The sequence below is a fragment of the Amphibalanus amphitrite genome, unplaced genomic scaffold (genome assembly GCF_019059575.1).
Source record: "Amphibalanus amphitrite isolate SeventyFive unplaced genomic scaffold, NRLGWU_Aamphi_draft 000038F_arrow, whole genome shotgun sequence".
Taxonomy (NCBI): Eukaryota; Metazoa; Arthropoda; class Thecostraca; order Balanomorpha; family Balanidae; genus Amphibalanus; species Amphibalanus amphitrite.
The window spans coordinates 1,433,643-1,505,731 of NW_024881534.1; the positions used below are offsets into that span (position 1 = coordinate 1,433,643).

Here is a 72,089-nt window from a genome sequence, read left to right on the forward strand (position 1 = left end):
TTATGTGCCAAAGATTCCACCTTATTACAAGTATAATCATTATCATGCCAAAAAAAAAAAAAACGTTTCGAACCATTCATACTATAGAAGGTCAATGGCTGCTACATAAAAACATAACAAAATAACTAACGCATTATACTCCTTTTTTTCCTATCCATATAAGTTATAGGCAAATATTTGCATTTTACGATCGACTGGCCAAGCAAATCTTCGTAGCGCCTACTTCCAGGTAGAGGATACGATTACTTTGATAATCGTATACCAAACACGAAGCATGCAGATTTATGCGGAAGGTCACTGAGATTATGGGTATTAACATGTAGCGACATATTAATCTTTCAGTTCCTGAGTGCTCACTGTTCATTGTTCAATTCAAGATGATAGTTGAGATCATACGAAGCTGTTTGGTGTGAATTTTATTCGTTTAACGATCTAGCAAAACTCCTCTCTCTCTCCTCTCTTTCTCTCTCTCCCTCTCTCTCTCTCTCCCTCCCTCTGTTTCTCTCTCTCTCTCTCTCTCTCTCTCTCTCTCTCTCTCTCTCTCTCTCTCTCTCTCTCTCTCTCTCTCTCTCTCCCTCTCTCTCTCCCTCCCCCTCCATGATGCTGAAAATGTTAGCAGACTCCAACAAATGTTGCAGAGTCTACTATAATAGCTACCAAAGCAGTCCGGAAGAGTTGCGTCAATCCCCGTGCCTGCAAGTGATACGTTTATGCTTATGGCAGTGCACTGGTCCGGAGCCAGAGTCGGACTCGGAGCCGATCAGCAGGCCGAAGTCAGATTTGGAGTTGCGGTGGGAACAGCACCGTCGCGACTCAGAACCCTTTTTCTTTATAGGCACTTTCAGCTTCAAAGTAGCTGGCTAGATTTATTATTTAACAAAACAGGCTCTCTGCACACTGCTGCGTTGGGGGGGGGGGGGCTGCAACATGCTTCCACCCATACCTGATATTGCATCTTTTTTAAACACTTGTGATGGCGGAATGAATCAGACCCAGATCTTCAAGGTCGGGTCACTTAGGTTACGTTATAGTGTCCTGGCCTCAGGAAAAGTTATAATGCTCGCCGGCACTGAAGAATGCTCGAGAGGTCACCGGTTGACCTGAGCTCTTAACCTTCACACTTACAGGAGGAGGTCGAACCGATGCGTCCCTCACGGCTTTTTCACGAATAACTCGCGTAAAAAGCGACCGACCGACCGACCGACCGACCGACCGACCGACCGACCGACCGACCACGGCGAAACTTTCAATATCCCGGAATTGATCAATGCTTTATCTTTCCTAAAAATATAATGACCCTGAACCCAATAGCTTTTGACCTGTAACCTTTTTCTCGATACCATGTCAGGCCAAGATGCCGATTCCATGCATGTCAGCGCATATTATCTTACGCGTTTCCAGGCATTTTGTGATTGGCACTATCAGGTCCCTGCAGGCGAAATGATCAGGGCCGACCTGATCATTTCACAATGTCCGATCAGGAGCCGAACGGCTGTAAGGCGGGTCCCTACGGAGTACGGACCATTTCCATCAGTAAACGCTACAAAGCGGCCAATACTGGCAATATTAAAATTAGTTACCAGTCAATGTGTCTCGTAACCACGCACACAACTTTCTGGAAGCCCTAGCTTAATCTGAGCGAAACGACGGAGACCGCACACGCTGCCCTCTGGCCGGATTACATGTGAAACACATAAATGTCTGGCGAGGCTCGAAAGGGAAGCTTCACTTTCCATTTATCAAAACTTCATGTCAGGAAGAGAATTACTACGCTTAGCTGGTGTCTCTGTATAACGTATTCATAAAAGAACGCCTTGTCTGCCGCACTGGTAGCACCGAGAGCCCGCTTACTCGCGCCCACCCCTCTCCTCCCTCCCTCCCCTCCCTTCCCCAAGGGTCAGGCGATTCAGTGGCCCTCAAACCTGACCGCCCTCCGCCGCGCCGGATCACCAGCGCCACCCCGCCATGCTGCGGTACTTTCAAGACAGACTGTACACTTGACTGACCTTGTATCCCCGGCACCGTTACACCTGTACACCGGTACCCTTGTATGCCTGCTGTACTTGGACACCTGACTGACACCCTGGCCCCACCCCTGTACCTGTACTTACACCTGAGTGATCCACACCCCTGTACCAGCACACCTCACTGACCACACTCTCTGTAAGAGCGCACCTGACTGACCCCGCCATCCCCTGCATCTGTACCGCATCTGACCCAGCCATGACCTCACCCCCTGTGTACCAGGCACCAGCACACCTTACTGATACCACCTGACCCCGCCCCTGTACCGGCACACCTGACTGACCCCGCCTACCCTGTACTTACCTGCATGCACCTGAGTGGCCCGCCCCCTGTGTACCCGACTGATCCCGCCCCCTGTGTATGTAGGTACCAGCACAACTGACTGACCTCCGTGACCCCGCCTCCCTGCACCAGCACACCTATCTGACCCCTCCCCTTGTACCAGCACACCTGCCTGACCCCGATGACCCCTCCCCTTGTACCAGCACACCTGCCTGACCCCGATGACCCCTCCCCCTGTACCAACACACCTGACTGACCCCGATGACCCCGCCTCCTGTACCAGCACACCTGAGTGACCCCGATGACGTCGCCTCCCTGTACCAGCACACCTGAGTGACCCCGTCGGAGCCGACGCACGGCTGCCCATCCGAGAGCTCCCGAGCCGGCAGCGAAATCAATAGGGGCGGGCCACTGTCTGGCCATCGCTGCTGGTAGGTTCGGGACAAACGGGTGAGCGGCGCTCGGTTCAACGTCTAAAAAAACGCCCATTTCAAAGCGGTGTAGTATAGCGTGAAATATGCAATCCCGCTATAGTATTCTGGGTCGATTAAGCTGCCAGTTATGTATTTGGATGTCTTGCTGAGGTTGATATAACTAGAAGAAGTGTGTTGTCAAAACTATGATCTTTGAAATGCAACAATATGCAAACAACATGTTTTCATGATATGGTATATCACGCTTCAAATCTTCTTTGCGCAAAAGTTAGCATGCAAAGCGCTTGGCGACTTGTAGCTGGGTGTGGCAACAATCTATTGAGCGGATTATCTGTGCTGTCGCGGTGCACACGTCCTTCGAGCACGTGACAAAGTCTCATCAGCCTAAGAGGCTTATGCCCAGCCTTCCTAAAAATCACTCTTCATCCTCGTCTGCTGACTTCTGTCAGCTATGGTTATTAAAGAGATGTTTTTGTCTTAGAACTCCGTCCCTTTCAGCAAGTTTACAGTGTGTATTAGCGAGAAGCACGCAAACCCCCAAAGCCTGATCATTCACCACGCGAAATTATGTGCTCAGAATGCGTGCTCAGATAATGTGCGTTCTGAGATTATGCGAGGTTGAATTTCACTACCATGCTCCTATAAACACATTCAAACTCGGACGTCAAGTCGATTCTGCTTGTGGTGTTTTTACGCCTGAAGTTTCATAATTCACACATTTAGTCTCTAGTCCATACCTGGTACGCTTCAACAAGATAGCGGTTCTTCACCCGCACATCTTTTGTAGACTAGCTCGCCTATCACTGGTCATACGATGGCTGGTACTTTCTTCATTCTAGCACCTTCATCGTGGTTGAGTCTGACCGACGATAGGCGAAGTGTCCTGCCAACGACGCTAAGCCCAACATAGAGGTAATGGACAGCTTATATCGGTCTTTCGAAACGATTTGAGAGGAATCTAAGCGGTCTTAAGTGTGTAATATTGCCTGCATTTACCATAAATATCAACGGGTTCCCCAGGCGGTCCCTTCGCAGCTAAATTTGCAACTCATTGCGCGGGTTTATAAGCGGGTGGAGACGATTAAAAAGAGTTTAGTTAGTACAATGACCCAAATCTAAGTGATACACGCCACCCCTCCACGTCAATCCCATTTCACGGTTAAAAACGAACAGTAACAGGAGACCTAAGCAATGCAGATAAGCATCAACGTCGGGATTGAGAGACTACCGATAAAGCACAAATGCTATTGGATACAGGATATTTCAGTTATATCATTAACAATTCCTGTCACTTACATATGTTCAGCAGAGGTAAATAATTACTTGCGTTGCATCAAGGCGTCCTAATCCGAACCACAAGAAGAAACTCTAGATTGCTACGTTCAAAGCCAGACTCATGGAACTTAGACCATTTCGGATTTCGGAACCTACGAGCCGCTGGGGGGGGGGGGGGGGGGGCAAAAAGTTGCACCCCCCTTAAGTTTGTGGAATATCTCCGACACCTGATGAGCTACGAACGTGAAACTTGACATAGCTTCAAAAGAATACCTAGGCAATGTTTGAGGAATGTTTGGTGGTTGTATCGCTTAAGATGACGTCACAGTGACGTCATAATTTATGCCGTTTTCCTATATGGACTGTTTCTGATGCCGCTGAGCATGAAAACTCAACTGTTCTCAACTGAAACTCAACTGTAAATGAACTAGACAGCACCTTCTGTCATCCTAAAACATCTAAGTACACTTCCAGCTAGTTTCTGACCGATAATCGGTCTTTATATTCAATCTCATATATCGGATATATCGTGAGGAAACTGAGAGTCGCAAATCTATAATTTGATTTGTGACGTCACTGTGACGTCATTTCAAACGGGATCGATACCAACTTTAGACACAACCTTGGCTAGGTATTCAGAAAGATGTGTTAAAAGTATCGTGTCTCTATCTTTTTGCGTTGCGACGATATCGTCGCAGAAGTAAAGGGGGCAACTATGCCCCCTCCCAGCGGCCGGCGGGTGTCTCGGAGGCCCAGCGGCCGCCGTCCTAAAAAAGAACGGTCTCTTTCATTTAAAAAGAACACAGTTTGAAAGCCAAGAAGCCATAGACCACGTAAAACTTGATGAAACCTACTTTCCACAAGCGTTCAGACTGTATGAATAGACTTCTTACAGCCGCTGGTAAAACAGCCTTCGGTTCATTTATTCGGTTCGGTCTTCAGTTCATTATTCTCGTGCAAATCAGGCTTAGTACAAAACATAAAAACTTTCTAGCCTCATCCTGCATTGGCATGGAAGCATGCTTTTGGTGAGCTCAGTGTTCGGTGTTCAATATTGAAGCATGAAAAACAGTTATTTGGAAGGCTGACTGAAGTTCAAGTGCATATTGATTTGACACACGATATGTAATCCAATTGCAATGTTTGACTTTGATCAAGATACTTGATCGCAAGAAAAGGTGATAATGTGGACAGTAGCTTCAGCTGCAGAACACCCAGACCCGCAGATGGTTGAGGGTGTTGACTGTTGACCCAACTTATCGCGCGGGAGAAACAACGCCTGAACGAAAGGATCGCGACATATCGTGTGGATGGAACAGCAGTCCTCAACACGTGTGTTGTGGAAAACTCTCGGGTGTAGGGCCGTTAAAAGCACTGCTGTTGTCTGTCAGCTACATATAACGACAAGTGTGTTGTCCTGGAATATTTCAATGCGAGAAAAGTTCGCATACATGAGCACGACCATATCGCCGATATTCCCCCATTATTTTTCCCGTAACGATCCTTCCAAAGTTAGGAGTTACTTCAATTTTGGATTACTACATTATGAATGGTCTCTTTGTTTCACATAGCATACGTTCGTTGGTTCATCAGCAGAAGTCGCGCGGATATGCCGCACCGCCAACACTTACCGAACATTAGCCAGCGTGTGTCGCCTGTTGCGCATCATCCGGTTCAGGTGGCCCATCTTGAGCTCGTGCAGACTGCCGCGTTCGGCCTGCATCTTGTACTTGCTAATGCGACCAAAGGGTTACTGATAACTTGTCGTTGGGTCACCCGAGTGACCTGCGGGACGTCACGAATCCGACCAAGTATGCGACACGTCTGTCGACCACAGATCACAAATTTTCTTTCGCTGAAGCTTTCTGTAGCTAGTCTGGGTTAATCTGATCTTAACGCTGAGTAGCTCAGCAAACGATCTGACCCGATTAGATCTCTCTGGCGGTCACTGAAGCTTAGTACGCTCCTTGGTCTCTACTATTGAACACTCAAGGTCCTCAATCTTCGATCTACAGATGTCCTAAATCATCGGCAGCCGTCCCAATTCGTTTGACATTTTCAATTCCACTAGCACCTAGTCTTGAGAAGTTCGACGTTTCACCCCTGTTGAACGGTTGCCTAAATATTGCTTCACAAAGCAGATGAAGCACCAACTTGTCCTTCCCACAGTTTGGTTTCCGAAATTGTTTCGTCCACTTGTGATGCACTGTCCACCACTTCTCACGCTCACTCACCCTTTCATCGTTTCACACCGCGTTCTCTACAACCGTCTCTTTCTTGTCATATTTCCGGGACTGTCACCGCCGTCACATCACTCCGTCCATCGTGTCACACTCGGTACAGTTTTCCTGCCGACAGAACCGTCGCCCGGTCCGCCCCCGACTGCACCCGGTCGTCTCGGCTCGAGCTCTGGCGCCGGAGCTGCCGCAGCCACCGCCGCCGAGCGCCGAGCGGCGTTCGCTACTGGCAGGCCTTGATCGGATCGGATTTCGTCCCGACGTGCGCGCTGCCCAGGTGGCGGCGCTCCCCGCCAGCCACGCGCCCTGACCGGTCACTCGCCGACGGCGCCGATGCCGACGTCGGTCATGTCGACTGGCCCCTGACCCGTGGCGAACGCCAGGCTGGGTGAATAAGGCGTGTGTCTGTAGGGAAGAGCTGGTGAAAGGAGTGTCCACTGACCAATGTCCACTGCCCGCGCGTCACCGCTGCGAGTATTTGGCTACGACCGAGTACAGTTCAGAAATCGTATCCCACAAGATAGCAAAGTGGGATGAAACAAATCACTTCAGCCACGTCTCACGTCCCCGACACGCTCAACGCCTGCCATCACACTGACACTATGCGTGGCGTCTCGCCGACACTCAAAACACACTTGACGTCCACGTCAATTCGGACCCACGCAGAGCGGCGTCCGGGGCCGCCTTGAATGATAACAGTCACTGAGAGCGCCGCGGAGGGTCTCCAATCGAGATAGCAGGTGACACCTCAGCCGCACGGACACCCCCCCCCCCCATCCCTCCCCTCATAGCGTAACGCACGTGCTACTATAATCGGCGTGGTCTGATACCGGGTGTCAGAAGGAATATATGTTACAAATAGAAACAGGAAAGCTCTTAGGCTCAAACAAGCTTCTGTTATTACAGCTGTGTTCAAATGCGAGTTCATTGAGTGACACACCGGACGCAGGTGTTGGATGATTTCGTCATAGGTTTATGGTATCTAAGCATCGGACTTTATCGTCATTCGGACCAAGTGGCTTGAGCTTCCCTTCCTAGAGAGACAACTGATCAGTCCGGATCGCCTTGGGATAATCGTGGATCCACCATATGATAACTATCGGAACAACGTTCAGCCGAATGTTTTAGGAATCGCCTATACACATTCCCTTTAAAGTGATTTAACTATTTACATTTACGTGTGTTCCTTAGAGTATACCGAAAGACGGTGCGTAAACTGCGATGAATACTGTCAAGAGAACTTTCCAAAATTACAAAACTTTTACCACCCATCGCAGATTTTGATATCGTTTACAACTCTATTGTTATAATAATCGATTTCCGCTTTAGAACTAAGCGTGGAGCAAAGTTCAACTGCGATTTGACCCAGTGACATGCCGTGCGATTATCACTGACTCAAGTTGCGTGAATTGGGGTCACGGGTACACAAACAGACGATCAAAGAAGACCGACGTAGAACTTGAAAGGGAGTCCATTAGACACGAATGAAGCAAGTTGTATGATGTTGCCGAAAGTGAATCGGCAATCAGCATGACTAATCACAAACCTCGTTGAAACCCATTGATAAGTAGTTCATCCCGATACCCGATAAACATAAACTGATGCAAGCCATCGCCAAACAATGGAAACGTATTGGACCAATGTCTTAAAAGTAAACATACCGAAGATTCGTCAGTAATCCACAGTCATGTTTTTTTCCAAAATGTTCGAACACAAAAATAAAATGACCTAACAAAATGCTAAAAAAGTAAAAGCAAGTAAGTTAAACTAATGTGTATCGAAAGTCCGATCAAGAACTAAAATTAAAATGATGAAACAAAATGCAAAAACCACTATGGAGGCCAGAGGGTGGCCTTGGGTTTGTTTTCATTTGGGATGACTATTGTATTGGCATATGCAATGCAAACATTGTTAATGTTCCACCATTAGAAACAACGAGCCCAAAGTCAATCATTCATCCATTCGGGAAAATTTTCTATTGAAATTAATAAAATAACAATATTCACAATGTATTTTATACCTGCTCTCGTAAAGAAAGTTTGGTTGAAATCCTCAGTCAGGTAGCTTGTGCCTATAAAATCATTATCATCCGGGAAAAATAACGATAAGATAGGAAAAGGTAATGAGAACCGATCTGAAGCCTCAAATCAACAAACTGAAAACTGCACTCGTTACTCAGTTCAAAACAAGTGGTGCAAAGTTGGTTAGAACAGCACATTGACGACCACCCTTGCGGACAGGTAAGTATGATAAAGTTCGCCGAAAGTTGCTAACAACTCGACGTGAATTCAACTTTCCTTCAGCTCCATTAACAGCTGCGGTTCGTCGGTGGCGCCTGCGGCAGCTGATGAACTACGACAGAGCAGACTCAACGCACACACATCGGCTCAGCAAGTCCAGAGCCGACGGCAGAAATAGTCGGCCGAAACCGAGCGAAGCTTAGAAATACACTGCCCCCGGGCCGGGCGCAATCTGACACAGGTGACCAACGCTGAGCGGCTGCCAAGCACGTGCGACCAGCTGGGTTCAGGGGCCAAGGGACATCCAGAGGGGCGTGTGGGACTATAGCTGGGTTCGGGGACCAGGCACCTGGAGGAGCAGGGGCGTCCCATTAGGTGTCAGTGTTGTGAAATGGCATCTCCGAAGCGCGTTCTTCTTGCACATTGCATGTTGTTTTTAATTAGCTTGTTGTGCGTAATTCGGTAAGGGTTGACACAAACAACATAGACGAAAACGACCTATTTACGAATCATTAATGAGTCAGATATATTTATTAATGATTCAGATACTTCCTGACAGACATGCGCAGATTCAGAGACTCTCCTCTATAGATGACAATCAGTTGAGAGATCTTCACCAGCAAAAAGCTGTGTACGCTCAGGAAATTAAAGATCGTACATATAAATCACAAAAGGTCACGAAATGTCATAAACGTCAGATGCAGTTCAATGTAGGTTATATTCATTTGAAAATGGTCAAACTTAACTGTTTCATCCAAATTGTTTCTTCAGTTAACAAACAAGACATATAGCCATCCGCAAGCTTTGGGGATCCTGATCGTCCATGGAATGAAGCAGCCATTCCGTTTGGTGAGAGCGGAAATCTACTGTGGCTGACACGGAGATTCGGAATCAAATAGACTCTGTGCTGACCGGACGCCGTCAGAGCGGCGACTTATGACCTTATCAGTCCCATGGGCCGTGCGCGGCGACACCTGTGCTTGCTACTCCCGATCTCGACACGTCGTCTCCCCGACCACCGACCGTCGACCGTCGACCGCTGACCGACCACCGACCGCTGACCATCCACCGACCGACCAACGACCGACCGACCGCTGAGTGCTGACCATCCAGCGACCGACCGACTGCCGCGCTGACCGACCGCTGACCAACTACCGACCACCGACCGCTGACCGACCGCCGACCACCGACCACCAGCCGCATACCAATCACCGTGCGGCGTGGTGACCGTTTACGACCGGCGCCACACCGGGATTAGCGAGCTGTGAAGTCAGCGTGCAGGCGCGCTTGGCCGTCCGGGGCCAGCGCCGAGCCGGGCCGGGCCCGGGGGCGAGTTACCTAAGTGTGGAACTACAAGTCGATTCTAGGGCTCTGATTGGTGACTTTGGTCGGGGGATGACGCTTATAGCATGACGTCACTCGCGTACTTGGCCGGACCAACGGCGCGGCGCAGGCGCGCCGAGCCAACCCAGAGGCTCTCAAACTCAATTGTACAGATCCTGCGCATTGAATGGCGAAACTTCGGCGAGTTCGCTTGAGTTTGGAAGCCCCTGCCAGAGAACTGGAGACGGCCGGATTATTTGCTGGACAGTGGGCACTGGGCAGCGCAGATGGCGATTGACGGTGCCAAAAAGATGATAGGGAAAAAGGGGTTGAGACTTGAGCAGTGAATTATAAGCCTGTTGCATAGCTGAGTGGTAAATTGTAAAATACTTCAGGTTTGAAGAGATGCAGTGTAGTTTAGCCGACTCAGGGGCATTCTGCCGAGTTATGTAAGGCGGAAGGGTCGCAACTCGCAAGTCGTTTGTTTACATGATGGCCTGATTAAAATGTAAAGCGTACCTAATGTTTAGTTGATAATACAGCGAGGTTGGGCATCTGCTCAATCCATTTCTTCTCTGCAATAGTGCATTCGCCACTGTAATTCATTGTAAGAGGCACTGGGCTGCGCCGCCTGTTAATTATTCCGAAACCACCAGTGAATTGTCACAGTCACTCACAACAATACGAATCGTTCAGTCGTGCGCTGGGGGTCCGCCAAGTTTGAGTGTGATGCAGAATGCAGACTGGGCCGCCGAGAATATAACACTTCCGTCTCCCTAGGCGAGCGGCGCATTGGAGCCGAAGGAAACTGCTTCAGTTTTTTTTTTGTGGGGAAGATACCCATGTTTGAAAATTATGTTCTGGAATGATGCGATAAGGAAAAGGACGGTTTCTTGAATTGAGGGCTGTGGAGAAGAAGCAGATTTTCTCATTTGCTACCCGATACAACGCGAAAAGACGCAAATGTTGCACATTGGGCTTAATAAGTCTAATAAAAGATAAGGGACTTCGTGAATCATACCTAACTGACCGCGACCCAGTTATTTGCCACTGCAGGTAGGTACTAGGTAGGTAGATACTCATTTGTAAACAGAGCGTTCCACCAACCCTCGCCAGAAATTCAATCAGCAGTTGCTTATCTTAAAACGTTTGAGTGCACCTAACAACCTTTAAAAATGACGTCCTCCTTTTCAATGGTTCGTTCGAAGACACAAAGTCAGAATCAGCCAAGCAATATCGGAATCCATTGCGCAGTGTGTCGACTGTCGGATGTGCCCATCCACATAGCATAGCACACACTGCTAAATGCAGGTACGCTCACCTACACATTAGGTATTCGAAGGACTTGATAGCTCATACACATGGAAGAAACGCATGAAATATGATTAATAGCTGCAGCAGAAGTTTGGCGTCCGATGCCTCTTCGCCAAGTTAAGACCATGCCAATCTCGGCCAGTCTGCCGCCGCGCCGGCACTGGCCGTGGTGTGACGTCATCCGGCCGGCTCGGCGCTGGGTAGTTCCACACTTAGGTAACTCGCGGCCCGGGGAGCGTCCGTCGCCCGCGGGCATATACGGCAGACGGACATCAACCGCCGGACACAGTCGTCCTGTCGACTGAATCAACCCAGCCTGACGACTTACGACCGACCGTAGCGAGAACCGCTTACCGCCGCCACCTCGGAGGTTCGCAGCAGCCTCCGAGCAGCCCGCCGCTGGATTCCTGAGGCCGTCGCGGCGAAAATTGAGTGTCAGTAATGACCGCCAGCTTTTGCTAAAACACGTAGGCATTCGGGTGCTGGTGATTGGCCATGCATAGTGCATCACTGCAGCGATTCGTCACCGGCGCTTCATCAGTGGGCGCCTGCTGAGAGGCGCCGATGCCGCCGGGTCGGTGCAGTGTCCGCCGGTTTTCGGGGAGAGAGGGGCATTGTAAGAGTGCAGTTAGCATTGTACACAGAGAACCCAGACAGCGCAGAGACGTGGCGCAGGCAGCAGCCAAGAGAGGGAGGGCGGCAGACAATGACACTTCACAGGCAGGCCGCGCTCTGTGCCGACTGCAGGTTTGCTTTGTTATACCGGCGTCTAAAAGCGTCGCAGGTAGCTTCACTGTGTGTACGCCTATCCCTTGCTCCGGGAGTCATGCGGCCAAACATTGGCTCAGGCATTGACGTCGTTTAGACGTGCGCCTTCATCTGTTCTGATGTTTATTTGCCGGCTTTTATCCGCCTCATGGTGTGTTTAGTTGTAACAGGGCTACTGTTCGTCACATGAAGGTAGGACCCCAAAAGCATAGCGAACTGTTAAAACGTGGACATCGAGCGACGAATGATGCTCACCCGTCACTGCTGACGTAAACTGGTTAGCACAAGTACCGCACAAATGGTTGCACTTAGCATAATCCCTTTGAAGCTTTTCCAGTTCAGACCACTCGGGATATATTTGTTTTAGAGCTTTGTCTCGTTCAGCCTTCACCGACTGCATTGTTCGAAAGCTTAATTTCTATAAAAAAGCATCTGCTTTCCAAGTTACATAAAGCCAAGCGTGAAATCAGATAGTCGTAAAATCGCATTGCTTTTAGCTTGTTTTAGTTAATTCAATGATCTACTATATCAAACTGCACAGCATAGTTGAATGGTGATTCATATGTGTGATTTTGGTGATGGGAAAACGTTGTTTCACATTTACCGTTGAAAGACTTAAGTATATTTCATTACCAGGTTACAAAAGATCTGAAATCCAGGGTTTTGTAAATCATGGTAAATGCATCACGCCCGTGGATCGTGCATTTGAACTAATGAGATGCATATGGCATAACTTTAACTATGCCGTCCACGTGCACATCGCAGAGCTATGCAATTGCACGCGCCGCTGAAAAGGGCCTAAATTGCTGCGCCTCGCGCTGAGTTCTGCCGACCACCTCTGTGCAGTGAACTAATCTAGCGCAGCATTGTTTGACGGCCTCCGAGACTGGCGGGGGCAGTGCCGGTAAACAAGAGACGGTATGGGACTGCAGCGGCAGCCACCAGGGGCCTCCGCCGCGCCCCGGCTAATACAGAGAGCTGCTGCCGCCGGCTCCGGGACCCCGACCGGCCCCTCGCGCTCGTGCCGAGAAAAAAAAATGACGACTCGGATGCGGCTGGACGCTGACGTCTAAAGCTGTCGTCCCACGACAATGGAGACGTCCGAGGAAAAGGCCGGCGCGATGCTATCTCTAGTTATGAGATTTTCTGGAAGGCGACGCTAGCGCTGAATAAATGGGGCTGTTATCTAGGCTGTGAGTGTCGCCATAACGCGCCACTGCGCGTCGCCGTGCGTCACAAACAACACGCTAATTAGATAACAATGATTCTAGGCGTCGAGAACCAAGCCAGAACGACGGAGGGACACCAAACGAGATAGTTTAGCTGGACACAATTAGGCTTTGTTGTATGAATAATTATTACTGAGCGTGAGCATTGCTGAGCGTGATTATGTGTACTGTGAAGTGAAATCTAACGATAAACTATATCAATGTCAGATAGAAGAATCGCAGTTATTGAAAAGCCGAAACTTCATCTTCATTGAGAATATTAAGAAAAGAACGGCTACCTGACCCTCATGAGAGGCTGTAAGTCTATCATTTTTGCTGGCCAACACACATGTTGGAAAAAGGTTGTAACCGCTTCATACTTTAAGCCTCAGACCCACATGGAGTCGAAGCTACTAATAAAAATGTACCCAAGCGCGAAAAGTCATCTGGTGCTGCACAGCATACGTCGCCTGAAAAGCCGACCAGTTTTATTATTTGAATACAAAATAAGCAAAGGAAGTGAACAAACTATGTAACAGCCAAAAGGTTTGATAATGATAATGTATCTAAAGTGTAGTAACTACAAACGATATATGCGGATCCCGGATCACATTGTATGATCTGCAATAGGGTGTGTCATTTTGGGCACTTTTTTCGCAAAACATGGTGCTCCACTGATTTTATCGTGCCCCAGACACGTAGAAACCGTGTGACATTTTTTATTTCCCCCAAATATTAACACCCATGCGGCGCCGACCGCCGACACTTTGGCCTATCTCTCAGCATTAGCGACCTCAGCGCCCCTAGCGGCAATGTTTTGAACTAACACGCTTGCTATGCTTTGTGAGCTTACGATCATCATTAAATGCATTTTACCGAAATGACGCCTTGCTGTTGGCTTGTCTGGCACTCAGAATGTTGGTGAAACTGTGATGTTATGCATCGTAAAGCACGAAATAGTTCTGTGTTAATGTATATGTATTGCATAGTACTACCCCCGATCCCCGTCCTGGTCTGACGGGATACGTACGAGCGCATGTTTATAGTGCCTGCTATTAGGTGTCACATGTTTTTTTTTGTAGCGTCGTTCACTGCATAGACCCCGGGGAACAGGGGGGGGGGCAGTGGGGGCGCTTACCCCCCCCCCCCCCCCCTTCAACTTAAGAGCCGAGTGGGCGCCGCCCCCTCAACATTGATGCAACGATGAAGGATCTCTGCTCCCTTTTATGGACCTACATGTCTGTTTTTATATAAACATCAGCACAAGGTATTTCTCTTGCATGTGAATGGTTTCTGCTGATTCGGCATCGATTTAAGAACACCTGCTATTGTCATCCCACTTTGATTTTATCTGAACTTGATCATAACTTTGGTAGGTCAGATTTTATACTGGACCATTTTGGTTCCGGATGGTATTTGATTTGGCGTGATGAGAACATTATGACGTACAACGGTGGTAAAGTCGTTGATTGATACAGGTTTACTCGCTCCGGTGGGAGGCAGTAGCGGCGGAACATCTTCAATTAAGTGGAGGGGGGGGGGGGACACTGCCGACTTTTGGTCCCATTCTTTCCATGCAACGTCCATAGGGCTAATGTTAAAATGCCCAAATCAGAGGGGGCACGGTGCCCCGGTGCCCTCCCCGTTCCGCCGCCTATGGTGGGAGGGCGGCGTGTGGGACTCAGAAGGAGACTAATGGATTGTGTTGTGCCTTTGGTAGGACCCTCAGTATCACCGATGCAGGGCCTTCAGAGCCTCCAAGGGGCCTTTAGAGGCACTGGTGTGGGGTCCTCACAGACGCCTGTGTGGCCCTTCAGAGGTGCTAGTGTGAATCCCTCATAAGCGCCGGTGAGGGTCCTCACAGAATACAGACACCGTTGTGGACCCTCAGAGACACTGGTGTGGGTCCGTTTACATGTGGGTGTGTGGCCCTTAGAGCTGCTGGTGCGAACCCTTTAAAAGTCGGCAGGGGGCCCTCAACGACCGGGGAGGGGGACCTCAGACCGGCAAGGGGCCCACAGAGGCCGGCGGCATTTTCAGAAGCCCTGTGGGGTCCTTAGATACCGACAAGGTACTCTGAGACGCCAGTGCGGCCCTCAGTCTCTGGTGTAGGGCCCTCAGAGTTGCAGGTAGGTGGTCGTCAGATATGCTTTTGCCGAACCCTCACCGGCGCAGGTGTGGGTACCTCAGAGCCACCAATATAGGGTTGCATAAATGGTGTGGCACTGGCTTGGGGGACCCTCAGTGGTGTCCTTATGGGCCCGTAGAAGCACTGGTGTGGGTCTCTCAGAGGTGCTGGTTGTGAAACCTCAGAGGCCCTGCTGAGGGCCCTCACGGTCTCCGTTATGGGATCCTCAGAAGCCGGCGTAGACCCTGACGGAGATCTTAGTGTGGCTACTTAGGGGCTCATGAGGTGCTCTTACGAGACCTGTGAGGTCTTTCTCAGCTGAAATATAGTCAGCGTGGACCCTCAGAGGTCAGTTGGTATCGCAGGGGTCTTTATGGCCGGGTGGGCTCTCAGAAGCACCAGTGAGGGCCCTCAGTCTCACAGTCGTCGTAATGGGGCCGTCAGAGACATTGGTGTGAGGCCATTACTGATTACAGGTTGGCGTAAGGCCCTAGATATGGCCCCTCTTGGGCCGGCAAGGACTCTCAGAGGCACGCTAGCGGCCATAAGAGGCCGGTAAAGGGCCCTCAGAGGCCGCCAGTAGCCTTCAGAAGCCGGCGTGTAACCCTCATGGACAATTTAGTGAGGCTTCTTTGGACTCACGAAGTGCTGTTACGAGCCCTATTCTTTCTTAATCGAAATATGGCCAGCATAGACCCTGAGAAGTAAACTGGTGGTGCCACAGAGCCCCTCCGACCCGAGGGGTCCTCTGAATGCGATAGGGGGGGACTAGATGGCACGTGCCTCCTGGGACCCCCTGACTACGCTACTATTTCATATGCGTCATGTCAGGTATTTTGGGCTTGCACCCCAACTTGAAGAATGTTCCTGGGCCCCTGTGACAATATATTGTATTCATTATAGGTATTCGTAATTAGCTTGCACTCTCTGCAATCTGCCCATACTATTATTTGTCCTTAGACCGCGCTTACAGAGAGCAGGGATAAGCCCATACAGTCAACGGCCTGTTAGTTTCGCAAACAGCCGCCAGGGGCGCTAGGGTCGCCTATGTTGTGAGATAGGGCAAACTTCTCTCGCTCGGCGCCGCCTGGGGGTTAAAATTTGCGGGAAATTAACAACGCCACGCCCTTTCCACATGAGTGGAGCACAATAAAATCGATGGAGCACCTTGCATTGCGATTAGTGACACACCCTAATCTGCAAGATGCCAGTCATTCCTTGACCAAGGCAGGCGCACCTCAAACCAGGCCGTATAACACCCCTCTCATCTCGGCTCCCCAGCCTCACACCACCGCTGCAATGGGAGCGTCCCGGACCTCTGGTAGGGCGTGTAACATACGGCCCCGCAGGTGTGGACCCGGACTGCCCTCTGACCTCACCCCCACCCTGACCCCGCCTCTGGGTCACTTCATGACCTTCGGGTACATACACATGCACCGCGATACTGTCCGCACCCCCAGAGCCAGGGTCACGGGGCGCAACACCGCCGTCTCCTGGGTCATCTCAGGCTGCACTGCGTCCATCTTCCAAGTGGCACAGTCCATTCGGCGGAGCAGCCGGCGGCCGTGTGTGGCCGTTCCAGCGGACGATATGGTCTCATCGGAACACTCTATGTCGGTGAAGGATCTCCAGAGTCCCCGGGGCGTGCCTCTGGACGAGGCGGGACTCGTTACGGAGAGCCGCGGGGCCTCGGGCGCCGTCCGTTCGGCCGAGTGAAAACGGTGCAGCCTCCGGCGCGTTGGCAGGTCACTGCTGAAGAGATATGGAGTTTGGGATGGCGTGGGATTGTGTCCATGTATAGAAACGGATGTGCCATTGCTGATAAGCCGTCTACGGTCTTCTGAAATGTTAATTAACTAGAACAGCAGATGGAAATACCTAAATATTGGAAAATCGAAAAATGACTGCATGCAACCGCCCAAACAAAGAGATCAACATACAGCCAAAGGTGGCCTTCGATTTTTCTTCGAAGATGTTAAACTAAAAAAATACGAATGCCGCCGTCAGCTCTTTCAGCCGGAGTATCCGAGGAGAACAGCTCGAACTTAACGACACCGCAGTGCTAGGACAGCTAATTAAACTTCACTGACCAACGACTACCGACCCATTAGGCTTAGTAACATCTGTCCAGTGTCCAATTCCAGGAGCAAGCAGGAGCAAGCTCTGATCACATTAGTCCTAACGGAAAACCCTAAATGAATACTGCAGAATGATTCCATGAAGGACGTCGCGTTAAGTTGCCTATAATACTATACGTGCTCAGTTTTAACCCGTACACGTATCTATTTGATGCAAACGTCAGTGAGTCTTTGAATGTCACGCTCCTTGACAGTCATTCTTCAACAACCGGCTTGTCGAAAATCAATGGAAAAATTGTGTTATTGAACCCAGCCTGGTTAAAGCCACAAATAAAAATAATCACCATCGTGCGAATTGAGTTTCCTACCAGAATTGGAAAGGTACCCAAGGGAGACGTTTAAAATCGAAATGCGTTCCTACGCAGCATCCATCCATCGCCTTACCTTAGACTGCATCGCTCCTCTGTGGCGTATATATCATCGGTGAGGAGTGATATATGTAAATCCTCGTAAGCCATGCGTCACCATTCCAGCACGGGCACACACTTTAACAGGCAGTCACTATTTTATCATGTTCAATCTCGCTAACAGACACAAAGCGTCTCTCCCGTAAGTTTCGACATTTCACCTTCAGCCCGTCGGCGTCATTACGTGTCTCTCGGAGCGATGTGCGGTGAATCGCGTCATCCACTGCTGACGTCGTCATCACAGAACAGAGTCCGCCGATTTTGTGCCGCCCACCCAGGCTACGTCAGCATTGTGGTGCCGATTCCCCCGTGTGATCGGTCCTCCTTGGCTAGCCGGCCAATGAAGTGAATAATGAGGCAGCGGGGCTCACCGCACTGTCCACGGAATATGCCCGGCTCGGTAGCGGAGTTTGATGGCCTGTCATCAGGATCGTGCTAACGAATGACTTGGCATTGGTGGGGTATCCCTGTTTGATGAAATTCCTCAGAGGATTGCACATAGGGCTGTAAGCATGGGACTGCCCAATTTGCGCAGCTTGCCCAATTTGCGCAGCTTGCCCAGTTTGCGCAACTGTCATTCGTAGTTCAGCGCGTCAAAGAATAACGTAGTCCGACTGTCAATTGCAGGGGATGATAGGTTTCTTCCCCAGATAAGAGTATCATTCTTATGATCGTAGTTCGTACCGTCATCAATTGGACTCGGTGCAAATACCTACCAGTATTGACACTCTGGCAATATGCGTTGGTTACTTGGCATTGTACGATGCAAATTATCATTCTCTCCCAAAGACACTGGAAACCAAATGCCCCACTTCAATGTGCTAATATCAGCATGCTCACTCCAACATGGCGGTAGTCGCCAAATTTTCCAGGAGAAAAGGAAAAAAACTTGAAGAAAAAGAAAGGCACGCCAAACCTCAACCTTTGAAACCTTTGAAAGTGTTGTTGTTGTTTTCCCCGGAGTCCACCGGTGGTACATATATTTAATCATCAACGAAAGAAGCATTTGAGATTAGCATCGGGAGATTGAGTGAAACGTGAATCAATAAATGGCGCTGCATAGGGCTAAAGGTGAGGATAGGATTTGTTTAACAGTTAGAATTGATTAGAAGAGTGCAGAAGATTAGTGGTTAGAAGGTTGGGAGGCAGCACCATTTATGATACGATCACAGAAACACAGGACTACAGAGGCCACCATCCATCTCGAACTGGGTTTGTCGCAGTTTTCCACCGCAGTCAAGGCTGGAAGGCCCGGGAAGGGCGGCGCACATCAACAAAGCGACGAGAGCGACATCTATAGGCTGGTGTCAGTCAACCGCAGAGCGTGAGGGAGGGTTACACGTGTGCAGAATCAGCACTACCTGTCAGGCCAATTCGCACACAGAGTAGCGCAGCCGCGGGACCGCTCCATCAGCGATAACAACGCCACCTACAAAATCCGGAGTCACATGTTGGACCAGCTCGCAGACTGAGCGCCAGGTCGCGAGCAGGTGTTCATGGTATCAGCAAAAATGGCAAACGTAATCTCATTTGTATTTTGTAACGAATCCAGAATATCTGTAATAAAGATTTCATTAAACATGAACATAAAGCAAATTAACTCTAAAACTCCAGAAAAAAAGGTTCTTTTCCACATGGTTAGTCCGGCTCCCTTGATTTTCTTCTCCCGCCAACAACAGACTCTCATTCCGCGCTACAATCGGGTCGACATGTGTGCCTCTTCTCGCTATTCGCCGACAAGGCGGTACCATTTATTTCCTCTGTCGGCCAATACTGACCGGGCGCTACGCCCATTTAGCGCTCAGAGAGCAAACACGGCCCGGCCGCGGGCGGCCATGTAGCGCAGGTCAGGGCGCCAGAGCCGCGTCCGTCACCCTCGAAATGGCCGCGCGAGCATTATCGAGCCGCCCGGCCGGCCCGGCAACAGGCAGCCAGGAGTCGCCGTAACAGGCAGCCAGGAGTCGCCGTCCACCAGCTGTGTCAAATGGGTGCCCGGCACGAGCACGCGGATAAAAAACTACAGCCGGTGGAGGGAGGGAAGCAGACACCCTAACACAAACAGGCAAAATATGGTGGAATTGTCCTACTCATAGAATACAGATCGGCTGCCTGCAGTGGAATGTTGCGAATGCGTTGTGAAATATGATAATCAGAACGACAATGCTAAATATAAATTCGCCTGAAGATAAAGAAGAAACAGCGAGACGGCGCTCGATAGCTTCAAGTATACCTTGATGTGGCGTAGTTTTTTTTTTTTTTTGAACAACTACGTTTTGAACCCTTCCTTCTGCATCGACGATCCCTTTGAAGCAAACAAATTGTAAGAAAATAAATTGTAAGTACATAGTCAGTGATGCGCTGCGTAGCTGAAGCTGTATTTCGGCGAGGTTGAGCTCTGCGCAATGTGAGGTGTAGTGTGGTCCCCGGAGTGTGGTCACTGGGTTGTGGTCCAGCTGGAATATGGTTTATAGTGTGCCATCCCTGGACTATCGTGACTGGAGTGCGGTCTGGAGTGTGATGTGGAGTGTAATCCCTGGATAAAAAAGACTTGGCTCGCCCCATAAACATACTTGCATATATTTCAGAAATGTTTTTATTATTTCTCAGCAGATTAGCAGATTCAATAATGGTTAGATAAACTCAGCCTTTTTCCGGACAGTTTCGTGACTTGTATTGTCACTGCGTCGACGGTTATACGAGCTTGCGTTGCACACTCAGTGTGCAACGCAAGCTCGTATAACCGCCGACGCAGTGACAATACAAGTCACGAAACTGTCCGGAAAAAGGCTGAGTTTATTTTTCAGAAATGTGATATATGAGCCCGAAACAAACAGAACTAACATATAGAGTTGGCTGTTTCTCAGCCAGTACCACCTCAGCACACCATCCGTAGTATCAAAGAGACACCCGATGCCGTCCTTTCATTACCACTCTGATTGCGATCACGACACCTAATAGCGCCGTCATCGCTCCTAGCCCGGCGGTCATCGCCGCAAACCCATACCGGTCAATGATCGCTCCACCCAACACAGGACCCACTGCGTACCCTAGGGAAAAGACGACGTGGAACAGGCTCGAAACAAACGCCCTGGTGGCCAGGCTGTCGTCGAGGCCACTGGCCACGCTCGCGTCCAGCATCGTGCTGTAGCAGGGAGTGAAGGCGCCAGCCAGGAACATTAGCTCAACGACCATCCCTGCTCCCGTGATTAGCCAGTGTGGTGGAATGGGAAATGCTGGGGCAATGAAGAGGATCCCAATGCTAGAGGCTACCAGACAGACGGCCATCTGAGGAAGCGGACTGGGACGTGCCTCGGATAGTCGCGCCCAAGATGAGTTGACCAATACGTACATTGTGGACGAGACGAGAAAGAAGAGACCGACCAGAGTCGGCGGCACACCAAGCACCCGGTCAGCGTACACCGCCAACGTTGCCTCGACCGTGTTAATGACAGCAGAAAAGACGAAAACAGTAGCCAGACACAGCCAGTTGTCGACCGCGCCGAGAAACTTTAGCAACGACGTGGCAAACGGCGCCTGCTGGCAGTGGGTGCTCTCAATGTCGGGTATCAGGCGAATTAGGGCCGCTGAGGTCAGCAGCATCAGCGCTCCGAGTGTGAAGAAGGGCGTGCCGAAGCCGCCGACTGCGTACAGGCCGCCCCAGAGGGCCGGTGTCAGCGCCACTCCAAGCGTAAGCGAGGAGCCGATCACGGCAACCGCCGTGGTCACGCGGCTACCGAACTCGCTCCCGGCGATGGTGTAGCCGCACGTGGAGATGGCCGCCGAGCCAACCGCTTCCACGAGCCTCACCGCGAACGCAGCGCCCATGAAGGTCTGGGTGTCTTCGATCCGGTTCAGCAGCCCAAACAACAGCGTAGTCGCGCCCGCCAGCGCCAGACCGATGTTGTAAAGCCGACTGATACCAATCTTCGGAGCCAGCCGACCCACTAGCGGGCTCAGCATCATCTTTGCCACGGCGTAGCAGCTAAAAACGCCGCTGATGGCTTTTTGAGAAACGCCGCGAGAGGCCGCCTCCACCGGAAAGAACGGGATCATGATGGCGATCAGAGAGCCATCCATCACAGCGACCATGCTAATGCAAACCAGCAGCCTCCGCTGGTTGGAGGAGAAGCGGTCTTTGCGGGGTGGCTCTGGTTCTGGCCTCTTCTCTGGCCACTTGCCTTCCAATGTTGTGTCGTTGTGGATGCTCACGGACTGATAGTCGGGATGGTCACTTGGTTCTCTGACCGGGCCTCCGTTTTCGTGTAGCAGTGCCTGTGACTCCATTTGTTGCGTGCTGACCATGGCGACCCACTGGGTGAACTGATGGAATAAAATTGAAAGCGTTTTTGGCGGTTAGCTATCTGCGACAGGTGGGGCCGGACCCAATTTAGCTGCACAGCTGTGGTCAGCAGTGCACTTGGCCAGCCACCGTATTGTGAGGAATTCTATTGTTTCGGTAGAATAGCTTAGCTTTTTTATTCACAAACTCCTCCCTGACTGTAGCAATCGATAACGGGACCTGGCAACCACCACGCCACCACCACTAGCGGCTCGCGCGCTTCTTCACTCTCGAGTTCCAGCAAACTGATCTGATTCTTTCCTCTGTGGCCTTTCTCCCTACCGCTGAACATTAATCCTCGACGCTCGCCGGGAGGGGGTCGGATCCAATCCCCTTCTGTTATCTCGAGAATTAATGGTCATATCAAACCCCGAGACGAAGCATTTGAAATCTCCTCATGAAAACGTTTTTTGAATGAAAATATTTCGCTTTATCGATATTTTGTCTGTTCGATATTCTGAATTCGATACCTTGTCCTTTCGATATTATGCTTTCGATATTTCGTCTTTTCGATATTCTGCTGTCGATATTTTGTCTTTTCGATATTATGCATTCGATATCATGCCTTTCGATATTCTGCTTTCGATATTTTGCTATTTCGATATTTTGCTATTCGATATTTTGCTATTTCGATATTTTGCTATTTCGATATTATGCGACTCGATATTTTGCGATTTCGATATTTTGAGGTTTCGATATTTTGCGACTTCGATATTTTGTTTTCGATAATTTGCGTTCGATATTTTGCGATTCGATATTTTGCGTTTCGATATTTTGTCATGGAATCGTCTGAACACACCCCCCCCCCACTCTAACTCGGATCCTGGGCCACGTAACGACACACGGTAAGCGGCATTCGAAAGAACATAAAAAATAATGACGGAAACACTTCGGTCATTTTTGGGTCAGCTCAAAGGTCAGGTCGCCAAAGGTCATCAAAGGTCAAATGTAGTCCATTTCAACAATTTTGGAAACTGCCAACGGCTTACTCGGGAACCAATAGAGCTACAGCGCCACGGAAAAGCTCATTCGATAGCCCTTTTGCAGACCTTTCTGAGTGTTGCTCTAAGATTTGACCTCAGGTCAACGGTTAAGCCTCCAGAGGGCAAAAACTGTAAAAATAGCAGTTTTCACGAAAATGGTTTTTCGTCAATAACTTTTGACTCAAAAGAGCCACGACATTACTTTTGGCAGCATCGTGTTCCTCTCGTCGAGACGCATCGAATAAAGTATTTGTTGACCTTGAAAGATCATTTTGAAAATTTGACCTCAGGTCAAGGTGCAGACCTGCAGACCGGAATGGGTCATGTTGCATATCAGTCGATCCGTATTGTCGAGCTGAATACATCTGACGTGTTTTCATCACTCTACACCTTTTTTCGTCCGAATTCACAAAGATGAAGTCCAAATTCACCAAGCTGAATTCCAAATTCACAAAACTAAATTACGAATTCAAAAGTCAAAAGTCCAAATTCACAAACAAAAAGTTGGAATTCAAAAAGATAAGATCGAATTTCAAAAAGCAAAAATGTGATTTCAAATAAGTAACAAGCAATTTCACAAAACAAAAATGCAATTTCAAAAAGATAATGTTTGATTTCAAAAGATATTCTGAACTAACTACAGACAAAGCTGCTGCACCTGAATTTTATATTTTTACCAGTATAGCGCCTTATGGGGCGACTAACGGAGCGAGCGAGAGGGTGGGCATTGCACGTGCGAAATTGCGAGGGGGTACCTCCAACTGACTTGTGCGTGGCACCCTACTAACCGGTCTCTAGCGATGTGCCGAATTTGAGCACAATCGGCCCAGCCGTTCTCGAGATCTGGAAGCGGCACCCTGCACGTGCGCACGTGCAAAATGGGTCCCAACTGACTTGTGCACGGCACCCTACTAACTGCTCCGTAACCGTGTACCAAATTTGAGCGCAATCGGTCCAGCCGTTCCCGAGATCTGGAAACGACCCCTGCACGTGCGCACGTGCAGCAGCACCCCAACTCTGGCACATGTATATGCAGTGCCTAGTGGGTGCCTACCTACATGCCAACTTTCAGCGCAATCGGCCAAGTAGTTACCGAGATATTGCAACAATAACAAAACTGACACCTCTTCGTTTTGCACGTGGCACGTGCATAAGGGGTCACCCACATGCATCGGGAATAGTCCAATACTTGGTAGAAGGAATGAAGCTACCCTACAAAAATTACCGCGTGTAAATCGGTCAAGTGGTTGCTGAGATATAAGCCTCGCAAAAGCGTGACCACGGCCGGCCGGCCGGCCGGCCGCTCATACTCAGAAATTTCCGTTAATCTAAAGCCCCGGTCCCACTAGGCGATGCGACCACTTACGACCGCCCACGATCGGTGGTCGGCAAAAGGTTGTCGCAATTCTTCAAGAGCTCGTACGATTGGATGTTGATATGAACGACTTGTCTTCAGACGTCGCGAGGTCATTTTGGTCGCCAAGAGGTTTTTGATGATGCACTAAAAACCTCCTGGCGACCGATTTGGTCGCAAAGAGTTCGCGAGAAACCGCAACAAGTATTTCATTGTTCGCTAGTAGGACGGCGAGTATCGCACGACAGGTTTCGGTGGTCGCGGGCCTAGTCGGGAGCGGTCGGCGGTCGTATGCAAGTCGCCGATAATCGCACGACGTTCTTCCCAACATCAGCAACCAGTTGCGAGACCACCAAGGTTCGATCGCCGAGCAATCGCACGATGGTGGCCGATTGCACGGCACTAGTCGGAAATTAGTCGACGACAGTGGTACGGACATCTCAGATCTCATACCGACCCTTATCACACGGCCGCGAACATATGTAGTGCTCTCACTTTGAGAGCAGCCGTAGACGATGAAGGGGATGCGTAAAAAAATCGTCCATTTTCAGTAGATTTTCAAATAAAAACAGCGCAATAAGAAATAAGAAATGATGCACCGCCTACTATATAGTGCCTCTCACGAGTCGGAGGTGGGATCCGACCCAAAAATACCGACCATTCCAGGCGGCCCAGCTCCAGAACATGAGGGACACGACACGGAACGTGACCGAGAAAAAGAAAATTGCTGAACACTTGACTCTGGAAAAGAACGAGATCTTAACCATAGCCCGTCGCCGGACATATTGGTTTTCTTCTACGCGCCGGCGAAGGGGGGGGGCGGGTATGACCCCCCTCCCCGTTTCGCCTCTGATGGAGCTAGCGCGCCTCAGGAAAAACAAGCGTGTGCGCCGTTACGAGATACAGTTATTGACACCCGATTATAAGGTCTTAGGTCAACCGGTGACATCTTACGTCAGGTCAAGTGCCAAAGTTATGGGTTCAGTTTTTGATAAATAACTTGGCTAAAAGAGACCGCCCACCGTTCCATGCTTCTATCCTCAGGATACGGAAATCCTTCTCCACGCCGCAACCCCCCTCCGGGCTGGACAGGCAACTTTATCTCATGCGGGCTGCTCCCTGGGAGCGGCACCGCTGCTCCCGAGGGAGCGCACCTCGTAGCCGGGTGCAGTGAGTGCCTTGGGGCTGGGTGGCCTGTCCTCTGGACGGGCTCAGCCCCGGCGACTCACTAAGGTGCCTGCCCAGACCAATGTCTCCCCCTACATCCTATCATCCTCCCGGCTCTGAAATGGTCTCATTGGACCGAAAGGGCCTAACCCAACAAAACAAAACAAAACAATCAAGAGGCCGCAAAGCCGCGATTTTGACATCATCGTGTTCGCCTTGTTGAGACTTGTCGAATGATATACTTTTTGTTGGGGTTGAACTCAGGTCACGGTCAGGCCAGGGCTTACAGGTCACGAAGTTTGTCGAATGAGGTCATGTCGCATATCTTTTAATTTGGCAGGTCTTTTAAGTCCATTGGTGGCTCTCCCGACTCGCTAGTTCAATTGGATCGGGAGTTATTGACGAAAAACTAATATGGCCCTAGTGACGTCATTAACAATGCAAAAGTGACGCATCAAACTTGCAAAGAGTGCATGAAATCACGATTCGATATGCTTGGGGTTGGGATAGCTTAAGATCTTTCCCAGCGTCAAAATAGCAGTTTTTATTTTCCCCCATTGACTTGAAATGGTGAGGTCACGTAACCGACCTTTCGTCATGTGACCTTTAGGAAAAATCTGAGATGTACAAGTTGTGAGACCTCTACTACGTCCTGTAAGCTTAATCTCCTTGTGAAAGCTCCTCTGGCACTGAGAGCGTTGCGAAGTTGCGACCTCTGAAGATCGTGCAGAGGTTCACTTCTGACGCCATAGGTCAATGACCTGACCTGACCCGAAAATGCGGCTGGTGTCAAAATGCCTATAACCTGCCGATTTTCAAAATTCGAATGGCATTCGATTCCCTCAACGTGATCTACATTTTGAAGAATGGAAGTCCAAAAAACGCAAAAAGGTAGGAGGGGGATAGAAACTACACATTTCAGATGCTTTTTCAACTCCTCACCATGGCCATGTTTTTCAACCAATTTTGACGCAACTACTGCCGATCGATGCAGGATGAATCAGAATTTGACATGTATTACAAAAATAAGCATTTCGAAAATTAATAGCCGGATTCCTACAGGTTATGAAATTTGGAGGCACATTAAATACATAATCAATCGGATGTTTTGTTGGTGCTGCCACCAAAACGGGCTGGCAAATTAAAGGAAATAGGTCACTTTCACGAAATTATTTTTTTTGCAACGGATTTATGATTTTTTATGTTCAAAATGATCAGCAAAGAAAATAAAACCTTTTTATAACAAAAGATTATTTTCTATATTTTGATATAGGAAGAACTTTTCAGTTTCTGTAAGGCACACGCGATCCAGTATGAAAAGAGCATGGGTCCCGAAAATTATTCAGAAACTAGAAATTATCGCAGCCACCGGCATTTGGGCGATCTGCTCGATCTGATAATGTTCCCCTGAATGTCCTAATTGATCAGTACGAGAATTTCTCTAGAGTTCTCGTAGATAATTTCTCTAGTTTCTGAATAATTTTCGGGACCCATGCTTTTTTCATACTGGATGGAAATATATGCAAGGCACACATCCTCAACGCAAGACACCTTTTTCGGGACGAGAAATAGAATATCTTTGCCTAGGGTGATCGTTGGGCTGTAAAAGCTCCTGATTTATGCTCGTCTCAGCCCAAGCTACGGAACTGCTATTCCAGTTCAAAACCCATGTTAAAAAGTGAACTATTTCCTTTAATAATCTCATTATGATACAAAAACGTGTGATAAAATGCCTAAATTAGATTGAATATTCATAGGCGGCATCAGGGCACCGAAGGTGGGAGGTGACATTGACCTTCTCTCCTTTTCCCTGGAACCACCTACGATCCGTTTCTTGTTCACTTCTAAAGCTGTTATACCTACAAATAATGTTGATATACCTACATAATGAATAATTACAGTTATAATGCATCAGCATCGTGATCGTTAATTAAATGACTCGCTTCACGAATAGGACCTCCCGATTCCCCATGTCCTGGAACCTCCCCTGATAAAGATATCAACTTAAAATTTTCAGGAAAAGTGCCCAGCTTAGTTTTAAGAAAAGTCAGAAAATTTCGGCATCCTAGCTCCAGTCGTTTTGAAGATATTTCCGAAAAGCCTCAGGGATGGATGTAAACAGCCCCCCCCCCCTTGCCACTAATATGGTTAGCGGAACATCCGCTCTTTACCAATCGTGCGGCAATCGGCGATAGGTCTTGAACAGATCTTCAGTCGTCAGCGGCCAGTCGTTACCTATCGCATGACGTACTCACGGCTGTCACCGAGTTTCGCACGTCATTCGTGCGACTCATGTCCCAATTTTTTCTTGGTTCGGCAAACTTCGTACGATGGTCTGCCACCGCTTGTGCGATTAGTCGTACGATGATTGCCAACCCTTTATATATGTGACCGTAATTGCGATGGATCTGCAGCATTCGGTGATGGTCGGCGGTGGTCGGCAATGATTTGGGTCGTAGGCGGTCGTAAGTGGTCGCAACGCCTAGTGGGACCGGGGCTTAAGGAAAGACTACGCTCGCTTCGCTCGCTCCGTAATAAGAGGTGCTTATAAGAAAAGGTACATAAATTTCCGCATGAGGAATACATCTGCTAATATTATGTAATATTCCTATTTGGAGGAACTCATTTAACAAAAATAGCACATGGAACACGTGATTTTTTACAACAATTGTTTATGAATCCACATGAATCATTCTGAACGTTGAACTCACAGATGCTTACCTCATTTGCTCTGTTAACGTCAATAACTTGCTGTGATTTATTTTATTGTAGCCAGGTATGTCTCAGTCCTCAACGGAGGTTGACTATTTTTTTAACCATGATGGGGATATGCAAGTTGAGGTAGAATTGACAGAGGTTGAAAATCCAGTTCCTGACGGAGCTCCTGACGAAGCTGGACCTGCCGGTGGCGGTGACGGCCCACCACAGCCGCGAGGCAGGCGCGGCCCTCCGCCGGGCACCAGGCGTGGGCCGTACAAGCGGATCCCCCGGGATGCCCAAGAGCGGGTCGTGGCCGTGTTCAATGAAGGTGGAGACTGGAAGGCGGCTGCGACAGCGAATGGAATTCCGGTCCGCACTGCCTACGGGTACATTACGAGGCCCGAAGGACAGCTGCCGCGTCCCCGTGGCGGTGCCACAAAGAAGAAAGTTACCCAGGGGATGGTCGACAAGATGGTCACTTACGTCGAGGAGAATCCATTGATATCTCTCGTGGAGATCGGTCGCAATTTGCGCCAGGACACCGGTGTCACCATATCCGTCCCGACCATCCACCGCCACCTGCACGGCCAGCTGTTTACTATGAAGAAGGTCGTGGCCGAGCCAGTGGCCATGAACAACGCCGCAAATAAGCAGAAGAGGGCCGAGTACGTGCGAAAGGTGATGGCGGCGACGGGGAGTGGGAGATCGGTGCTCTACATGGATGAAACGAACGCGAACCTGTTTTTGCGGCGTTCTCAGGGCCGATCCCGCCGCGGCCTGCGATGTTCGGTGAAGGCCGCCACCAGTAAGGGCCCCAACGTCCATATCATCGGGCTGATGTCGCAGACCGGCATCATCTACTGGGAGCGCCGACGAGGGTCCTTTCGGAAGACGGACTGCTCTGACTGGCTGCGACGTGCCCTGCAGGCCTGCCCTCTGCCGCTCGACCAGGTGACGATCGTCTGTGACAACGCGCCGGTACACTGTGACCTGGAGGCAGTTGCAGCCGAGTTCCCTGGTCTGGAGCTGGTACGGACAGCGCCATACAGCGCGCCGTTGAACCCGATTGAGGCTGTCTGGTCTGCAGTGAAGGCGAACATGAAGCGGGGCATGGCGTCATCATTCAGCGCCATGATGGACACGACTGACGGCATCACCCAGCAGGAGCACCGGCTGCGCTACCTGGAGGCCAAGATGGACGCCGCCATGGAGTGCATCAACCCGGTGATGTGCATGAACTTCTACAATCACGTCCAGCGCCACTATGCCGGGTGCGTGGCCCTGGCCGACCTGGCGATGGGCGTGTGAGAGTGATGGAGGTTCAAGATATGTTTCTGATTTGTAGTGGCTTAGTTCCAAACGTGCCCTACGGCGTTGTCAGACAAGCAGCTTTGCGTTGTTTTTGTCTAAGTCGCAAATAAAACTGTCCGTCCGTTGCCTTGCATTTATTTCAACGAGATCAGTGCCTGCAGATGGCCACTCTGCTCATTATCACGTTATTAGGTATCCACTATAAGCTAAAACCGACAAATTCTGAAGATATAGGAACATTATTTTTACATCCGAAAAAAAACAAAATATTTTGTCATTTTAAATTGTAGGTATATGTTAAAAGAGCTAGGTAACATATCATCAGAAAACAACAAGAAACAACGTTTGAAATCCAGCATTATCTTTTTGAAATTGCATTTTTGGTTTGTGAAATTGCTTGTTACTTATTTGAAATCACATTTTTGCTTTTTGAAATTCGATCTTATCTTTTTGAATTCCAACTTTTTGTTTGTGAATTTGGACTTTTGACTTTTGAATTCGTAATTTAGTTTTGTGAATTTGGAATTCAGCTTGGTGAATTTGGAATTCAGCTTTGTGAATTTGGACTTCATCTTTGTGAATTCGGACGAAAAAAGGTGTAGCACGTCTTTATCAAAAGTTGTAGCCAAAAAACTGCTGGTGACCGTTCATGACCTGAGATGACCTAAGGGGCACACAGGGGGGTCACAGGTGCATTTTTCCGATTCAGTGTGTCATGTTTACCTATGAACCTAAAACATGTCACAAGCTATAAAAGAAAAATAAAAAAACGGAGAATTGGAGCCCCCAGGTGGTCGCGGGTTAATCAGACTGCCATCTCGGGAACAATGGCATTCCTCACAAAAGGTGGCTGACCTCCAAAGCGACTGCAGCTGTGTGTGGACATTGTGACCGCCCGCATCTGTGCCTGACTGGTGAACTGATCGCCAAAAATTCCTGGGAATCAGTTCACTCAGCGAGTCGCCATGGGTAACACACAGGAGTCAGACACCTATAGACTGCTCAACGAAAACGGAGGCCCGGTCAGAGAACCAAGTGACCATCCCGACTATCGGTCAGTGAACATCCACAACGACACAACATTGGAAGGCAAGTGGCCAGAGAAGAGGCCAGAACCAGAGCCACCCCGCAAAGACCGCTTCTCCCCCAACCAGCGGAGGCTGCTGGTTTGCATTAGCATGGTCGCTGTGATGGATGGCTCTCTGATCGCCATCATGATCCCGTTCTTTCCGGTGGAGGCGGCCTCTCGCGGCGTTTCTCAAGCAGCCATCAGCGGCGTTTTTAGCTGCTACGCCGTGGCAAAGATGATGCTGAGCCCGCTAGTGGGTCGGCTGGCTCCGAAGATTGGCATCAGTCGGCTTTACAACATCGGTCTGGCGCTGGCGGGCGCGACGACGCTGTTGTTTGGGCTGCTGAACCGGATCGAAGACACCCAGACCTTCATGGGCGCTGCGTTCGCGGTGAGGCTCGTGGAAGCGGTTGGCTCGGCGGCCATCTCCACGTGCGGCTACACCATCGCCGGTAGTGAGTTCGGCAGTCGGGTGACCACGGCGGTTGCCGTGATCGGCTCCTCGCTGACGGCTGGCCTCGCGCTGACACCGGCCCTCTGGGGCGGCCTGTACGCAGTCGGCGGCTTCGGCACGCCCTTCTTCACACTCGGAGCGTTGATGCTGCTGACCTCAGTGGCCCTAATTCGCCTGATACCCGACAGCGAGAGCACCGACTGCCAGCAGGCGTCATTTGCCGCGTCGCTGCTAAAGTTTCTCGGCGCTGTTGACAACTGGCTGTGTCTGGCGACGGTTTTCGTCTACTCTGCCGACGTCTACACGGTCGAGGCAGCGTTCGCGGTGTACGCTGACCGGGTGCTCGCCGTACCACCGACACTGGTTGGTCTTTTCTTTCTCGTCTCTTGCGTAGTGTACGTGCTGGTAAACCCTCTCTGGGCTCGGCTCTTGGAGACAAGACCCAGTTCGCTTCCTCAGATGGCTGGCTGTCTGGTAGCCTCTAGCATTGGGATCTTCTTCATCGCTCCAGCGTTTCCCGTTCCACCACACTGGCTCATGACTGGAGCGGGGATGACCGTCGAGTTGCTGTTTTTTGGCGGCGCTTACACTCCCTGCTACAGCACGATGCTGGACGCGAGCGTGGCCAGTGGCCTCGACGACAGCGTGGCCACCAGGGCGTTCGTTTCGAGCCTGTTCCACGTCATCTTTTCGTTAGGGTGCGCAGTGGGTCCTGTGTTGGGTGGAGCCATCATTGACCGGTATGGGTTTGCGGCGATGACCGCCGGGCTAGGAGCGATGACGGCGCTATTAGGTGTCGCGATCGTAGTCAGGGTGGCAGTGAAAAGACGTCACAGAGTGTGTCCGTGATACTACGGTGGTGTGCTTCAGGTGGTGCTGTGGCAAGATGAGCAGCTATTTATGATAATAGCTCGTGACATTCGTGACAGCCCTTTGTGACTTTTTTCTTATTACAAATATGCATGCTTAGCATTCACGCTCATGACACGCATGATGAACTGAAACGTATTCCTTCTTCCTGTACATATGTAAAGTAAGGTGAGGCATGTCCCCTTTGGAGGTAATGGCGCCCCTTGGCGGGGACAGTGAGGGCCTCTGAAAAAGCCTCATTTTTAGAATTAAGGGCTCCTTTGATGGCACAGACATGACGATTGCTTAGTCCCAGGGTTCAGCGATTAGTCGAAGCCAAACGCGCACAACATGAATTGATTGGCTGGCGCATGCCAATTTTCATGCCGCTGCTCACCATTCTGTACAGTCGAGCAAAAGCAGCTCCCATGTCCTAATCGTCGCCCGTCTGTTAGTGTTTTCACAGCCGCGAACGCAAGCGAGTGCAGAGTCGATCGGACTCCAAGCCTCTTGGCCTCTGAGCTTTGCGGAAAACAACGAGCGTTTTCACGATAGGGAGCCGCTGCCACCCAATTTTAGGTCCTTGGTCATTAAATGACTTTCAAGAGGTCGATGACAAGTGTCGAGAAAATCAGGACCCATTGTAACTTCTTTAAGTGAGATTTTATGGCCTGTGTGATCTGACGTGCCGACCACTGACCCAAAGGCTTTACCGTGTGATGCTGTATGTGCTTCATGAGTGTGCCTTCCTGCATTTTGATGTGGATTTCATGTAAGTCGCGTGTACTTTAAACTGGCATGGTCAAATCACGAGCAACACACCCCGCATGGGCTAGGAAAGTGCGTGTGCTTGAAGGTGGGGAAATTAAAAATGTTGTGTGTGTGCAATTTGACATTAAACGTTCTCAATCACGGTCTCAGGTCTGAAAAGCCATATAATGGAACCCGTGAGTAAATAAATACAAATACAAAAGCGTTATAAATTGCGGGCACAAGGACCACAGGCTGAATTTTCACCGGAGCAGAAAACCTATTTCCAATTATATCTAATGTAATCGATTTATATCGATCTTATAGTTGCACGGCAAGAGGACAGACGTCTCCAATGATAAAAAAGTAACTTCACATAGAACTATATTACAGAAGAAAAACATTAAGAAGAAAATCAGGGGCGTCTTACCTCACATAACCCTACTTATAACAAGAATGAGAAGCATCTTATTGCTCGGCAGACGTGGCATGATGTGTCAACTTACTAGTATTTCTACGCAATGTGCACCACGATGAGTGAAATGTTTATAAACACGTAAGGTGTTAACGGTTAAATAACTATTTCGAGTATATGGGTATGTAGTGTTTACCCGATAAAGGTTAAAGTCAGGACACATAAAAATTTCATTTCGCTATTTTTGGACGATACTATAAACTATTATAACCATTTCAAATGCTACACATGAAGAATACGTAAGTATACGTTTGATGTTTCGCTTTTTTTCTTCGGAGTCAACAACAATTGAAATCATCAACATCAACCCATGTTTTCTTCCAAATCGTCAAGTGAATCATCAAAGGCACTTTACAAAGACTTGATTCCAACATAAGCTCCCTGAGGACCAAATAACAATTAAAAATTCGGCAACAATATTCACCATTATTCATCAAACTACAAAACTGTCAGTTGTCACGTATCACCACTCACTCGTAATACCAACACGCAAAAAACGTATGGTTTGACTAAGACTACCCTTTATAATCTGAGTCAACAGGGAATGCGTGTTTTTACGTTTCAGCGGCTTTGAATATATCAAAAGAGATAAATATACAATGTTAGAAGGCTGATAAATTACGTCGATTTACAATCGCAGGATGATCCACTTTTGATCATCCTCTCGATTTTTCCCAGTCCATCGACCAATGCCTTGGAGCATTGGTCGGTGCCTTGGGTGGACCTAGGTGTCGTTGGCGTCTGCTCGAATAGCTAGAGGTGGCGCTAGTGATGCAACTCTGCATCCACCGATTCTGTCGAGGGCTGCTGGAGACTGGAATAACACACAATCACAATGAATCACTTCACAGAAGCTCAGCCTGAGGTTGAGCTTCTGTGCAGCTTCTCTCAGCTTCTCTCAGCCTGAGGTTGAGCTTCTCTTTCTTTTTCATCCCTCCGATTTTCTTCCGATCAAGAGAAGTTTCGTACCGAGAGAAGTTTCGCAGCCACGTCCGATATAACTTACGATAGCACGGATCCCCCCAGCCTCATCAGATTCATAACTCTGTCCATGCTTGGTCGTAACCTTTCCGATTTAATATCCCATCCTCAATCATGTGTGCTGTTGTGCACACACAGCATTATTTACGGCTAAGCCGGCATCTGATATTGGTAGGCATCTATTATGCGTTTGCAATTAGCATGGTTCAAGTTCCATATGAGTAAAGCCTAATTTCTACAACTCATACCAGTTTCTATCAAGCACGCGTGATAAACCCTTGCCCGTCAGACCACATTGGTTATTATTGTTGGGTTGTGACTGTCTGCGAATACACTTGCCTACCACGAGACTGCTGGCGTGTCAGCTAACATTATCATACCTCTCCACCTCCGGGCCTCCGGCTGAAGGGGAGCGGCAAGAGTTAGAGCTCATACACTAATTGAACTATAAAGGCTCCTTGGAGAAACTAATGTGTGCACTGTTGCGGGACCCAGCGATCGGCATACATTGGGTCTGTTCCAGTCGCACTTTCTAACACCTCTGAACTCCTCCAGGATTGCTTCCCTGTTCCAGTGGCAGCTCTAGCCCCTACAAAGCCAAGGAGGGGGCCCTGCTCCAACCTCCTCTATCTTGCTATTGGAGGAGTTTAGAAGCGTTAGAAAGTGCGACTGGAACAGACCCATTGTGAACGTCTCGGGTCAACCGGTAACCTTGGAGGTGTGGTTAGAGACCTCAATTTAAGGGTAAGGCTTCTGTGAATGCATGCCAAAAAATGGTCGTAAAGCAGCTTTTGGCCACGTTGAACTTGTTATGCCCAGCCAAGTGGAATACACTTGGCTGGGCCAAGTGTATTCCAGTTACCTTCATGTAGTTAACTTTTTTATAAACCTAAGGTAAGTGACGTCTTCCCTTCATCTGCCAATGTGCCGCTTTTCCAGAGTACTCCCCTGCTACCCTCCCCCCCCCCCCCACCCCGTAGCCCCACGACGTGCCTCCCCCCCCCCGCCCCCCGGCCCCGCCCACCCGGGACTGACCTCCGTCTGGCGGCTGGAGCCACGGGCCAGGAGCGTCGGCACCGGTACTGGATGGCCACTCGGTGGGCCGGGTGAGAGGTGCCTGCCGCCGGCGCCGAGGTGCGCTTCCGGTTCCTCAGCGGCCGGTACGGGTAACCTCCGGCCTGTTCAGAGATGGCCCGTGCCACCTGCCACTGGTGGCGGGCCAGCGGAGCGCCGGACGCCGGCTTCACGTCCACTACCTGCCGGCACAGGTCACCGGGGTCAGACGGAGGTCACAGAGGTCATCAGGATGGCGCAGGTCAGTCAGATGTCACTGGGGTCAGCTGGCAATCACAGAGGTCACCTGAAATTCGGTGGGTCGGGAGGTCACGTGAGACAGGGGTTTTATTGAGTTTTAGGTTTTTCGTCATTCTGTGCTGGCATCTCATCATTTCCATAGCCTCGCACTTCGTCAACATAAAAACAGAAAAGCCTTGCAATATAATTAAACCATAAATAATTCACATTTTTTCCGAGTATAAGTATATAGAAGTAAAAACAATACAACAAAAACTTAACCCGCGCCCAGATGGGGTCTGCCGAGCAACGCGGTCTGATGGGGGGGGGCCATTTTGGCCCCCCCCCCTCAGATCTCGAGAACCACGCAACATAGCGACAAGCGGTAAACGGTGTTGGATAGCCCCACGGGGGAACTACCTTGTGACCCAATTTCATTGACCTCGGTCAAACCGATGACGTCACAGGTCAGGTCAAAGGTCGAATTTTCACCGTTTACAGGCATTTCAAGAAATGCGTTGTAAAATCGTGTAAAATGCATTTCATTGAAAATCATCGATGGGGAAATGTTCTTCAAACACATATTTTGCTATTTGAGGTCACTGATACCAGGTCAGGTCACAGAGGTCAGGTCACTGGGGGGTCACAATTTGAAAGTGTCGTGTGATACATGTTTTATGGTCCATTTTACATGACAAATGCGATTATGTGGGTCAGACAGACTTTAGGGCCAGCTTAGGTCACGTTTTGGTCAAGGTCAGGTCAAGGTCAGGTCAAGGTCGGGTCAAATTGGGTCAAATTTCAAAGTTGATATTTTTGCATAAAATGGGTATCGATTCGATGCAGCTCGTCACGGGGAGTTCAATGGTGGTCTCCGTTTTGCGCTACGAGGTCTAGAATCGCTAAAAATTGAGTTCAAAAATTTGACGTCATCAATTTTTAATAGTTTTTTCGCTATAACTTGGCCAAAAAAAGAGGTATCGATCTAAAATTTGGTATGTATATCGAAGAGCGCAGGGACTATCACATATATTCCGGTTTTTTCGAAATTCGAAAAAAATTAGGAAATTTTTTGAGTTTTTCTAAAAAAATCAATTTTTTTGATTTTTGGGGGTCAAAATCCAAAAATTTCGAAAATCCGAGATAGCAGTTTTGTAGCGCCGTCTTTTCTCTACACAACCACATAAAGAACTTTAAAATTGCTTGTTAACTGTAGAATTGGTGAGCGTTTCAAGATGTCATGTTTTTGGCTCATTTTTACTCGAACATGACCTCAGTTTGACCTCAATAACTCCTGACCTGAGGTGACCTGTGACTTGAAATTTTGTGTGAAGGTGTCAAATTGATGTCCGGTAAGGTACCCAAAATTTGGCGCCGCCGTTTTCTCGCTATTTAAGAAAAACCACAGGGGGGGCCAAAATGGCCCCCCCATCAGGGCGCGGGTTAACACACCGCTTTACGAGTGGAGTCAACCGGGGTCGAAACGGGGAACGTCTAACCAGGCTGATAGTGGATAGCTCCCTCGTTCAGTTCACGCCATGTAAGTACCTACCTTGACCTACTGCTTTGGTGTAGCCTTAAAATTACATCCAGCCTTTTAGGAGACATATAGCCCTCACTTACAAACCCTTGTAGCCGCCAGCGCTCTTGCTTATTTCAGAATGCAGACGTCACCACAAAAGTAAACAACACACAACAATGTCATTTAAGTTAACAACACGCATTGACATGGCGAGTCAGCTGCGTCCCGGCCAGAGGTCGGCCACCCGGGACCGGCTCTGATTGGTCAGAATAAGCGGCTTCCTGATTGGTGGAGCGACCGCCGGCTGACTCCCTGGTAGGTCGGCGTCCCTGACCCGCCGTGTTACGAGCTAACATTGAACTTATCTAAATTCAAATCAAATGCGAATAGATTCAAGGAGAGAGCAAAACTCGTCTCAAGACTGTCTTAACACTTATGATGATCTAAAACGTCATGCAATAAAACTTAAGAGCAAAATTAAATTTATCCGGAGAAAAAAGGTGTTTTCGGTGGACAGTTTGCAAGCGAATCCCGCTTTCAGGAACAGATGGATAAAGATATCAGACGAAATACAGAAGTTCAATAACAAGCAAAAGAAGTAGGCAATTAAAGGGACTATCCCATCTTCTAAAATGTTGTTAAAACCAGTTAAATTGTGCCCGACTTTATAGATTGGATGACCAGGAACACGGTTCTGGCATTTATTTTTCATTAAACATCTTAGGCTTCCCATATTCCAAACACAAACTTTCAAATATGTGACGTCACAGCCCAAAATTACCTCCTTCCCCAGGCCACATTACTGTCATAAAGCTGATTCTTTTTACTCTGTAGGCACCACAACAAAGTTCAGACCAAGTTTTAAGCGATTTTTCAACGAACAAACCCATTTAAATCAGAATGACTAAACGAGGTGACGTCACACTAACGGTCGCTCCATGTTGAAGATAGGGCCTTGCGCAAGGCCCATTTTCAAATGAAGGGAACGAATTTCTTCAACACCAAGAGGCCGCGGGGGTTGCAACCTAGATAGATAGTGGTTTCTGAACCTCGCCGCAAACTTGGCTATCTCAACTCAAACCCCATGTTAAAGGGACCCTCCCACCTTCAAAAACGTTAATGAATTGGCATGAAAGTGATGTCGCTCGGTTCAGAAAGAGCAAAAACGAATATCTACCAAATTTCATCGAAAAATATTCACCGGTTTTCAAGATATTAGACTTTTACTTTTGTTTACTTTTTGCCGGGATCTCCGCTGTTCCTAGCGACTTTATTTGAAAGTGCGGCATTTGTTGCGCGCAAAGCAGCATATACCACCGCGTGCTACAAAACGTTTTAGTCAAACATTTAAAAATCGTTAGATATCTGCGCTGACGTCACACATTCAGAGGGGTATTCCTTTGCATTAGCCCCTCTGAATCAAAATGCTGCAATTTTGAAATTAAATATTTCCGATTTAAGGCATTTCTCGATGTTGTGAGTGCCGAAACCGGTAATTGTGAGCCAGGGACCCCATTTTGGCTATCTCAACTCAAATATAATGTTAAGGTGGGAGGGTCCCTTTAAAGGGACTATCCTACCTTCTAAAATGTTGTTAAAACCAGTTAAATTGTGCCCGACTTTATAGATTGGATGACCAGGAACACGGTTCTGGCATTTATTTTTCATTAAACATCTTAGGCTTCCCATATTCCAAACACAAACTTTCAAATATGTGACGTCACAGCCCAAAATTACCTCCTTCTCCAGGCCACATTACTGTCATAAAGCTGATTCTTTTTACTCTGTAGGCACCACAACAAAGTTCAGACCAAGTTTTAAGCGATTTTTCAACGAACAAACCCATTTAAATCAGAATGACTAAATGAGGTGACGTCACACTAACGGTCGCTCCATGTTGAAGATAGGGCCTTGTACAAGGCCCATTTTCAAATGAAGGGAACGAATTTCTTCAACACCAAGAGGCCGCGGGGGTTGCAACCTAGATAGATAGTGGTTTCTGAACCTCGCCGCAAACTTGGCTATCTCAACTCAAACCCCATGTTAAAGGTGGGATAGTCCCTTTAGCCCGCGAGTTGCTGGGGGGGGCGTTAAACGCCCCCACTTTTTTCGACCGGGCCATAGCATAAAAACGGCGCGCCGCAGGCGCGCCAAATTTTGGGTATCTGTAGAGAATTAATTGAAGTTTATTGTGACAAAGTTTCAAAAAAATCGTTTGGAAAATTTTTGAGATATCAAGGTTTTAGTGACGTCATGATTTCTGGGTTTTCGACCAAAAACGGCATATGTTCAAAAAATCATATAAAATCACACAATAGACATAAAGACATGCCGTAAACGCCATTAGACTGCCAATACCATGAACAATCAAATGGCTATCTTCGATTATTGATTATCGTTCCGCATTTTCCAAAATCTTGAACTGAATCTTGGCAATTTCTCGTGACTACTTCACGACCATGATACATGAATTTCTTAAATTGAACTTTTTGAGCCAAACACGTACACATATGATAAAATGAATGTCAGCATCGTGTTCTACGCCCTAAATTACCCATAAAACATGTGTCACAGGCTGCGAATATCAGTTCTGATTTTCGGGGATATGTGCCTACCCGGTTGACCTGACCTTGACCCTGACCTATGCTTGACTGACCCCTACATGGAGCTGACACTCTTGTAGGCCTTATATGATGGATTGTGTACCGTTTTGACAGAGTTTATGACGAGAGGCGCCCATTGCGAAGTCCTGAAGTCCATGCTACTGAAAGCCCGATTTTGGGTGTTTGACCTGACCTTGACCCGACCTGTGACCTCAAAATTCAACTTTAAAGTACTCATCTGAAGCGTCTCGTCGCGTTCTTTCGTTTGCCGCCTCGTTCGTTTCGCTGCGCCTATTGGTTCTCGAGTTATCGGCTGGGGGCGTTTAACGCCCCCCCCCCCAGCAAACGGTGGGTGGCGAAATACCCCAGCAACTGCCGGGTTAAAGGTGGGATAGTCCCTTTAAAGGTGGGATAGTTCCTTTAATCATCCAAGCTCTGGATGTGGAACCAGTTGCGCTTAGCTTCAAACATTGATAACAGTAGACCTTCTACTGTTCTACTGTTTTCTATGTTTCAAATAAAAGGCAGCCGTCGCTTAGACACCCAAAGTTCTGGATTAAATGCTTATTATCCCGCACCGTACTCCGTAGACAGTGTTTACAAATGCTTCACGTGCAAAGAGAGAAAATTATCAGATGTCGTGTAACTGATTTGTTAAACGTCTAGACGATTAACAAACTTTTAACCCGCGCCCCACTGGGGTCTGCGTATAACACACCCTACTGGGGGGGGGGGGCTCTTCATAGCCCCCTCCCCCTAACTCCGAAACTACTGGGCCGATCGTCAAAATTCAAACGGTGTCTGATAGCCCCGGAACAACTGTCGAGCGAAACTTAATTGAATTGACCTCGAGGTTACCGATGACGTCACAGGTCAGGTCAAAGTAAAAATTATTAGCATTTTGACTTGTTCCCATTTTGGGCTCTGGCCGCCGTCTTACAAGTCAGATCAGGCTCATTTTTGGTTTACACACTCGTGAACAGATGCTTTAGATACCCTGGGGGTACCAAACTTGTACTTTGATTTCCAGGTCAGGGTCAGGTCATTACAGGTCACAGAAATATTATATCATGCTCGGTCTTGTGACACATGTTTTATGGTCCATTTAGGCCATATATTTCGAATTTGATGTCATTTGTGTCATTTGAGGTCATTTTAAGTTGAATTTAGCTGAGGTCAGGTCACTTTCAGGTCAAAAAAGAACAAATTTTGAAGTTAAATTTTTTCAACAAAAAAGGCGTCTATTGGATGCAGTTTAAGCTCAGGAACACGATGGTGCTTTTTATATTTTACATTGGTGTACGATGTCAAATATGTACTGAAAAAAATTGATCTGAAAAATTTATAATTGTGATTTTTTGTAATAATGCGTATAACTCAGCCATTTTTGAAGATATTTAGCTAAACCCGGCTACAGTAAGTTATAAGCATGTGTTCTATCACATTTATTCCGTTTTTCTGAAAGTCAAAAATGTACTGGAAAAATAATAAAAATGTAGATTTTAAATTTTATTATACATAGTTTTCAAAATTTCAAAAACATTTGAAAGTCTGAGATAGCAGTCTGATAGCGCAGTCTATTCTGAAACCTCTCATGCAAAGAAATCGGATCTAGCTTAAAAACTGAGCTCTTGGAAGCGATTGCCGAGGTTCAATGTTTTGCGTTGAAATCGGCCGAACATGACGTCACTCTGACGTCATTTCCCGCCGACCTATGGTAGCCACGAAGTTCATATTTTGACACATGGTGTCAAATTGATGCAGCTGAAGGTACTGAAAGTTTGGCGTCGATACGTCAAGCGGTTGGTTTGAAAGTTATTGCAGAAAAACGGGAGGGGCCATGAAGCCCCCCCCCCCCCAGTGGGGCGCGGGTTAAACGTCTAGTACACATTTCGTCTAGTCTGAAATGTGTTGTATCTTTTACATAAAATGTATTTTTTACCTTTAAGCGCCCCCAAAAAAAAAATCGGTGGTACGGGATAAAATTATTAAACCACTCGTAGGTAGAAAAATATGTTAAACGTCTCGCCTATCGACTCGACATTTAACATATTTGTTCTACCCACTCGCGGTTTAATATATACTCGTACTCTCAGCCATGACAGTCATTGCCATTTCATTGAATCCGCAAGTATTTGGCAAAGGAATCAGTGATCACCCTATTTTTATTTACTTTAAATGCTCAAACTCTAGTGGGAAGTCGACTCAAGCTGATGGGGAATGTAAAATACTGTACGATATCTATATGTATGATTGACATAACATTTTGCCGATGTCGCCGATGTAGCCGGTCCCGAAGCTCAGTTGGTAGAGCGTTGGACTCCGCGTCATGGTGAGAGCACGCGTTCCCGGTTATAACAGTCCGGGTTCGAAGCGCGACGTGCGCTTGACATTTATGGGCCTCCTGACAGGTATGGTTGCGGTTGGTGGCAGGCCGTAGCCAGGCGAAGTCAGTGAGGGGACCGGCCGTGCGCGGCTATGTGCGCACGTTAAACTTTGGATTCTAAATTCTGCCATAGAACTGGAATTGCGCGATCGGAGGGTAGAGGGCAGTGTCACCGCAACAAGCTTCGCTTAGCGGTGGCTCTGTCCTTGTGAATCCTTCCTATCAAAAGGTTCGGACTAAATTTATTAAAAAAAAAATGTCAGGATACAATCCCTTAGACTCGATATCACCATCAGATCATTCATGCCGCACATTTTAGCACAAATGAAAAAGGATTAGTGTTACGGCTCGCGAGAACTGCAATGGAGAGTGGCGGAGCGGTTGGGTAAACGGCAGAACGGAGTGCGGTTGCCAGTTTCCAGATGATTTGCCATCGAATGGTCTTCAGTAAAAGTCGGAAGAGTTCAGCTGTTGCCTTCAGAATTGTGATCCTAGAGACCATCAGCGTCAGATGCGGCCGACTTTGAATCGGTCAATGACCCCGAAATGAGGTCCTTGACAATAAACATTGACATGAAGCGCTCCAAAGCGCACGTCGAATGGTGTGCACATAGCTCATGGTAGAAATGGGACATGCGTAGTTTTCTTGTGATACACATGATAAAAAGCTGTCGTAAGATCTTTTAGCGATAACTAGATAAATTTCACGAGTAACGGGTGACAATTATATTATACATATCACATCCTAAAACCCTCAAGCTCGCAGACAGGAACGAACAATAATTTTACTACGCATCGCATCTAACTTCGTTAAGAGTGGCAGTCCATCTTTCTCCTTTGTCAGTGTAGCTTCAGTTCTGGTTTGGGTCTCTTTTGTTCAATGTAAATAAAGATTTAAAGGGACCCTCCCACCTTCAAAAAAGTTAATGAATTGGCATGAAAGTGATGTCCCTTGGTTCAGAAAGAGCGAAAACGAATATCTACCAAATTTCACCGAAAAATATTCACTGGTTTTCAAGATATTAGGCTTTTACTTTTATTTACTTTTTGGGATCTCCCCTGTTACTAGCGACTTTATTTGGAAGCAATAATTTGGCAGCCTTAAAGTGCGGCAGACGTTGCGCGCAAAGCAGCGTATACCACCACGTGTTAACGATGGTTTTAGTCTAAGATTTAAAAATCGTTAGATCTCCGCTGACGTCACAAATTCTAAGGGGGCATTCCAATGCATTAGCCCCTTAGAATCCGAAAACTGCAAGTTTGAAATTCCATATCTTCGAATTAAAGCATTTTTCGATGTTGTGAGTGCCCAAACCGGTATTTGCAGGCCATGGCCACCAATTTGACTATCTCAACTCAAAACTAATGTTAAGGTGGGAGTGTCCCTTTAATGCAATGCTGAGAAACGTGACATGTTCATTTAGATTCGTTGTCTTGATTCATTGTCACTGGCTACGAGCGTTCAGCTTTTACAAAAGCGTGTGAGCTGCAACGCTTTTCTGACAGAATACTAACACAATGCCTGATCTTCGACTTTACGTTTCGCTCCATGTCATAATATTTTGCGCTGTCTGCCATTGCCTTGATTGAAATAGATATGACACTGTTAGTCGTGTGTTATGTGTATCTCTCATAGGCCTTGCATTTCTTTGATGTTGACAAGCAATAAAACAAATAAGAAAGATGCCTGCAACAAAATAATTTCTGGGTTATGCAAAAGGGAAAAAGGAAATGGAAATTGAAGAGACAAAAAATAACCAATATTGTTATTTATTTTATAATGCTTCGCTGACGTTTGTTTTTGTATTTGTCTACAATGTCAGTGACTATTTTCAGCCGGAAAACGACTTTGCCTACTGTTCTTGTATTCCTAAAAAAGACGGCGCACGTGAGTACAACAGACCACTGCAAAGCTTTATATATCATCTGAGCCACAGTCTGCATCTTGCCAAACGTGTGCCCACAAGTTCAGTGCACTACATGAAAGCCGTGCGATTTACGCGCACATACCATGCGCGAGGAGTGTCTATCGGTGCGCGAGGAGTGCCGATCGGTGCGCGTGAGGAGTGCATGAGTGCCGTACTAGGAAAAGTGCGAGCTGGTGCCGCTGGCTACACTGCGCAGAAAGTGCTCTCCGATCAGCCAGTAATGCACGGGCAGGCAATCCGTTGGGTGTGCGGCCGGTGAACGTCAAGGCGGAGTGATGGGGGCAGGGTGCAGACGAAAAGACGGGCCGCGGTACCTCAGGGTGCCGGACTACATACCTCGACACGACCCTGCTTGCAGAGAGGCTGGAAAATACGACACTGGTTAGCAAGGCTGGATGTTAGAGGCGATATTTTGGGTAAGGGGAGCAGGGCAGGTGTCTGCTGTGGGACCATGAGATATCTTCTAATAAAACACAAACATTATCGATTGAAAGAATATCAATAACAAAACAGACCGTGAATATTACCGAAATTGCACGCAAGCAGCTGCAGGTCTCCATTGTCTCACATAAGCGATTCCCTTAGGCTAAGCTGCAGTAGGACCTGAGTCCCACGTTTGAACCAGTCACACGCCGATGCCGCGCCGCTACCACCCATCCGTCGACGGTCTCTCCGGCTAAAGGCGTCACTCTCGACCACGATCGATGGCCGAGGCATTAAGTGGCTGTCCGGAGCCGTATCGCTCCTAATTGCACCCTCCGCGCGTGTTAATGTCACTGGCGACGTGACAAACTTTCAGTGGTCTTGTGACGTCAGCGACCGACAGTGACGCCTGCTGATCTGGCCAAGGTTGATGAGGAATTTCGGCCTGTCCAGAGCAGTTTTATGTAGTTCAAAGCACCGATTCATTACATCAGCTTCTGCTCATTATTAGAAAGAAGTTTACGATAATAGGTTCACCTAGCATCACCATCACCAAAGCATCACCTAGCTTGAATCCCAACGTTTTTTTTTTTGTGGGACATGGATTACAATAGGCAAGTTGTTTCATGAGCAAACGATATCCAAAGGTACCCAAGTCGTTATCTTCATATACAAATTTGAAATGCATTCTTGTCCCAGACCGTTTTCATCGGCCTTGCTAACCCCAGATTATATCGCCCGTTTTTTTCAGAACCAATTAGAAAAATGCGCACTGCATCCAATATCAGTCCAATAAGCACTCTTGCTCGTAAATTTGCAAGGAAATGACGCATTACCGGAACTATAAACTGCAATAAACCTATCCGATAACTTCGAGAGGAAATTACGAACGGACATACATACATGGCTGCCAAAGTTCCAATTAAAAGTCACAGGGTAGTGTCGCGTACAGATATTACTTTTTGGCATGTAAGATAGGAACCCGCGTGTCGCGAGAGAGTTCGACGAATAATCAACACTGCCTTTTAGACTGGTGATTAAGAAATGAATACTTGACATAAAAATATTAGACTTATAGCAACTAGTTACAAGTGCCTTGCCATTGCTTCCCAATGGTAAAACGACACTTGGTTTATTTACTGTTGTAATTGTAACTAATTAAATGTCAGAGAGAAAAATAGAACTATTGCGAGAGTAGCTTCGTGTCATGATCCTGTCAAGATCGTGGTTTTATCTGGTCAAAGAACTTTGGAGCAAAATGGTTAAAACAAAAATAGTTAAAATGGTCAAAATCATAGAAAAATCAGAAAGCTTTCAAGTCAGTACCAAGTGAAGCTCAAGACGAAATATGTCGATTCAGCCCTCAACAAGCTCCACTCCCCCCCCCCAAAAAAAAACATTGTTGAAGATAGCATCGAGCTGTGTTGCCAGTTTGGTACTAAATACTGCGGAACACGGTTTGCTTGTCTGTCTCATCGGATCACTAATGGGTCTCTGCTTTTCCCGGGATGATTGATAGAACACATCTCTTATTCTGACCCTGTTGGCGCCAGCTATTCGTTTCTGCCAGGGCCTGGATGCGTTTTCAGTGACCGTGGTCGCGCTATGGGCCAAATTACGGACGACGGTGAAAGCAAGCAGCTCTCCCTGCCTGGGGCGATTTGATGAAGGTTCGTGAAATTTACACGTGACGTTTGGGATGTAGAAGGCCCAAAAAGGGGGAGAAGTTCCAAATGTCACGTGACTAATATGCCCTCCGGCGCCCTGTTTTCACCGGCGTCCCAAATTACGGTCGCTCATCAGACTCGTGCTACGGGCCGTACTACGTAAGGCTGCAGTTAAACTGTAACCTGATTGTTTCCACCAAATGGGATCTGGACCTTGAAATTTATATTGTCGTAATGTAGCATTTCGAAATGCTCCACCCAGGTGCTCATTTTGCATTTAAATATGCTTCCCACCCAAGCTTTGAGAATGTAGGATGTGCAACATTATAAATGCATGCATTTCCTTACTCCCTTTCATCCATCAGGAATTCTTCTGATCTCGAATAAAACGGCATCCAACCATCATACTGATAAGATTATGAGAAGTGGGGAGATTGGAAGCGAGTGAGAGAGCCTGCGCAGAGCGAACTGAAGCGTTAACCAACTGACATTGATCGTGGGGATATACGGAATATTAATGTTTGACAACGGTCCCAGCACCAATCAATGGTCCGCTAAGGCGGCACAGCAGTGGTGAACTTCATTGCAGGATGTGGATGAAAAACGGCTGTGGGGAAAAACGGTGGTGGGGAAAAACGACTGTGACAGCTCGGCAGGCGCGGATACAAGGGGGGGGCCATGGGGGCCATGGCCCCCCCCCCCCTTGGCAGATTTTTTTCAAAAATAAAATAAAAAGTTAAAAAGTTAAAAAGCTGAAAAGGGGGCCTCCTGAAAATAAAGTGGCCGAAATCCGATGAGTTTTTTTTTAACCTACCCACTTAGTTATTTCTTAGAAGACTAGCTGAGAAGACTTCTTTGTTAGAAGATTGGTAAAGCTTTTCATAACTTGGAGGTCTCTTATACTCACAGAGATGACCACTTTTACAGGGCCTCCTAACCTGCACAGAGGGCCTCCAAGCCTGCACAGATGTTGAGATGTTGCCTGAACAGCTAGATAAGCTCAATAGACGCAGTTTTTTTTTGGGGGGGACCCAACAAGTGGGAAGATGGGGCCTCCAACAGGTGGGATTATGGGGGGGGGCCTCCTGGTTTCTAATGGCCCCTCCCTTGGAGATTTTCTGGATCCGCCCCTGCAGCTCGGCGACGGGCTAACTGAGTATATGTATGTAGGTGAACTTGATTTGAGATACGAACCTGCATTTTTGTCTCAAGTTTGTGACGGTCATTTTAATAATACCGAGCCACTGTGATTGAAAGCTGTGTCGCTTTGCCTTCCAGTCAAAAAGGAGGCTAAACAATTCCTTATAGGCGCCCATCCTTTGAAATCAGTATATCAATCCAACGGCAGCTATCAGATGCTGTCCCGGAACTGCTATCCAATTCATCAAGCACTCATCCTTCACCTGAGTGAAAGGTCATCGCTTAACGTGGCACCAAGGCGCTAGAAGTAACCGTTCGCTACCGCACCATACCAAGAACTTGTTGGTCGCCCTGGCTCCAAGTTCCGTCACAGGCGAATGACATACATCAGACATGCTCGACGCTCGTATTTGCCGTAAATACGCCCCAGCCTGGCGCCTAGGGGTAATTCGCGGATGGATGGTTGATGGCCGTTATACAACATGGTCGATTGGTTGTAGAGTGGCTAACATGATACATTGGAAGCGTGTCAGATAAATGCACAAAAATATAGAGCGAGCGTTTGTTTGGGTTATCGCCTTCCGTTGTGCATGAGAGACTGGACACCAGTTACATTGTATCCTAGTGGTTTTAACTAAATAAGGCGTGATGGAAACGGTACACACTTGGGTAGAAACGGAAAAATCAAAACATTCAGAGAAAGGGTATTCAAAATTAAGCCAGCATTCCATCTTCCTGCCTCACGTTATCCATCGACACAAAAGTATGCTATTTTTGTCAACGTCTTTGATCGGTAAACGAGCATAACTATCATGGCCGTCTTCTCCAATGATCCATGCTCGGTTCTCATGACGCATCAATGATCCACGCACAGTTCTCACGGCGTCTCCAATGAACCACGCACAGTTCTCACGGCGTCTCCAGTGATCCACGCATAGTTCTCACGGTGTCTCTGATCACCAGTATTCACTGAATAATTCAGTATTGTTCTCTCGAGCGTCCCGTATCAAACCACACCTGAACGTTCACGTATGCTTTCAACGCAAATCACCTGACTACATGCCTCTTGAGCCGAGATCTGCTCGGATCATACCGCCAGCTGCAGAGCAATAAGGGAGAGCTGCTTGTTAGCGGGGAGGACATCGATTCTGACCGACATCGATTCGGTGGGCGCGCCAGGAGAGGACGCGCTGCCGGCGCCACTGTGTCGACCAGCCGAGGGATAACACGACCGTGTGTGCGTGTGTTGGTTAGGGCTCACACAGGGCCAGAAAATCGGCGTCCATTTGATATAACGGGCCACATTTGCAGATGCAATTTTGCGTGTGTGAGTGAATGGCATCCATTTACATTCAATATGTGCAATGTGCATCGGTCCAAATCCTGGGTTCATTATCTTAGTGACTCAAAAACATTAGGTACCTTTTTATTATCGTCCATTTCTTCATTGCACATGGTGGAAGAGATGCATTGAGCATGACAACTTTATTGGCTGCACATTAGGTAAATAACTGTATGAAGCCGAAACACGCGACACTCTTTGTGTTCCTTATCAAATATTGCACGTAACTGCTTTAAAAAATTTAATCAATAGCCCATAAGGACATTGCTGGTATACATTATGAGCTTCCGCCCTCTAGTGTAAGAGTGATTGAGTGCCTCCATTTGTAATTGAAAAGAAGAAGTATGATTGTTGTCGGTATTTACTTATTTAGAATGGAATAATACTGTTACGAGACTGCCCTCAATTGTCCTAGTTTCTGCTATACAGAACCAGATCAGCCCCGAATCAGAGATTACGTACACTGGTCGCTTTATATTCACTTGCTATGCATTTCAGACCCCATGAGACCCTACTTTTCGGCGATAATTTCTTCAATTTTTGTCCAATTAGCTTGAAATTTTGGCAAACGATATTTCAGCTCAAGCGCCAATTTCTGTCAATATGGCTTCTTAACAAAATATCAAAATTTAGAGCACTTGTCGTTGGCTCGTAATGTTAATTAGTTTTTGCACCCGGATAGAGGCTCGCTCGCTACCGCACCGGATTGGATAGGAGCGCTGGCCAATCACGTTGCGCCGGGTCCAACTAAACTCCGCCCACCGGCTGTGACCGCGATGGGTCTATGCCGCTTCAGTCGGTACTCGGTGTCAGCACCGCGGAGAGGTCGCGGCGGGACCACATACTGGAGACAAGTGAAGCTGGCAAAGTTGTTTCGGGACGAAAGCCAAAAAAATTATCCGTTTGAGGGCATTTGGTATCCTCTTCACCTTATTTTGGTATTTACACGTCGAACCAGCTCAGAATATTCAGAATGATCAGAATCAAGGTAGGATCTATTGGAACGGAACCGGCCGTAGAAGGAAAGATGGATAGACTCTTGGACTCTGAACTTTTATTTAAGCCGGAGTTGCACCTATCTCATCGTCAGGTTGGGTCAGGTCACTACCCGATTACCTATAAAATCATGTGTAAGCCTGTGCTTAACCCAAAAATATTGATATATTTGGCAGTGCCAATAAATGTTTCTGAGGAAGGCGCAGAAAGCAACAAAGTAGGATGAAGAGTTTCGGGCACGGCCGATTGCCTGGGGCATCGCTCCAGCGAAACGACCGTATTCGTGATTCGTGAAGCGGTGCGGGGCGCCGGGTGGGGCAGAAGCGTAATGTGTCGTATGGTAGAAATGGCCTTTATCGCGGTGTCATGTGTGTGTTATATTGTTAAGACGTGCACAAAAAGAAATAGCAATGTGGCAGGCGGACGTTGGGCACTACTACACGAGAACGATCATCAATAAACTCGTATCTTTTTTGTAAAACTTAAGTAACAGTAGGTATGTCCTCAATGGTGAGGAAACTATCTCTAGGCTTTTACTTTCATGTTTGCATTTCAACACACAAGATCTGGGGGCAAAGTTAGTCTGGCGACCTCCTCAACCTAAGTCAATGATCAAATGGATTAGTCCTGAAGGTGTTCAATGTTTAGTTGCACCGGGATGATATAAAATTTATATCATATTTATATTATAAATCGATCACGCCGGCATACATTCCTAATCAAATTTCATTCAAACACATAAATTGCATCATGTTAATGGTGATTCTGTTTTGCAATTTTGACGTAGTCTGACGCGATACATAATCTTACGCAATCATTTGAAATCAACAGCTTCTTTCATGCGCGTTTTTCACAAGCCCCGAATCTTGTGTGGAAATATATATTTTTTTTGTGACTGAACAAGGTGTACGTACGGTTCTCCAGTAAAAGTCTTGTTGGTTTTGCTTTTTTGGACATATCTGGTCCTATATAATGTTCAAATGCAAAAGTATCAACCCGAATTATGTGTATGCACATTTACCACGATACTGTGAAATTGCATCGTTGTATGCCAAATACTTTCCGAGATATTCACCAAAAACCTCATTTTCTGCCGTTTGGGGTATTCTGGCCGCAATCTTCCTGGGATCGCCTATGACATCAGTAGAGCCATCTAACGAGAGGAACGCGGAAACACAGAAACATGAATGAATCGAGCGCGTAGTAAACGGTGTATGAAAGGGAGACTCGGCAGAGGCTATCCGGGTGGCCGGCGCGCGGCGCGCCCTTAGGCATCGGCCGACCCTTCGGACCGCGTGGGGTCAGAGGTCGCGCTCGGGAAGTCTCGGCTCTGGGTTTTAGCGCTGTGCAGTCAGGAAGGGAGGACAGGATAGCGCTAGCGCGACTGACTAGTATCTCGGCTGATTCGTGTGGGATGGAAGGGAGCACAGAACGGGATGGTGGCTAGTGGTGGATGATGGGATGGTGGTTAGGTTAGTGGGTACTGCGTAGAACGTAGCTGAACATGCATTTTTTCATAGCAAACAACATGCAGCATAATGCGCGGAATTATGCCAGAACTCGTACAAAAAGGAAATAATATTTCGGCCGAGGGAGTGGATGAGTGCCGTGACAAAGCATGACGATGCTGCCAAAATCGGGATGCTTTTTTGCCCCCAGTTTTTTTTTTTACCCCTAACATGCAGCGCTTGATCCGAACTTAGAGGTCCCCGACTGACCTTAGACCTTAAAATCGCACCCGTCCGGTGCGCCACCTTTTCTTCAGGGGCGCTCTTCTTGGTTGTATCTGTTCTTACCATTAACTAAAGCAAATCGAATGTTTAATAAAAAAGGCATACCTCACACACAGTTTTATTCACATCCGCTCGTGCGCATACTTGTTTTGACCTATACCTTCTCGCATCATAATATATCACTTCAGTGCTTAACCCTCAATGGAATTTTGGGTTTTCTGCAATCTGCATATACCTCGGCTGAGGGGAGGGGGGCGATTATGACCCCTCTCCGTCTTTTTGCCCCTAATTAAGCTAGCGCCTTGCGGATAAAACTGAGCGCGTGCGTCGTATGAGATGCAGCAACTGGTACCCGAGTTGAATGTCTCAGGTCAACCGGTAAACTCTGAGGTCAGTATAAGTGCTCCAAGTCGCGGGATCGGTTTTTGGTAAACAACTTTACCATAAGTGGTTACAGAGCCAAGATAATGGCACCATTGAGTTTTGCATGCTCAAGCGCGTCGAATAGCGTTTTGTTTTTGTTGAGGTCAATTTAAGGTGTTCACCTCAGGTCATGTCAGGGCAGAGCCACTCAGGCCACGAGGCTGGCTCAAGGAGGTCATATCGCTTCTTTGATTCGGTATAGGTCCTCACAAGTCCACTGGTGGCTTCCCGACTCGCTAGCTCAATTTGATCGGGACTTTTTGGTGAAAACTCCTGTAACCTTACTGACGTCATAAATGAAGTCGCCTAACTTTAAGAATGGAAAAGTGAATGCTGGGGCTTCCAAAGATTGTATAAAATCGCGAATTAGTGCGCTTGAGACAGCTTTAAATGGCTCCCGGCGCCAAAATAACAGTTTTCATATTTCCCAATTGATTAATAATCGTGAGGTTGCGTGACCGACCTGACTTCAGGTGACTCTTAAAAAAAATACGAGATAGCTACATACAAGTTGTGAGGCCTCTGGGAGATAGTACTAGATCATATAAGCTTCATTCCCCGTTGAAAAGTCCCCTGGCACGAATGGTGCTGCGACGTCGCGACATTTTGGGACCTTACAGAGGTTCACTTTTGACGTCATTGGTCAACGGCCTGACCTTAACCTTCGCACTTGTAGGAGGGTGTCGAACAGACCTCCTACCCTCAGTTTTTCGCAAATAACTCGCGCAAAAAGCGGCTGATTGCGACGAAACTTTCAGTACCCTCGAGTTAATCAATATAACGCCTACCCTATAATTTGTATGACCCTGACTCAAAAGACCTTTGACTTGTGACCTGTTTTCCGAGACCATGTTTGGCCGGAATCGCGTTTTGGCGTATTTCGAGTAGAGCGCGTTTTACGTATATTGTCTTTTTAGCTTTAAGTGATCAAACATGTGAAAGGATGTTGATCCCATGGATTCTAGTCGGTGTCAAGGTCACGTGAAGGTCAGTCAGGTCACTGACCTTTGATGACCTTTGTTCACTCTTTCGAGTTCTACATGTTTCTAGGGTAGATTTTGGAGTTGATTTCGCATTTAGAAACCGTTTGAGCATTTAATAAGTAGTTTTGGTTCCCTCGTAACATGTGACCTGACCTGACCTGACCCGACCTGGCCTAAATGCACGAAAACATCATCTGTGATCAAAACTAACTTGAAATTCGTGGTCAGCACCCCGCAAAACCCTATAACAGCTTCACTTTACGAAACTCTAACAGGTCCCGATTCCCCGACTTTTGAGTTATATTGACCTGTCAACCAATGACCTATGACCTTAAAATTGGGTATCATCGGCCTCCTCTCGTCACGGGAAACACGCTCTTTTTCCGCGAAGCTCTAGCTCGATCAGGGGCTGAACGGCAAAGGGGTCCAACGGACCCTCCCCCCCCCCCTTTACGATAGACGCTGGCAAAACACCAACATGGGCGAGGGTGAAAATACAGCTGCTGTCATAAAAATTCACCGTGAATCAAAGTTCAGGCTTGCCAAATTTCAGCTCTCGCAGCTATCAACAAAAATAAACATGTGGAGGCGGCACCCGCCTCCCCCCCCCCCCTCTCCTCTCGGCCACTGCCAGCGAGGTTTTAGGCGTATCATACACGTTACAAAGCATCATATCAAGATGACACACCCCAGCAGCCATATGCACTGAGCAAAAACTTATTACCCTCGCTAGTCTATCGGCACCATAGCACATGGTCGAGACTGTCGTCAGCCACGGACGCGCACTCGACCAACCCTCTGAGCCCGTTGACTGCGGGTGACCTTGACATGTCAAGCCTGATCGGCGGCCGGCCGCTGTCGTGCGGTCGTTACACGCGAGGGGAGGGAGACACAAAGCTCTACGTTATAGCTGACCTCTGACCTTTCCCTGCGCTCTGGTCACTGACCCCGCTCCATGTCGCTGGGCGGTGGCATGGCGGTGGAAACCGGTTCTAGCCTCTACACATGCCACCATTCTAACCCTCCCCTCCCCACGCTACTACGCGGCGTGGAGTACGCTCGTGCGTAACTGGGCGGAGCAAGGGGTCACGCGATACAGGGGCGGAACTGGTTGCCCTCCCGCTCGCCGAGCGACCAACGACTAATACCCTGGAGAACCGTACATTCGTGATAGATACAATTAGTCGAGGGCTTCAGCTGGTGCGTTACTTATGCGCGCTATTTAGCTCATTCAATGAAATTACGGCTGCAACGACAACTGCACGGCAGCTACGGTCCATGCCAGCCGCCCCGGTGCGACAGCTACTGCCCCGCCCGCTCCACGCAGTCGACTGACCGGCCAAGGTCACCACCCCGTCCGCCGGGAGGGCGGAGCTTAATGGTCACGTGTTTGTGACGTCACACCTACGCACGGATAGCCTCTACTCCACTGACGGATTTACGGAGCCGATTTTAACATTACGAGGCAACGACAAGTACCCTAAATTTGATATTTTGTTAAGAGACCATATTGGCGAAAATTGGCGCTTGAGCTGAAATGTGCATTGTGAAAATTTGAAGCAAATTGGACAAATATTAAACAAATTATCGCCAAAAATTAGGGTCTCATGGGGTCTGAAATGCATAGTAAGTGCGTAACGAGTGAGTTCAAGTATCTAACGACCAGTGCGGCAAGTATCGTGCTAGCACACAACAATGACGGGTACAAGAGGAAGTGCTCGTGTCAATCAAGCACGGGGAAGGAAGAGGAAAGTCTGTGCTCGTAGCAATCAAGCACCGCGACAGGGGAGGGAAAGGATACCAGAGAGTCGCCCTGGCGCTGTTACCGAATCGTTGCCATCAATTCGGACCACAGGTAAGGAGCGGGGAGGCGACAGCGAGCTCACCTGGCAGAGTCCCGGTCTCAACTGACCGCCAGGCCAAAACGAGCCTCGGCCCGAGCCGAGGTCACGGGCACAGACCAATCAACGTGCAGCACGTACATCGCCGTGCGCATCCGCATGCGCACGCGCACGCGCACGCGCACACGCACAGACAAAAACACCCATCACCGACAAAAGCACGGAAACGACGAGACTCGAACTCGCTTCACCATAGCATCTCACAATGCGAACCCGGCGCCTTAACCACTTGCGCCACCGTTCCGCGCTGCTACGGCACTATCGTGCCACGGCAAGCGGAGGGCACCGTAACAATACCAATTCTGACAAACAAGCATGAATAACGCCCAGTCAGTTAGGTACACCCAGTCAATAAAAAAAATCACCGTGAAAATTGACAGCCTTAATAGCGTCACATGCATGATAACCATGTTGAAAAAGTTCACATGATCACCTCCGTATCAGTAGACAAGGACCGGAACGGCACTAAGTCAGCCAAATGACCCTGACTCTCAGAGGATCCAGAGGAATGATCCATCGGATGATAAACGACCGCCTTCACCGAAACTGTAAAAACAAGGCAGAAATGTTCCAGTGGCTAGACATTGGTCGCCGAATATCCAGCAGTGTAGTTCACAAGAGAAAGCTGGTCATAGTCTTAAGTCTAACCATGAACATGGCTCGCCTGACAGTTGATTTATGTACATGAAGGTTAACCCGCGCGGGGCTGGGGGGGGGGGTAAATTTTACCCCCCTCACGAATTTTTGCAATATCTCAAAAACGGCGGCGCGCAGCGCCGCCAAACTTTCAGTACCTTTTCTGTCATCAATTTGACACGTTCCCTGAAAATTTCCGTCGGAAATTGTTTGAGAAATTGACGTTTTAGTGACGTCATATTCGCCATTTTCGCCTCAAAAACGGCAAAAGTTCAAACGCCGCTAACATCTTCATTTTTAACGGAATCAAGACGTAACAAAAAAGGATATACGTTATTTTACTTTGTCTATCAAATGGCTATCTCGGTTTTGTGAAAATTTTGGATTTTTGCCCAATTTTTTTTCTTAAAAAAACTAACGTTTTTGGGAAAATGGCTATAAAATCCAAAATGTTGAGTGTATCGAAAAAACCGGAATATATGTCAGAGAAGTGGTCTATGTGCACCTACATACCAAGTTTTAGAAGAATCGGTTGCAAAATGTGGGAGTTATTCAAAATTGTATGACGTCACGACGCACAAAATTTTTGAAAAATGACTTTGGAAGTTCTAGACCTCGTACGGAAACAAAAGTAGCACCATTCGATTTGCCGTGAAAAACTGCATCAGATAGACACCTTTTTAGGCCTTAACAATCAACTTCAAAATTTGACCTCACTTGACCTGACCTTGACCTGACCTCGACCTGAAATTCATCCAGAGATGGTCCATATCACTTATTGAGTGTGCCTATTGAATTCTATGAGTAGAATGACCCATAAAACATGTGTCGCACATGCCCTTTTCTATATTTTGTTTTTGATGACCTGACCTGACCTGACCTGACCTTGACCTTGACCTCTGAATGATATTGTATGCAACGAATATTGTCTTGGTAGCCTAAGAACACGTTTTGGGCGATCAGTCTCAGTCCATGACTCCGTTCTTCGGCAACTACGGTGCAAGGCCGATACTGTAGGAACTTGCAATTTGTACCCTTGACCTGACCTTGACCTTGACCTCAAACTTAAAATTAAGTACATGTTTTTAGTTGTTCGTGATGAGATCTTTCGATTGGCGTTTGAATTTTCCAAATCGAACCATTAGTTCGGGAGATAACAGGGGGGGGGGTAAAATTTACCCCCCCCCCCCAGCCCCGCGCGTTCGGCTGGAGACCCCAGCCCCGCGCGGGTTAAGAGAAGTTTGACACGTATTTAACTTGATTTGAATGCCTACTGATGATTTATGCTTTTATATACCTACATACCTTCTATCTTTTGTTTTGGTGTAATTCGATACCGTTGATTGAAAACAATCAATCACGAATAGTGCATGCATGCTGTTGGAAACTAAAGGCCGGAGAAATAACGTCAACAATTATTAAACCCCAATAACGGTCAATTCCGATCGGTCGTGGCAGCTTGAAGTCATCCCTTGGTAGGCATGCCAATTGTCGGGCCGAGCCATATTAATTTAAACAAATTTTCGCGGTATTTTAGTGGGTTCATTTATTCACGTTCGAGTTCTTGGTCACATCATTTAATGATCCAGCGTATTCGTTTACATTTTAGTTACCTCCAACGCTTTCCGTTCTGGCACTTGCTACTAAAAATATGTTATGCATCCTACGTGCGGGATGTGGACATTTTGCTTCGTTAGTCTTGATACCAATAGCGATCATCGATATATGGTGCCACCCGCGCGCCACGGGTGATTATTTCGCCGGTGGATCGCAATCAAGGTGTACCTATTCCTGACCACATAAAAATGAACTATCGACTTGCGCCGCCCCCCACTCCCCCTCCCTCCCCGAGAGCCGGACATTAGAGATGGCTCGGAATTAATGCTGCTTCTTGCGTGACCATAATAACGAGCATCAATTTCATAGGTGAATTAGACTTCAATTCCACTGGGATTTTAATTGGTTTCGTTATTGATTACTGGTGACCTTTGAGCTGGAGTAGGATCATCAGATTATAAAGCTAGGTGGTGCCTCGGTTTAATGAACTAACTATTGCAATGATAACACGACATTCGTTTAGTTAACTCAATCAAGATCATGCCAAGGCCCTATATACCGTTCATGCTTTTGGGCTTGACAAAAACACATGTCTGATTCTCTCTTTGAAGAAAAAAGACTAATCCCGTTATGTGTATGGTGTATGATGCCATAAACCTTGTTGCAACGTTGTAAGGTAATTTCTGAATTGTATCGAAATTGTAATGCAATTTCTGAATTGTATCGAATGACGAATTGGGTATAAGGCTAACGTTGATGGGAGTAATTATCGCATCAGCTTGATTCAGTCGTTTCAGTATGTCACCGGAGAGAAGCGATACATCCAGCTCGATGTAGGCTTTGCACTGAAATTCATCTCAATTTAGTCCCACACTAAGCAATTTGAAGTTCGAAAGACAAGATTGTAGGGTGGAGCGGCAATGGCCGAACTGTCCAAAAGTTGCCAGATTACCCGTCTTCTCCTCAATGGACTGAGCCTTCACAAAGTGAGGGCTCTGATCATCATCGAAAGCTTCGAACGCCAGTCTTTCACTGAGATTTTCTTAGATTTTCGAGACAAACACAATGGACATATTTCCGTAGTAGATGCAGGGCAGGGAGGATTATGATCCACGCATTCAGGATACGGCCATATTGACTAATCAATGCGAGCCGTGGCTACCTCCCCCGGTGCCAGCGAGGAAAGGCCGTCCATTAGGGGCAGAAAAGAACTTCCTGATGGCAACGCTGCAAGTAAGGCCGCCCGGTTCAACAGCGCCCTTTGGTGATCGATTTAACGACAGCTCGGCTCCGACCCGGCGGGCGGCCTCCTCAACAGACCGCGGGCAGTAGAAAACGCCCAGCCTCAGATACAGTTCTGCAACTCAGAGATCTTCAACAGTTTGTAAAAGAAAAGGCTTCATCGGGGATCGTGACCGCGTTACGTGAGCCTTAACTCCCTCCCCTCTCCCGTCATAAACTACGGAAAGGCGACTTTCCAAGCATCAGCAGACTAATGGCCATTCGGTGAACTAATCATACCGAGCAGGGTTATTTTGGGAACTAGTTAGCATTAGTCAAATGGCTATTGTCTTTTGATTATGCACAGTCATATGAGGTCAAAATAATTAATTTCCTGTAATGCTAGCGTTAAAGCAGTCCTCGAACAGCCTATTCTGGCTTCAACAGAACATTCGTTCTGTTCAAATAACCAACGGGTTGCAATGTCGTTAAAGAGTTCAATCATGAGGGTCAGTAATTATACAAAATGATAATGAAGCTCCACATTTGATAAATAAACTACTTCCCAATAGTTAATGTCCATCAATGCATTCACGAAGGTCCAGACAACCTCAGTCCATACATATCTTTGGAATTGAGCGAGTAATGTTTCACTGTATTTCAGTTTTTAACGAGCTGACGAAGGAAGCAGTATAGCTTCCGAAAGCTTCTCGAATAAACGAAGAGCTGGAAGTACGGTTATCTCTATCACCATTCAACCATGTCACAACTAAACAACAACATTTTCAAGTACGAAATAACTATGCATGATTTTTTTTAGGAATAATTGAAATGAAATGCTGGAATATGTATATGCAAGATAAAAATGCTATCTTCCTTCAATGCCTCGTTCTCTTCTCACTGCAGTGAACTATGCAAACTAGTTGATTTCATGAATACTGCAATGAGGCAACTCTATGTATATCCCCAGGTCGTCAACTAATAGCAAACCATTATTCAACCAGTCGGCTTAAAAAAGTTCAATTGTGACATTTTATTTTCTTAAGATAATATCCATAGCATTCACCCTCATTCATCGTATTCCACGGTCAGCTTCACACCTTCCTTCTCAGTCCTATCTTTGCGAACAAACGCCCACCTGACTTATTTGATCATGTCCTAACAGACCTCAGCGGTACAGCTCTGTCAACGTTGACACAAGCTCTGACATTCCCCAGGGCAGTGTGGGTCGCCCAGTGGCAGCTTCCGGCTCAAATTACTGATGGTAAATCCCAGCCAGTTGACGTCAGTGTATCAGGTAAGGGATTGGTCACGCCTGAATGTTGTTTGCGCATCAATGGGAAGTTTTTGTGTAATGTTACTCACTTACTTTAAACTTGGCGCCGTGGAGCCGCCAGTGGGACGTCGGAAGATCCGATGGGACATCAACAGATCCGAGCAGGCAGTACTCGTATATCGGATGGGTTTAGTGGACATTGCAACGATCATCTTTATTAGATTGGCTCACTTTACACACACATTCTATCAAAGCGCATGAAAGTATTTCATAGGAAGTTTACTGATAGCTAGATATTTTATCGGCTATTTGTAAATGAAATTGCTTTGTCTGCAAAGCCTTTCTCCTCTTACATCGCGCAGCTGCGGACTTTGCGGCAACAAATACAATGACAACAAGCCACTATGTTACGTTTTTACCATCCTATTCGCCATTGCTCTAGCAGAACAGCTCCAGGCGTTTCAACAATGGTGAGCCTGCCCTCCGGCGGTGGATGTTGCCTTTTTACGGAAGACCGGGAACGAACCGGAGCTCAGATGTCTAGTCCATCGTAATTGTCTTCTACCGACCACAAACGTATGCCATCCTTTCAATCATGCAAGAATGTAGTGGGGCTATATGGCTGCAACTTTCCTTTTTAGCGTTTTTCACTATTTGAGAATGCCTGATTGATCAGCACGTTTCTTGGAGTGTTAGTTCATACTTCAAGTGCCGGCGACCCAGGTGAAGCTGCCTGTCTGGTCAGTTACCCTGTTTACATGAGTAATTCAGCCTAAACGGAAATATCCGATAAGCCAGGGAACGGAAAAATGCGTTTCGGTGGCCCCGTATACATAAGTAGCGCGGTGGCCTTATCGGAAAAATCCGTTCGGGAACGGATATTTCCCTTTACGCCGGCAGCCCGAAAAATACGGACATTCTGCGCATTTTTATATGTCTGGCGCAGCTCCTATCAAACATTATTTGTGCTAGTTTTAGGCTTAATTTACTTGATTCTTAAAAGTTTTATATGGCAAATTGGAAATAATCATGCACAAGCAGGGGCGCGGGAACTACTTTCCGACTGGGGGGGCACACGATAATAGAGATTTACCTAGGGTACCCCCAAATCTAGTTTTCTCACCGGTTTTAGGCCACTTATTTTTCACCCCTCGGCTTTTTCAACAAAAAAGAAAACATTTGCAAAAAAAGTGTGGTATCCCGTCTCAAAGCTGTGGGGGCACCGCCCCCACGGCCCCAGAGTTGGGGGGGCAAGCTGCCCCCACTGCCCCCCCCCGGCTCCCGCGCCTATGTGCACAAGCCATTACTTCACTTGTGTGCTGTAGAAGAAGTGTGATTAACTGGAAAGCAAGTAAACATGTGAGTTCTTGGACAAGATTGAAGAGTATACCTATATTGAAAGTCTTTTTGGTTTCAGAAAAAGGTCAAAATAGCTCATTACCTTCGCCCCAGTGGGGGGGACATATTTTACCACCTTGTCGCGTTTTTTGCGTGTGAATAAAAAACCGCGGCGCGTAGCGCCGCGCCGCTTGGAGTATCTTTCTGTGCATCAATTTTGGCCAAGGTGTGAAATTTTTGACCCCAGGTCATGTCAGGTTAGGTCACCAGGTCCAGTTAACTGACCAAGCCTAAAAATTGTCCAGCCTGCGCCCTGCAGTGTTTGTAAGAAAGATTTTAAATTTGGTGATTGCATGATGTTAGAACTTATGGGCACCTATAATTTATATATCTCGGATTTTCTATATCCGTGACCTAAGGTCAAAAAAGTGGCGTGACCTTTCCATTATAAGTCAATGGAGAAAAATGAAAATGTCTCTAGATCCGTGTGTACGCATAGGAACAGTCCAAATATTTCAAAATCACAATGATTTGGACCGCCCGTGACGACCAAGGCGTCTTTTTTTGCTGATAGCCTCTAGAAAGGTCATCCGAGGTCAGTTGAGGCTACAAGCAGATTTTTGCCAACAACTCTCGATTGGAAAGAGATAGAACGCTGGGGATGGCTTCCGCATTGTGTTTGTCTTGTCGAGACGCATCGAATGATATGCAACATGACCTATTTTGGTCACCACGTGACCTTGGCCTGAGGTCAAAATTTGATTTTGACCTTTCCAGGTAAACAATATATGTTTCGAAGCGGCTGAAGGAGAGAAACACGATAGTGCCATTGCCAAATCTTCGTCTTTGCTGGTTCAAAAGTTATTCGTGAAAAAGTTTTACCCAAAAACAGCTATTTTTACAATATTTGACCTATGGAGGCTTAACCATTTATCTGAGGTCAATGTTGATGATGACTTTATCAAAAGAAGAGTTCAAAAGCTATCGATTGCTTTTCCATGCGTTTTTCTAGCTGTCTAGCTGTTCCTGAGATAACTGCATGTTTTCTGAAAAAATATAATGACATTTGGCAAATTTTGACCTTTGATGACCTCCAGTGACCCCAATATTGCTCTAAGATGAAAAATGATTGAAATACTTGCAAACGTACGCATTGAAAGCTATCGACTGCTTATTACAGCATCTTTCTAGACCGCTTAGTTTTTTTTTAGTTAGAGGTGGGTGGTAACATATGCCCCCCCCCCCCCCAATAGGGCGAGGTTGGCTGAGACCGCCGCTGGGACGCAGGCGCGGGTTTAAAAACAACGAATAAATAAATGAATTGGTACACGTTCAAACTCCATTTTATCAGACTTGTATTGTTAATGCAAATGATAATCGACTCATGCATTCAGAACTGTGGGATCACGTCAACATCTGCAGGTTCCCTGGCAGTCTATCGACGGCTATGGCGCACTTCACTTCGAACTGCGCCAAACACAACCTGTTGTTTACTGAGGGCCCAATTTGCATGTGTAGAGCTGAGGAGGCGTTCGGTCTGGTGGTCTCACGACCCACGGCTGAGAGGAAAACAAATACTGAACTTCTAAACGCCGCATCTAAAGAAGGAATGCAAAAAGGATTGCGTTTGATATGCTGCCTCTTTATAATGCTCCCCTTGCCTTGTGGACTATATTCTATAAGAATGAATAGGCATGCACGGTATTGTAGTCCGAAAGTGATTCTCCGAAGTCCGAATAAACAGTAAGCATGCATTTTAACATTTATCCATGTTTAACATTTATCCCTGCACTTCCACATGTCGCGGCTTTATTTGACAAATCACACTATCGAGAATATGGTTTCATTCCAGCGTGGCTGATTTTTCCTACTAAGCAAGGCATCGTGTAAAAAAATGTTCTCAAAATGGGGAAGGTATCATCGCGAACTGGGAAATCCCACATCAAACTGCTCTGTTAGCTCGGTTTCCTCCCGCAAACTCCTCCCCTCTCCTTTCTCTCCCTCTCTCGGTCTCTCCTCTCACACGTCTTCATTACAGTCACACTTACCGGCTTCTCCGGAACATTGTCGATGGCTGGCTTCGCTGCCGCACCGCCGTCGGCGGCGGTGGTGGCCGCGCGGCCCGCGGGCGGATCCATCACGTGACCCGCCTGAGGCGCCGTCAGCTGATTCCAACCGGAAGTGCACGGTCAGGGTCGCCGCGAGCTATCGCAGTGTCACGATACGGGCACCGACCAGCCCACACAAGGGCATTGGGTCAACGTTAGGCCGAGCTTTCCGCGATCTCAGTTATCGAACAAACTTCAGCGGCACAATAGAGGGGTGATGGCAAAGTTGTTCACTATGTTGTGCAAAAAAACAAGATAGCAACAATATTCCAATTAGGTAAGCAGCTCACACGGACTCGCATGTCACCAAATCATCCATATTGCAAAAATCGTTCACCAATCACCAACGTGCTCAATGTCACCAACAAATCCACAAACGAATCACAACAAATACACACCCCACACCGCCGCACAGTCCAGGGCCACCAGCGGCCGACGACTGGTCAGCCGGCGCAGTTCGTCGACGTCGACACTCGACGCCGTCGACGCAGCCGGCGCCGCACCGGAGGGTCGTCGGCTCCGACGCAGCGCCGGCGGGCCGTCGTTCCGGGACGGTTGACGACGCTGAGCGGGCGCGCTCAGGTCGCGGGTCAGTTGATACGACCACGACAGGGGCCAACCACGCAACGGGGACTATTTATAGTAGCGCATAACGGCGGACGGTGATGGCTCGGTCGTGGGGTGGTACGATCCAGCTACGTGTAGACAAGTGGTCAAATTTGATGAGCTGAGTCCTAGGGGCAAATAAATCGCACACTTGGTCAACATGTCACAGTGCGCTCGAACTGCGATTGGTTTACTCACATGACATTGATGTGCAACCAGCTGAATTATGCGTTGATATGTTGGTGGCAAATTATTTACCGTAAAAGGCATAAGAATCAGATGCAAGTACCGTTCAATCAATGCAAGGAGCCCTGGAAAAGTTGTCTGCAGTGTCCCGTAATACGGAATGCCCTTTTATAATCAATCGTATATAACCAAACGAATCCATATATCTGACATCAGAATCGCATTTTGGCGATGCCAAGTATAATTTACGCTATGTGTAAAAAAGCAATTAATTATTGCATAAAACTTAACCGTTTTCATCCTCGTATCAACCAATTTCAAACTTACGTCAACAGCAGGGAATCTTCAAAGGATCTTGGACCAAAATGACAGCATAACAGCACTGGGTCGTTGAATAATAGAGGAGACTTGAAATTTAATCAGACATGAAAGAATCATATAGCTGTTGAAATTATTCTTGTGCCGGTAAACGCTCCGATGGCACTGACAGCCTTTATTACCCAAACTCATAAATGTTTGCCGCAAACGTTCGTTGATATTTATGCATTGTATTTACCGTCCAAAGGCCTAGTGAAATGCATTGCTTGCCCTGAGTAATTCAATCATTTGCATACCTACCCTTAGGTCCACACAAAGCGACTTTGCGGCTATGCATTGTTGCAAGACCGTGACTGACCTTATATCTGGAAGTCAGCTGACAAGTTTATTCACCCACCGCGCCGGTCAGGGCGCGTAAGCCAGTGCCGATTTTGAATAGGCATGCATCGCTGCGGTAATTACAAAAGTTACCGCATATTCCGCTTGCAAAGGTATGTAAGTATTTACGTGGTGCTTTGTGAGAGGCGGAGAAGTCCTGAGTATGGGGTGACAAAAAAGTACACGCCGATGGCTCGTCTGTGGAACAACGCGAATGAGGCTTCAAGGCAGTGCTTTTTTTTTGCCTGACAATTGGACCTCGGATGATTGAGAGAGGTTCAATGCTGCGCATATTGCCTTGTTTAACCATAATTCCATTGCTGCATAAAACACCAGCAATGCGGAAGCAAAGGACGTTTTAGATCCTAAAACCGCCGTATCACCATTTTCACCTTCGGGATGCCATTCATACAATGCAGCGCACATTTTCTTCCAGAAATTCACATTTTCCTGCATGTCACAAAAGGTCATACCGCAGCGAAATGTCACGCTTCAAAGATAGCCATCCAACATTATTCCGCACTTCCGTCGTAATAACCTCTCATTGACCGCTAGAGTACCGGCTGTGACCCGGGTGGGGTGACATTCAGTCTAATCACGGTCCTCATTTCAGGCACGGCCTCCCATGAGCCGCGGGCCGGGTATAGCCGCCGCGCTGGGCTGAGCCCCCTCGTTCGTGGCCTAACGGATGTCTCTCCCCAGGCTGGGCACGGGGAGGGCGACAACACCGTTCAGCCATCAGCCAGGGACGGGACCGGGTGGGTTGGAAGTGGCCTGCGTAGGTGATACCCGCTGGGAGAGGCACTTTGGAGTCCCGCAACACGAGAGGTAGATATGCAGATGGGTTGGGGAGCCGAAATAGAGACATTTGAGTGATATAGTGGCTCGACAGAGTGTAGGCTGTGTAATGTGTGGATATAGCGGCGCGGGAAAGCTGGTTTGCACAACAATCACAACTTCCAGATTACATTTGCTTTTACAGTTCATTCAGTGGAGCCCTTGTCAATTTTCGACCTTATTTCACTCACTCGCTCACTCACTCACACACTCACCCACCCACTCACTCACTCACTCACTCACTCACAGACTCACTCACTCACGCACTCACTCACTCACTCACTCACTCACTCACTCACTCACCCACTCACTCACTCACTCACTCACTCACTCACTCACTCACTCACTCACTCACTCACTCACTCACTCACTCTCATTTGCGCCATTTCCTCAGCTAGTTCCTAAACATTTTCTTGACTCTACCTTTCTCATCGGCCATCTGTTTTACTCGCTCGCTCCCCGCCCCTCACCCTTCCTCGGTCACCCTGTCATTTCTACGCCTGTATTCCGGCTGCAAAGGTCCACCTTTCCGCGACCGGCCGGGCGGGCTTCTATTTGTGGGCTGCCGCGGCCACTTGAGATTCTCAAGTGCGCCTCTGATTCGGCCCAGTCCACGCCGGTTTCGTTAGTTGCTCCTTCAGCAGAACTCGGAACAGCAGCAAATCGTTGAAAAAACTACCCGCATGTGGAGGACGTTTAGGGCAGGTCGGCCGCGGCACATAAGGGTCAAGAGGCACTACGGTTGATTTCGGGAGTGTTTGGGCTGTTCAGTGATTGGCGGAAACGAAGCTTATGATGTACACAAGTGGGACCGTGCTGTGAGGCGCAATGTGGTGCACACTAGAACACCTGCGCTGGCTTTTTATATCAGTGGCTTTTTACGCGGCACCAGGCTGGGAGGAACCGGGCCGCGGGTAAGTTCGTTGAACCGTTTCTTCGCATCTAATGAATGCGACCGCCCTTTACGAAACGTCAATTATCGCAATTCATGCATGTACAAAAAAAAATATGCAGCAAAATCATATTATTCTATTTGACGTCAGCTCCACGTTTTTAGTATTTCACCTTCCCGTGTGAAGCTATTTTATGCCTACACAAGTGCCTGGGCGTTGCGCTCTGTGTTAAGTTTAATTAACTAATATCGTTTAGGGTTATTAAAAGACTGTGTGCACTGTGCTCCGTGGAAGGATATGTGCTATTTATGATTCACGACTTCCCCCAACCACTTAGTGAATTAAAACATAGAACCATTTTCATCACAGATAGCAGCCTTCCTTTGAGGAATATTGGCTGTGTTTGTTGAACATAATTAACAAAAGATAAAACAGAGCGTTCAACACCATTTACAGCACTGCTGCTCAGATGCAATGCGATTAGCTGTAGCGCTGCTCACTACCATGCAAGCCGCTGCTGAAGAATGAATGTACTATTATAGCACTATCACAGCATGATTGATGTGCGATCTATTGTCGATAGATGTGGAATTTCTTACCCTCAAAGACGTTCCTGCGCCTGAGCGTGACGATATAGTGTTATGGACCGATGATCTATCGCTGCCCAAACATATGCTGTGTATTTTCTAGCCTTCCCTGCAATGTGTGCGATGTATTATATGGCAAATAAGGGTTGATCAGAACTTCAAATAATCTCTCGGATATTGCAGTATGTTCCTTTTCCCACTTGCTTCGTAACCTATTATTGAAAAATCACCTATGAAATGCTGTATTCAAGAATACATAATTACCGCTGACAGCATGTGCTTTTTCACGATTTTCGCTGTCGTTCGTTCTGTACGCGAACGTTCGTCAGATTTGATTCCGCTGGTGTGATAGATCATTTCGGAACATATTAACTTCACACAAAAGTATAAGATCCGGGAAACAGCTTGAGCTGGCAGGTGGAATTAAATTACGCATTGAGTCGGGTAATATTGAAGGTCGAACTCAATTTTGCTGTTCTACGCTGGCACGTAAATGCAAATGGTCCGCCCGGTAACGAAATTACATGTTCATCAGAACGGTAATATACGCTCGAATTAACGTTCAAATCAAACGCGACCTCAGCCGTCGGTGAAACAGACTGCATGGTAAATGAGCTCGTAAGAATATAATAGCCGTTTTCACGACGGGCTATTCGGCGCCGAGTGCACCTGATTTGACCAAATCTGCACCTAATCTCTTTTACAGCAAATCTCTTTATTTTATGAATTTATTTCAGTGTTTTAATCGATGATACTCTCTGATAATGTGACAAGTCAGGCATATAAGCAAATAGTGCAACTCTAGCTGATAGCTATTAACCCTCGCCCGCACATGCCATTTTCCCATCCTAGAACGCACATGGGGGGGGTGGTTACCACCCCCCCCCCCGCGCCATTTCGTTCCTGTTGGAGATAGAGCTTAGCAGTAAAGACCAAAAAGATTCTTTGGGAAGAGACGAATCCAATGATACCCAGTTTTACCTTCTCAGGTCAGTCATTGACCTTCCAGGTCAGGTCAAACTAAAAAATGTTGCTGTTTTGGGTCACCGTTGGATATCAAGTGCGCTGCTTATCAAATACCGATGACGATGCTGTTTTCTGGTGCCAAGCCAGCTAGAACCTCTTTGTCACACTATCCGACCAGAATTTTGCTGCTGAGGTCATTTCAGGTCAAGTTAGGTCAAGGTCAATTATATGTGTTTGTATGTCTGTGTGTGTCTGTGTGTATACTGATGTGTGCACCGATTGTTTTTGGGTCCATATTACATGAAATCATGATCTGAGAAGCTTTTACCAAAAATGCAGTCAAAAAACTTCACAAAAAGTAAATTCAGCTTGCCTAAAACGCAATTATCTTAGATGACCTAGGTTGACCTTGACCCTGACCTTGACCCCTGTACATCGTCGAACAACATGTTCCATGATACGTGGGAGGTAAGACTGGCAAAAAAGGCCGAAATCAGGGTGTCAAAAGCTCACAAGGCCCATGACAAACGCAAGATGTTGAGAATTGGCCATTTGGGTCATGACATGACCTGAAAAACAAGGTCATATCTCCGAAACCAAAAATCACAGAAACTTGAAATTTTCAGTGGACATCAAGAAAGGATAGACGAGCAGCTATACGAAAAATCAGCCTTCTAGCTCTAAAAATGTTGAGTGCAGAGCAGAAAGACTGCCTGGGGGGGTGGCAACCACCCCCCCCCCCCATGTGCGGACGAGGGTTAAGAGACACACTGAACCTGATTCGACCAATTCTGCACCTGATCTGCACCAGAAGCGCACCAAATGTGTACCAGATGGCCGTCGTGAAAACGGCTAATATAGAAAGTACCATTCATTTTTATTAATATCTGCACATTATTTTTCGTTTCGTTATGTTTACCCGTAGGCAAGAGCGCCTGTGTGATGACGAATAAACCATTTCCCTGTAGTGAATTGTATCTGGTTTGACTCAGCTGGTTAGCCGGCACCTGATATATTCTGTACTTCATGGAGCAACACAGTATCATCTTATAAATATGCAACAAGTGAATGAAAATCACACGGAGCTCCAGTCGTCAGTAAAATAAAAACAGTTGAAATACTTATGCAGCAAGACACATTTAATACTGCGGGCAGCGCACTCGATATTATCGCACTCACACAAACAATATCATGTCATTTTCACCCAAGCAATATCATCGAGGTTCCTTACTTCAAAGCACCATCATCTCCTAGACATCATCACCGCCATCGCCATCATAGTCGCGTGATAAGGACGGACGGCACGCGCGACGTCGACTTCTTGGACGTTTTCTCGGTGAAGTAGACCTCGATCTCCTCCAGAGCCTTCTCTCTGGTCTCCGGGACGACAAAGAAGACGAAGAGGTAGCCGACCGTGGTGCAGAGGAAGTGCAGCCACAGCACCCCGCTGGCGCCCAGCGCTTCCTGCAGCCAGATGGCCAGCCAGGCGGCCACCAGGTCCCCGGCCCAGTAGGCCACGCCGCTGAGCGCTGCGCCGATGGGCCGGCTGCGCTGCGGAAACAGCTCGGCCACCAGCACCCAGGGCAGCGTGCTCATGCCGACGCCGGCGCCGACCACGAACACACCGACCAGGAGGAGCAGCAGCACCGTCCCGGCCACTGAGTACACCTGTTCGGCGCTGAGCAGCAGCGCGCACAGCGCCAGCACCATCAGCGCCAGCGCCTGCAGCGCCGAGGCCAGCAGCAGCGGCACGCGCCGGCCGAACCGGTCCGAGAGAGGGACCGACGCCGCCGTCGCCGCCATCTTGATCAACGTGACGCAGAGCAGGGTGGTCCGCTGAGTGCGGTCGCCGTGACCCATAAACAGGCCCACCGCAAAGGAGGTGACGGTGCTGAAGCCGCAGTGGGGCACCAGAAACGTCAGCGTCCCGGCTACGAAGAGCGCCCGCAGCGCTGGTTGGCGCGTGTGCGCTCGCAGCCAGTTGGTCCCCGCCACCCCGCCTGAGTCGAGGTTGGTCAGAACCAGGTTCAGCTCACTCTCGCTGTAGTACTCGACTCCTCGCAGCAGCCTCAGGTTGATTTCCGCTCCCACCTTGTTCCCAGCAGCCGCCACGAAGCGCGGTGACTCTGGGAGCGTGATGACCAGCGCCGCGAACAGCGGCAGCAGGAGGGAGAGTCCCAGACCGGCCAGCTCGCGCCGTCCCATCACCTCCGCGGCCAGCAGACAGAGCAACACCCCGGCGTCAAACGCCGCCAGCGCCGCCACGAGAAACCCTCCGCGGCACTCGGCCACACTGATCTCCGCCACATACACCAGCACTAGCAGAATCGACGCGCAGCTGACCAATCCTGTGAGGATCTCGTCTGTGTATGCAAGCCACGGGTCGGAGGAGAACAGCGGCAGAGTCCAGATGACGGCGTCTGCCAGACAGGCGGCCAGCAGCGGTCGGCGTCGGCCGGCCAGCAGCAGCACTCCGCCCACCAGCGAGCCCAGCAGACACCCTGGGGGAGAGACAGAGAGAGAGAGAGAGAGAGTTGGTCAGTCACAGAGTGCTAATGGGGCAGCAGCACTCCGCCCACCAGTGAGCCCAGCAGACATCCTGGGGATGACACAGAGGGTGAGGGGTCAGTAGCGTGTCGTGGGGTGTCGCCACCGACACAGAGCGTGTCGGTGGGGCAGTAGCACTCCCCCACCAGTGAGACCAGCAGACATCCTGGGGGAGAAGCAGAGAGGAGGCTGGTCAGAGTGTGTCGGTGGGGAGGCAGCACTCCGCCCACCGGCGAGCCCAGCAGACACCCTGGGGGTGACACAGAGGGTGAGGGGTCAGTCAGTGTGTCGGTGGGGCAGTAGCACTCTGCCCACCAGCGAACCCAGCAGACACCCTGGGGGAGGGACAGGGGGGGAGGGGTCAGTCGGTGTGTGTGCCGGTGTGGGGATAGTGTGGGGCGGAAGTAACGGCTGCCAATAGGGCACTCTAGAGGGAGGGAGGGAGGGGAGAGAGAGAGAGAGAGAGAGAGAGAGAGAGAGAGAGAGAGAGAGGCGGGAGGGAGCAGATCATTTCATTTCTGCTCGATTGCGAGTGGATGTAAAGAAGAGAAGGCTAGCTGAATGAGAGCATGTAAGTACATGCACACTATAAAGCCAGACTTTTCTTTGAAGGATAGCGCGAATGAATAAATTCGTTACATCGTCTAAAAAAAAAATCTGAAGCAATTCATTTCACACTGATTCGAAGCTTTTAGGCCATTGATACTCGAGTGTCTATCAGAAATTGAAACAAATTTTATTCAATGTCCGGGCATATGACTTTGGAAGATCAAACCCGTCGTATTTGCCATCTAAAAGCGAAAGCGTTTGAAGTGCTTATGGGTCTCAGCCTCGAGGATTGAACAATGCTTGCTCGCGTCCTAGCTAGTAGGGAAAACGGATTAGTATTGAATGCTGATATATAGTGCGGGGAATGCTGATAAGACCAATTTCAGCCTGAGGCATCGATGGCGCAGTTAAACGGAATCAGTATTTTACCTTTAATTATCCTCGAACAAGATGATTGAATTTTAATCAACTCCTACTTAAAAATCTAATAATTATTTCCTGACAGACGTCTTGCAGGCAATAACGAATTTCAGAGATCGTTTCGATTATTCCAAAATATTGAAATATTTTAGATATTCGAAGCTGAGACAAAGCTGGTATGCCATTATGAGTAATACTCCAGCCGGAAAACAAACTGTACCTATAGAAAAATAACCAGCCTTCCTCTGCCTGTTCGCGGCAGTGTTGGCGAAAACACAAGTCTGACAAATACGTATGTCAACCAGACTTCTCGCTTGTCCGGTCTCCCTTTAAAGGGACCCTCCCACCTTCAAAAAAGTTAATGAATTGGCATGAAAGTGATGTCGCTCGGTTCAGAAAGAGCAAAAACGAATATCTACCAAATTTCATCGAAAAATATTCACCGGTTTTTCAAGATATTAGACTTTTACTTTTGTTTGCTTTTTGGGATCTCCGCTGTTCCTAGCGACTTTATTTGAAAGTGCGGCATTTGTTGCGCGCAAAGCAGCATATACCACCGCGTGCTACAAAACGTTTTAGTCAAACATTTAAAAATCGTTAGATATCTGCGCTGACGTCACACATTCAGAGGGGTATTCCTATGCATTAGCCCCTCTGAATCAAAATGCTGCAATTTTGAAATTCAATATTTCCTATTTTAAGCATTTCTCGATGTTGTGAGTGCCGAAACCGGTAATTGTGAGCCAGGGACCCCATTTTGGCTATCTCAACTCAAATCTAATGTTAAGGTGGGAGGGTCCCTTTAACCCTATTAGTGGCAGGCTCCTCACTACCCCTATTAGTGGCAGGGGGGGTTGTTTACGACCCCCCTTGATATCTCGAGATCTAATGGGCCGATTTTCAAAATTCAAACGGCATTCGATTTCGCTCAACGTGATCTACATTTCTAAAAAATAAAAATTAAAAAAATTTCAATAGGGGGGGTAGAGGGGGGTAAAAACGGGCAAATTGCAGATACATTTTAGACTGTTTATCACGGCCAGGTTTCTGAACCAATCTTAACGCAACTTTTGCCGATCGATAGAGAATGAACCAGGAATTCACATGGATCCTAA

The 72,089-nt window shown here is 47.8% G+C and overlaps 2 protein-coding genes and 1 long non-coding RNA gene across 3 annotated transcripts in view; all 3 read right to left on the minus strand.

The window, feature by feature from the left end:
- Positions 1 to 16,637: 16,637 nt before the first annotated feature.
- On the minus strand, positions 16,638 to 21,856 carry LOC122373747 (MFS-type transporter SLC18B1-like). The gene is made up of 3 exons (XM_043352108.1): positions 21,129 to 21,856; positions 20,826 to 20,921; positions 16,638 to 16,884 (listed from the first exon to the last, which is right to left on the minus strand). Exons 1-3 carry the CDS (start codon positions 21,854 to 21,856, stop codon positions 16,638 to 16,640), a joined length of 1,071 nt encoding a protein of 356 aa, XP_043208043.1.
- Positions 21,857 to 21,989: 133 nt separating this feature from the next.
- On the minus strand, positions 21,990 to 37,216 carry LOC122373456. Its single transcript, XR_006255047.1, has 3 exons — positions 37,128 to 37,216; positions 35,247 to 35,467; positions 21,990 to 22,099 (listed from the first exon to the last, which is right to left on the minus strand). It is a non-coding gene; the product is annotated as an uncharacterized LOC122373456 (long non-coding RNA).
- A 31,238-nt stretch (positions 37,217 to 68,454) lies between these two features.
- LOC122373709 (facilitated trehalose transporter Tret1-2 homolog) overlaps positions 68,455 to 72,089 on the minus strand; it is a 23,959-nt gene continuing 20,324 nt past the window's right edge. The window contains exon 3 of the mRNA XM_043352031.1: positions 68,455 to 69,959. Coding sequence (XP_043207966.1) covers positions 68,734 to 69,959 — 1,226 coding nt within the window. The 3' untranslated portion in view covers positions 68,455 to 68,733. The remainder of the gene's footprint in view (positions 69,960 to 72,089) is intronic.

Coding starts and splice junctions, on each gene's coding strand:
- LOC122373747 (XM_043352108.1), bottom strand. CDS start 21,856: ATGGATGGCTCTCTGATCGCCATCATGATCCCGTTCTTTCCGGTGGAG. Junction 20,922..21,128: donor TTTCTCGTCTCGTCCACAAT/GTACGTATTGGT, acceptor TCCCTGCTACAG/CACGATGCTGGACGCGAGCG. Junction 16,885..20,825: donor CACGTCGTCTTTTCCCTAGG/GTACGCAGTGGG, acceptor CGCCTCGTCCAG/AGGCACGCCCCGGGGACTCT.